This window comes from Elaeis guineensis, chromosome 12 (assembly GCF_000442705.2).
Source record: "Elaeis guineensis isolate ETL-2024a chromosome 12, EG11, whole genome shotgun sequence".
NCBI lineage: Eukaryota > Viridiplantae > Streptophyta > Magnoliopsida > Arecales > Arecaceae > Elaeis > Elaeis guineensis.
This window is the reverse complement of record NC_026004.2, coordinates 12476224-12548312: the sequence shown is the minus strand read 5'-3', so window position 1 is coordinate 12548312 and position 72089 is coordinate 12476224. Positions and strand designations below refer to the sequence as shown.

Sequence of the window (72089 nt, the reverse complement as noted above, 5' to 3'; positions counted from 1 at the left end):
TTAACTTTAATTTAAATTAAAAATTATCATTCAAATTACTATCCTCATTAAAAAATTTAATAAATCAGAAAAAATCAAAAAAAATAATTAAATAAATTATGAAAAAAATTTAAAAAAATTAAAAAAAAGAAAAAAAAAGAAAATACCGAAGGGAATGGCATTTTCTCCTTTCCCCCCTTCTTCTCTCCTTCTCCCTCTTCTCCCTTCTCCCTTCTCTCTCTTCTCCCTTCTCCGGCGTCTCTCCGGCGGCACGACGGTGAGCTGCCTCCTCTCTCTCCCTCTTCCTCTCTCTCCCTCTTTTTCGTTGGCCACCGACGTCAGAAGGTCGGTAAAAAAATATAAAGAATAATTTTGAATTTTAAAAAAAAATTAATTTTAAATGAAATAAAAAAAATCATTTCAACTTACTTTTCTCATTTAAAATTAAAATTTTTAAAAAAATATCAAAAAAAATAAATTTAAAAAATAAAAATTACTAGAAAGAAAGCCAAGGGGTCGACTCACAGAGTGTGGCAGCCAAAAATTTTGCGAGCTGTTAAGCCCTTTTAGCCATGAGTCGATTCATGGGTCGACTCAAAAATATAAACCTATTTTTCTTACAAAATACACTTCCAAAAATGTTGAAATTGCCTCCAATAGATTACACATCTTTTGTTCTTACTCTTGAGACTTCCGAATCAGATCTGATAAAATTACGATTTTATCTCTGAAATACAATAAATCTTTTTTCAAGCCAAAATCATTAGTAATCCCCTCAAATACTTTGTGACCATCAAAATCAATTCAAAGAGTAACATTCGATATATTATTATTTACGTTATAATTTTTATAGTCCTTTCAGCATAACTTTTTCTCTCCTAATATTCTGAGACACGTTCGAGTATGTGTATCCATATGCACAAATCATAATATCCGATCATTTAAAATTAAATAATATAAAATAAAATTAATATTTAATATTATTAAATAGAATAAAAATATCAAACGTATAAAAAAATAGTATAATAAAAATATAAAAAATACTAAATACAAATATAACAAAGACTAAGTCCCACAAGGACGTCGCGGTGCCCGTGGTCGCTTGGACCTTCTCAGGAAGGTCCTCACCGGCTGCTCCTACTGTGATGGCTCCTCCCCTATATCAGTGGAAGAGATCTGTTGATCATACTGCTCAGGAATAACTGATGCTCTCAGATCATCTACGGACTGAGAGACCCGTTCAACTCTCTTATCTGGATACACGGATAGACCTGAAAAGAAAGTATCATACTCATGTGGCCAACTGGTACCTGGTGATGTCATCTGGGGGATGTAGGAAGAAGAAGGCGCTGCCATCTGTGGATCAAAAGGCGGTGGCATCTGTGCAGCATCGAATGATGACATCTGCGGAATATGCGGTGATGGCATATGTGAAACATATGGTGACGACGTATAACTCATATCTGACGCTGGAGCTGCTCCATACCAAGACGTACAGGTATGTGGATCAACACCAATCGCCACCAATGTTCCAAAACTTGTTCTCTCTATCTCCCGCAGTATCCGAATCTGCTCGTCCTCATCAGTCATAGATAAAGCACGACGAGCGTCCAACACGAGATCCGACATAGAATCAGTCTATAAAATAAAAATAAAACAGTCAGTATAAAACAGTCAGTATAGTGTAAAATATAAAATAAAAATATAACATAAATAACATAAAGTAATTTTCATAATTTTACCAAAAGACGCACAGTAGAACTCTCGTCCTCGTATCCAGAAACTGCATATTGAGACTGTCCAATGACTCACACCGTAATGTTAAAAAATCAAGCCATGTAGTCATCAGTATATGAACGGTCTCTCAAAATAAGATCACCATGAACAATGTGATCTCAACGTACATTCCAAATATCGATGTACTGTGCATGTCTGATACGTCAGTCAATACGAGCTCTCCCTCATCGATCAATACGATGAAGTCCCTGGCTGGTATCAAACTGCTCTGGGATGCCCTGAGTCTGACCAAATTGCCGCAGGACACGATCGAAAAGATGCCACTCTACCACATCAAAATAAATAAGTGACACCCTAGCAGTCCATATGTCATGTCCAACTGTACACATCTGCGGCAGTATAGCCAATATCCCATCTGTATATGGCTCCCACAAAAATTGATATAGTTAAAATAAAAAAAATTAGTAAGCTAAAATTTTAATAGATTATGAATACTGTAAAATGATATTTGTAAAAAATTTAAAATTTACCCGTCTAGATGTATCAACTAATGTATCCAACTGGCACGTATAAATCCGTGCCACTTTCGTCGATACGTGATGAATGTTGAATGCAACGTTCCATCTGTTTCACAATGTATTAATATTAAATAAATTTAAAATAATAAATTTGAAATAAAAAATAATATTTCAATACCTGTATCCCAATGGTCCGTTTAGTCTGAATGGAACATCAGGATCCTGCTGCTCTGATGGCATCTCGAGCAACTATCGTCGTAATGGACTGATAGTCGACATACGCTCCCATACTCAAATCTGTAAATTTTAAAAATTAAATAAATGATATATCCAATGTAAAATATAATTAAATATTAAAAATAAAAATTTTTAATTCACATACCTGTAATAATACAAGATAATCACTAATCTCACTCTGATCAGTATAAGAACCCCGACACATAGCTCTGTATAGGCAAGCTAGTACTGCACTGCCCCAACTGAGTCGACGAGTGAAGTCTAAATCCTCTAATAATGGCAAAAACATTAACTTTATCTTATTCGATGAAGTATCGGGTAACAGGACACCACCTAACAACTGCAGCACCTGACCCCTAACATACTGCTGCACCATCTCCTCTGGTGCATCATCCGCAATATGAAAATATCGATAACGATCATCCAAACACTCAATCCTGAGTCGTGAATGATCGAAAAAATATGCGTCAGGCTCAAACCCTAACAATCGCAAGCACAAAGCCTGCCACTCCGAAATGGTAAGCGTGGGATCAACTCTGGTAACTGGATCTCCATCAACTGGTAGTCCAGTAAGGATGCTGACATCCTGTAAAGTGATGGTCGCCTCACCAAATGGAAGATGAAATGTGTGTGTCTCTGGACGCCATCTCTCAAGCAAAGCAGTAATAAGACCAACGTCCATCTGTATACGATCAATCCGATATACTCCATAAAATCTCAGATATCGTAAATAATCTAACACTCTATGTGGGATATCTTCTGTCCTTCAAAAATCAGCATCGGATCGTCGTAGACGAAGGTGTCTGAGCTCTTGTAATAAAATATAATAATTAGATAACGTACATAATTTTTAAAATAAAAATTTAAATAGTAAATAAGATTGTAATGCTTACGCCGCCATCTAAAATAGTCTGTGATCGATGGTGCTCCTGCAATGTAAGAATATTGCTGTCTCGAGGATCGAGATACCGCAGATCGTAAGCCATAATACGCTGTCTCAAGCAATATTATCACAGATGTATTAAAAAATAAGATAATATATTTAATTTTTTTTTTAAACATAATATTGTCACACAATACAACTTAAACATAAAATTCAGTTCATCTCAAGATATTAAACACGTAAATTTAAATACAATCTCACAGAAATTCATAAAACAATGACAAAAATAAATCTTCGAAGCCTTTAATTTCTTTCACTGCTTGAAGTTGAAGTATGTTGAAGTATCCTAGGACAGTGACGGCGGTCATGACCCTGTTCCCTACAAATGCCACAGTGGTTCTTACTTCTTATTTGCCTATCATCCATCTCATTTCGTAGTCTTGTTGACTTTGATCTACCGGTCCCAACACTATCGGCCCCAACACTATCGGTTTGTATCATAGGAGTTACAAAAGGTAAGGAAGGCCCAACATTATTATCCGCTTGAGTTAAAAGCTGACTATGGTATCCAAAGCTTGGTACATCTTCCTTTTCAATATATAATTTTAAAAATCGATATTCTGAATATTTCAAAGAAAAAGTCAGAATTTTTTCGACATCTTCATCGTCATCAATTGGAACCAAAATATATTTACTCTGCATTAACTGTCCCGATAGATTAGGAGATCTCCATTTCAATTTTATTTCATATTTTTCTTTGTCTACAGGAATACTGCTATATAAATGATCCAATAATTCTTGACGTAATAATGATGAAGATACTCTAATCATCCGATTTGCAGGGTGACTGTATTGCATACCAGTTTTATCATTTTGTATCATGCCATCATAATACAATAGTACACGAACTCGAGTACTGGCCATTTTCTCAGAGTAAGCTCTATACTAAAAATTAAAGTATTATCCATATATTATCTTTTTATTCATTTGTGTCAACCTATTTTTTTAATTTTATTAGCTCTCGACTGTTTTTGATAACTTTTATTTTTGAAAACACATTAAAGATAGTCTTTAAAATCATTATTTTCTTATTTGTAACACACCTCTTCGACATTGGCGATCGTTGTGAAGTGAAAAAAGTTCAGGTGAAGAACTATAACTTAACATGTTGCTAGTATTTTTTATTCTTTGAGTTTTACAGATCATTAAGCGTTGCTACAATATTTTTAGATGATTGTTGAAGAGATGAATATATTGACAACAGTTTTTCTAAGATATGATAACCAGAAGATTAAGCTTGCTGTAATGAATAAAAGGATAAAGGAGTAAGTATGATAAAATTTTTTTTATCTAATATTTATTTCTAAATGATGTGTAAGATCTACTTTCGATATAATTTGAAATATAAAATCAAAAAGACTTTCAAAGTGTAAGTGATCGAAAAATTATGAAGGTGAAAATAAGAACTATATATGCTCTATACTAAAAATTAAAGTATTATCCGTATATTATCTTTTTATTCATTTGTGCCAATTTATTTTTTTATTTTTATTACCTCTCGACTATTTTTGATAACTTTTATTTTTGAAAACACACTAAAGATAGTCTTTAAAATCATTATTTTCTTATTTGTGACACACCTCTTTGACGTTGGCGATCGTTGTGAAGTGAAAAGAGTTCAGGTGAAAAACTATAACTTGACATGTTGCTAGTATTTTTTTTTTCTTTGAGTTTTACAGATCATCAAGTGTTGTTACAATATTTTTAGATGATTGTTGAAGAGATAAATATATTGACAACAGTTTTTCTAAGATATGATAACCAGAAGATTAAGCTTGCTGTAATGAATAAAAGGATAAAAGAGTAAGTATGATAAATTTTTTTTCATCTAATATTTATTTCTAAATGATGTGTAAGATCTACTTTCAATATAATTTGAAATATAAAATCAAAAAGACTTTCAAAGTGTAAGTGATCGAAAAATCATGAAGGTGAAAATAAGAACTATTTAAGCTCTATAGTAAAAATTAAAGTATTATCCGTATATTATCTTTTTATTCATTTATGCCAACCTATTTTTTTATTTTTATTAGCTTTCGACTATTTTTGATAACTTTTATTTTTGAAAACACATTAAAGATAGTATTTAAAATCATTATTTTCTTATTTGTGACACACCTCTTTGACGTTGGCGATCGTTGTGAAGTGAAAAGAGTTCAGGTGAAGAACTATAACTTGACATATTGCTAGTATTTTTTTTCTTTGAGTTTTACAAATTATCAAGCATTGCTACAATATTTTTAGATGATTGTTGAAGAGATGAATATATATTGACAACAGTTTTTCTAAGATATGATAACCAGAAGATTAAGCTTGCTGTAATGAATAAAAGGATAAAGGAGTAAGTATGATAGAATTTTTTTCATCTAATATTTATTTCTAAATGATGTGTAAGATCTACTTTTGATATAATTTGAAATATAAAATCAAAAAGACTTTCAAAGTGTAAGTGATCGAAAAATCATGAAGGTGAAAATAAGAACTATTTAAGCTCTACACTAAAAATTAAAGTATTATCCGTATATTATCTTTTTATTCATTTGTACCAACCTATTTTTTTATTTTTATTAGTTCTCGACTATTTTTGATAATTTTTGTTTTTGAAAACACATTAAAGATAGTCTTTAAAATCATTATTTTCTTATTTGTGACACATCTCTTTGACGTTGGCGATCGTTGTGAAGTGAAAAGAGTTCAGGTGAAGAACTATAACTTGACATGTTGCTAGTATTTTTTTTTCTTTGAGTTTTACAGATCATCAAACGTTGCTACAATATTTTTAGATGATTGTTGAAGAGATGAATATATTGACAACAGTTTTTCTAAGATATGATAACCAGAAGATTAAGCTTGTTGTAATGAATAAAAGGATAAAGGAGTAAGTATGATAAAATTTTTTTCATCTAATATTTATTTCTAAATGATGTGTAAGATCTACTTTCGATATAATTTGAAATATAAAATCAAAAAGACTTTCAAAGTGTAAGAGATCGAAAAATCATGAAGGTGAAAATAAGAACTATTTAAGCTCTATACTAAAAATTAAAGTATTATCCGTATATTATCTTTTTATTCATTTGTGCCAACCTATTTTTTTATTTTTATTAGCTCTCGACTATTTTTGATAACTTTTCTTTTCGAAAACACATTAAAGATAGTCTTTCAAATCATTATTTTCTTATTTGTGACACACCTCTTTGACGTTGGCGATCGTTGTGAAGTGAAAAGAGTTCAGATGAAGAACTATAACTTGACATGTTGCTAGCATTTTTTTTTCTTTGAGTTTTACAGATCATCAAGCGTTGCTACAATATTTTTAGATGATTGTTGAAAAGATGAATATATTGACAACAGTTTTTCTAAGATATGATAACCAAAAGATTAAGCTTGCTGTAATGAATAAAAGGATAAAGGAGTAAGTATGATAAAAATTTTTTCATCTAATATTTATTTTTAAATGATGTGTAAGATCTACTTTCGATATAATTTGAAATATAAAATCAAAAAGACTTTCAAAGTGTAAGTGATCGAAAAATCATGAAGGTGAAAATAAAAACTATTTAAGCTCTATACTAAAAATTAAAATATTATCCGTATATTATCTTTTTATTCATTTATGCCAACCTATTTTTTTATTTTTATTAGCTCTCGACTGTTTTTGATAACTTTTGTTTTTGAAAACACATTAAAGATAGTCTTTAAAATCATTATTTTCTTATTTGTCACACACCTCTTTGACGTTGGCGATCGTTGTGAAGTAAAAAGAGTTCAGGTGAAGAACTATAACTTGACATGTTGCTAGTATTTTTTTTTTCTTTGAGTTTTACAGATCATGAAGCATTGCTACAATATTTTTAGATAATTGTTGAAGAGATTAATATATTGACAACAGTTTTTCTAAGATATGATAATCAGAAGATTAAGGTTGCTGTAATGTATAAAAGGATAAAGGAGCAAGTATGATAAAATTTTTTTCATCTAATATTTATTTCTAAATGATGTGTAAGATCTACTTTCAATATAATTTGAAATATAAAATCAAAAAGACTTTCAAAGTGTAAGTGATCGAAAAATCATTAAGGTGAAAATAAAAACTATTTAAGCTCTATACTAAAAATTAAAGTATTATCCGTATATTATCTTTTTATTCATTTATGCCAAACTATTTTTTTATTTTTATTAGCCCTCGACTGTATTTGATAACTTTTGTTTTTGAAAACCCATTAAAGATAGTCTTTAAAATCATTATTTTCTTATTTGTGACACACCTTTTTGACGTTGGCGATCGTTATGAAGTGAAAAGAGTTCAGGTGAAGAACTATAACTTGACATGTTGCTAGTATTTTTTTTTCTTTGAGTTTTACAGATCATCAAGTGTTGCTACAATATTTTTAGATGATTGTTGAAGAGATTAATATATTGACAACATTTTTTCTAAGATACGATAACAAGAAGATTAAGCTTGCTGTAATGAATAAAAGGATAAAGGAGTAAGTATGATAAATTTTTTTTCATCTAATATTTATTTATAAATGATGTGTAAGATCTACTTTCGATATAATTTGAAATATAAAATCAAAAAGACTTTCAAAGTGTAAGTGATCGAAAAATCATGAAGGTGAAAATAAGAACTATTTAAGCTCTATATTAAAAATTAAAGTATTATCTATATATTATCTTTTTATTCATTTGTGTCAATCTATTTTTTTATTTTTATTAGCTCTCAACTATTTTTGATAACTTTTATTTTTAAAAATATATTAAAGATAGTCTTTAAAATCATTATTTTATTAATTATGACACACCTCATTGATGATGGCGATCGTTGTGAAGTAAAAAGAGTTCAGGTGAAGAACTATAATTTGACATGTTGCTAGTATTTTTTTTTTTGAGTTTTACAGATTATCAAGTGTTGCTATAATATTTTTAGATGATTGTTGAAGAGATGAATATATTGACAATAGTTTTTCTAAGATATTATAACCAGAAGATTAAGCTTGCTGTAATGAATAAAAGTATAAAGGAGTAAGAATGATAAATTTTTTTTCATCTAATATTTATTTCTAAATGATGTGTAAGATCTACTTTCGATATAATTTGAAATATAAAATCAAAAAGACTTTCAAAGTGCAAGTGATCGAAAAATCATGAAGGTGAAAATAAGAACTATTTAAGCTCTATACTAAAAATTAAAGTATTATCCGTATATTATCTTTTTATTCATTTATGCCAATCTATTTTGTTTATTTTTATTAGCTCTCGACTATTTTTGATAACTTTTATTTTTTAAAACATATTAAAGATAGTCTTTAAAATTATTATTTTCTTATTTGTGACATACCTCTTTGACGTTGGCGATCGTTGTGAAGTGAAAAGAGTTCAGGTGAAGAACTATAACTTGACATGTTGCTTGTATTTTTTTTTTTTGAGTTTTACGGATCATCAAGCATTGCTACAATATTTTTAGATGATTGTTGAAGAGATTAATATATTGACAACAATTTTTCTAAGATATGATAACCAAAAGATTAAGCTTGCTGTAATGAATAAAAGGATAAAAGAGTAAGAATGATAAATTTTTTTTTATCTAATATTTATTTCTAAATGATGTGTAAGATCTACTTTCGATATAATTTAAAATATAAAATCAAAAAAACTTTCAAAGTGTAAGTGATCGAAAAATCATGAAGGTGAAAAATAGAACTATTTAAGCTCTATACTAAAAATTAAAGTATTATCCGTATATTATCTTTTTATTAATTTGTGCCAATCTATTTTTTTATTTTTATTAGCTCTCGACTATTTTTGATAACTTTTGTTTTTGAAAACACATTAAAGATAGTCTTTAAAATCATTATTTTCTTATTTGTGACACACCTCTTTGACGTTGGCGATCGTTATTAAGTGAAAAGAGTTCAGGTGAAGATCTATAACTTGACATGTTGCTAGTATTTTTTTTTTTTTGAATTTTACAGATCATCAAGCGTTGCTATAATATTTTTAGATGATTGTTGAAGAGATGAATATATTGACAACAGTTTTTCTAGGATATGATAACCAAAAGATTAAGCTTCCTGTAATGAATAAAAGGATAAAAAAGTAAGTATCATAAAATTTTTTTTATCTAATATTTATTTCTAAATGATGTGTAAGGTCTACTTTCGATATAATTTGAAATATAAAATCAAAAAGACTTTCAAAGTGTAAGTGATCGAAAAATCAGAAAGGTGAAAATAAGAACTATTTAAGCTCTATACTAAAAATTAAAGTATTATCTGTATATTATCTTTTTATTCATTTGTGCCAACCTTTTTTTTTATTTTTATTAGCTCTCGATTGTTTTTGATAATTTTTATTTTAAAAAATACATTAAAGATAGTCTTTAAAATCATTATTTTTTTATTTGTGACACACCTCTTTGACGTTGGCGATCGTTGTGAAGTGAAAAGAGTTCAGGTGAAGAACTATAACTTGATATGTTGCTAGTATTTTTTTTTCTTTGAGTTTTACAGATCATCAAGCGTTGCTACAATATTTTTAGATTATTGTTGAGGAGATTAATATATTGACAACAGTATTTCTAAGATATGATAACCAGAAGATTAAGCTTGCTGTAATGAATAAAAGGATAAAGGAGTAAGTATGATAATTTTTTTTTTATCTAATATTTATTTTTAAATGATGTGTAAGATCTACTTTCGATATAATTTGAAATATAAAATCAAAAAGACTTTCAAAGTGTAAGTGATCGAAAAATCATGAAGGTGAAAATAAAAACTATTTAAGCTCTATACTAAAAATTAAAGTATTATCCGTATATTATCTTTTTATTCATTTATGCCAACTTATTTTTTTATTTTTATTAGCTCTCGACTGTTTTTGATAACTTTTATTTTTGAAAACACATTAAAGATAGTCTTTAAAATCATTATTTTCTTATTTGTGACACATCTCTTTGACGTTGGCGATCGTTGTGAAGTGAAAAGAGTTCAGGTGAAGAACTATAACTTGACATATTGCTAGTATTTTTTTTTCTTTGAGTTTTACAGATCATGAAGCGTTGCTACAATATTTTTAGATGATTGTTGAAGAGATGAATATATTGACAACAGTTTTTCTAGGATATGATAATCAGAAGATTAAGCTTGCTGTAATGAATAAAAGGATAAAGGAGTAAGTATTATAAAATTTTTTTCATCTAATATTTATTTCTAAATGATATGTAAGATCTACTTTCGATATAATTTGAAATATAAAATCAAAAAGACTTTAAAAGTGTAAGTGATCGAAAAATCATGAAGATGAAAATAAGAACTATTTAAGCTCTATACTAAAAATTAAAGTATTATCCGTATATTATCTTTTTATTCATTTGTGTCAACCTATTTTTTTATTTTTATTAGCTCTCGACTGTTTTTGATAACTTTTGTTTTTGAAAATATATTAAAGATAGTCTTTAAAATTATTGTTTTCTTATTTGTGATACACCTCTTTGACGTTGGCGAACGTTGTGAAGTGAAAAAAGTTCAGATTAAGAACTATAACTTGACATGTTGCTAGTATTTTTTTTTCTTTGAGTTTTACAGATCATTAAGCGTTGCTACAATATTTTTAGATAATTGTTGAAGAGATGAATATATTGACAACAGTTTTTCTAAGATATGATAACCAGAAGATTAAGCTTGCTGTAATGAATAAAAGGATAAAGGAGTAAGTATTATAAAATTTTTTTCATCTAATATTTATTTTTAAATGATGTGTAAGATCTACTTTCGATATAATTTAAAATATAAAATCAAAAAGACTTTCAAAGTGTAAGTGATCGAAAAATCATGAAGGTGAAAATAAGAACTATTTAAGCTCTATACTAAAAATTAAAGTATTATCCATATATTATCTTTTTATTCATTTGGGCCAATCTATTTTTTTATTTTTATTAGCTCTCGACTGTTTTTGATAACTTTTGTTTTTGAAAACACATTAAAGATAGTCTTTAAAACCATTATTTTCTTATTTGTGACACACCTCTTTGACGTTGGCGATCGTTGTGAAGTAAAAAGAGTTCAGGTGAAGAACTATAACTTGACATGTTGCTAGTATTTTTTTTTTTTGAGTTTTACAGATTATCAAGCGTTGCTATAATATTTTTAGATGATTGTTGAAGAGATGAATATATTGACAACAGTTTTTCTAAGATATGATAACCAGAAGATTAAGCTTGCTGTAATGAATAAAAGGATAAAGGAGTGAGTATGATAAATTTTTTTTCATCTAATATTTATTTCTAAATGATGTGTAAGATCTACTTTCGATGTAATTTGAAATATAAAATCAAAAAGACTTTCAAAGTGTAAGTGATCGAAAAATCATGAAGGTGAAAATAAGAACTATTTAAGCTCTATACAAAAAATTAAAGTATTATCCGTATATTATCTTTTTATTAATTTATGTCAACCTATTTTTTTATTTTTATTAGCTTTCGACTGTTTTTGATAACTTTTATTTTTGAAAACACATTAAAGATAATTTTTAAAATCATTATTTTTTTATTTGTGACACACCTCTTTGACGTTGGCGATCGTTGTGAAGTGAAAAGAGTTCAGGTGAAGAACTATAACTTGACATGTTGCTAGTATTTTTTTTTCTTTGAGTTTTACAGATAATCAAGCATTGCTACAATATTTTTAGATTATTATTGAAGAGATTAATATATTGACAACAGTATTTCTAAGATATGATAACCAGAAGATTAAGCTTGCTGTAACGAATAAAAGGATAAAGAAGTAAGTATGATAATTTTTTTTTATCTAATATTTATTTCTAAATGATGTGTAAGATCTATTTTCGATATAATTTGAAATATAAAATCAAAAAGATTTTCAAAGTGTAAGTGATCAAAAAATCATGAAGGTGAAAATAAGAACTATTTAAGCTCTATACTAAAAATTAAAGTATTATCCGTATATTATCTTTTTATTCATTCGTGCCAACCTATTTTTTTATTTTTATTAGCTCTCGACTGTTTTTGATAACTTTTATTTTTGAAAACACATTAAAGATAGTCTTTAAAATCATTATTTTCTTATTTGTGACACACCTCTTTGACGTTGGCGATCGTTGTGAAGTGAAAAGAGTTTAGGTGAAGAACTATAACTTGACATGTTGCTAGTATTTTTTTTTCTTTGAGTTTTTCAGATCATCAAGCGTTGCTACAATATTTTTAGATGATTGTTGAAGAGATTAATATATTGACAACAGTTTTTCTAAGATATGATAATCAGAAGATTAAGCTTGCTGTAATGAATAAAAGGATAAAGGAGTAAGTATGATAAATTTTTTTTTATCTAATATTTATTTCTAAATGATGTGTAAGATCTACTTTCGATATAATTTGAAATATAAAATCAAAAAGACTTTCAAAATGTAAGTGATCGAAAAATCATTAAGGTGAACATAAGAACTATTTAAGCTCTATACTAAAAATTAAAGTATTATCTATATATTATCTTTTTATTCATTTGTGCTAACCTATTTTTTTATTTTTATTAGCTCTCGACTGTTTTTGATAACTTTTGTTTTTGAAAACACATTAAAGATAGTCTTTAAAATCATTATTTTCTTATTTGTGACACACCTCTTTGACGTTGGCGATCGTTGTGAAGTGAAAAGAGTTCAGGTGAAGAACTATAACTTGACATGTTGCTAGTATTTTTTTTCTTTGAGTTTTACAGATTATCAAGCATTGCTATAATATTTTTAGATGATTGTTGAAGAGATGAATATATTGATAATAGTTTTTCTAAGATATGATAACCAGAAGATTAAGCTTGCTGTAATGAATAAAAAGATAAAGGAGTGAGTATGATAATTTTTTTTTCAACTAATATTTATTTTTAAATGATGTGTAAGATCTACTTTCGATATAATTTGAAATATAAAATCAAAAAGACTTTCAAAGTGTAAGTGATCGAAAAATCATTAAGGTGAAAATAAGAACTATTTAAGCTCTATACTAAAAATTAAAATATTATCCGTATATTATCTTTTTATTCATTTATACCAACCTATTTTTTTATTTTTATTAGCTCTTGACTGTTTTTTATAACTTTTATTTTTGAAAACACATTAAAGATAGTCTTTAAAATCATTATTTTCTTATTTGTGACACACCTCTTTGACGTTGGCGATAGTTGTGAAGTGAAAGGAGTTTAGGTGAAGAACTATAACTTGACATGTTGCTAGTATTTTTTTTTCTTTGAGTTTTACAGATTATCAAGCATTGCTACAATATTTTTAGATGATTGTTGAAGAGATGAATATATTGATAACAGTTTTTCTAAGATATGATAACCAGAAGATTAAGCTTGCCGTAATGAATAAAAGGATAAAGGAGTAAGTATGATAATTTTTTTTTTATCTAATATTTATTTCTAAATGATGTGTAAGATCTACTTTCGATATAATTTGAAATATAAAATCAAAAAGACTTTCAAAGTGTAAGTGATCGAAAAATTATGAAGGTGAAAATAAGAACTATTTAAGCTCTATACTAAAAATTAAAGTATTATCCGTATATTATCTTTTTATTCATTTGTACCAATCTATTTTTTTATTTTTATTGGCTCTCGACTGTTTTTGATAACTTTTATTTTTGAAAACACATTAAAGATAGTCTTTAAAATCATTATTTTCTTATTTGTGACACACCTCTTTGAAGTTGGCGATCGTTGTGAAGTGAAAAGAGTTCAGGTGAAGAACTATAATTTGACATATTGCTAGTATTTTTTTTTCTTTGAGTTTTACAGATCATCAAGCGTTGCTACAATATTTTTAGATGATTGTTGAAGAGATGAATATATTGACAACAGTTTTTCTAAGATATGATAATCAAAAGATTAAGCTTGCTGTAATGAATAAAAGGATAAAGGAGTAAGTATGATAAATTTTTTTTTATTTAATATTTATTTCTAAATAATGTGTAAGATCTACTTTCGATATAATTTGAAATATAAAATCAAAAAGACTTTCAAAGTGTAAGTGATCGAAAAATCATGAAGGTGAAAATAAGAACTATTTAAGCTCTATACTAAAAATTAAAGTATTATCCGTATATTATCTTTTTATTCATTTATACCAACCTATTTTTTTATTTTTATTAGCTCTCGACTATTTTTGATAACTTTTATTTTTAAAAATACATTAAAGATAGTCTTTAAAATTATTATTTTCTTATTTGTGACACACCTCTTTGACGTTGGCGATCGTTGTGAAGTGAAAAGAGTTCAGATGAAGAACTATAACTTGATATATTGCTAGTATTTTTTTTTTCTGAGTTTTACAGATCATCAAGTGTTGCTATAATATTTTTAGATGATTGTTGAAGAGATGAATATATTGACAACAGTTTTTCTAAGATATGATAACCAGAAGATTAAGCTTGCTGTAATGAATAAAAGGATAAAGAAGTAAGTATGATAAACTTTTTTTTATCTAATATTTATTTCTAAATGATGTGTAAGATCTACTTTCGATATAATTTGAAATATAAAATCAAAAAATCTTTCAAAGTGTAAGTGATCGAAAAATCATGAAGGTGAAAATAAGAACTATTTAAGCTCTATACTAAAAATTAAAGTATTATCCGTATATTATCTTTTTATTCATTTGTGCCAACCTATTTTTTTATTTTTATTAGCTCTCGACTGTTTTTGATAATTTTTATTTTTAAAAATACATTAAAGATAGTCTTTAAAATCATTATTTTCTTATTTGTGACACACCTCTTTGACGTTGGCGATTGTTGTGAAGTAAAAAGAGTTCAGGTGAAGAACTATAACTTGACATGTTGCTAGTATTTTTTTTTCTTTGAGTTTTACAGATCATCAAGCGTTGCTACAATATTTTTAGATGATTGTTGAAGAGATGAATATATTGACAACAGTTTTTTTAAGATATGATAATCAGAAGATTAAGCTTGCTGTAATGAATAAAAGGATAAAGGAGTAAGTATGATAAAATTTTTTTCATCTAATATTTATTTCTAAATGATGTGTAAGATCTACTTTCGATATAATTTGAAATATAAAATCAAAAAGACTTTCAAAGTGTAAGTGATCGAAAAATCATAAAGATGAAAATAAGAACTATTTAAGCTCTATACTAAAAATTAAAGTATTATCCGTATATTATCTTTTTATTCATTTGTGCCAACCTATTTTTTTATTTTTATTAGCTCTCGACTGTTTTTGATAACTTTTGTTTTTAAAAATACATTAAAGATAGTCTTTAAAATCATTATTTTCTTATTTGTGACACACCTCTTTTACGTTGGCGATCGTTGTGAAGTGAAAAGAGTTCAGGTGAAGAACTATAACTTGACATGTTGCTAGTATTTTTTTTTTTGAGTTTTACAGATTATCAAGCGTTGCTACAATATTTTTAGATGATTGTTGAAGAGATGAATATATTGACAACAGTTTTTCTAAGATATGATAATCAGAAGATTAAGCTTGCTGTAATGAATAAAAGGATAAAGGAGTAAGTATGATAAAATTTTTTTCATCTAATATTTATTTCTAAATGATGTGTAAGATCTACTTTCGATATAATTTGAAATATAAAATCAAAAAGACTTTCAAAGTGTAAGTGATCGAAAAATCATAAAGATGAAAATAAGAACTATTTAAGCTCTATACTAAAAATTAAAGTATTATCCGTATATTATCTTTTTATTCATTTGTGCCAACCTATTTTTTTATTTTTATTAGCTCTCGACTGTTTTTGATAACTTTTGTTTTTAAAAATACATTAAAGATAGTCTTTAAAATCATTATTTTCTTATTTGTGACACACCTCTTTTACGTTGGCGATCGTTGTGAAGTGAAAAGAGTTCAGGTGAAGAACTATAACTTGACATGTTGCTAGTATTTTTTTTTTTGAGTTTTACAGATTATCAAGCGTTGCTACAATATTTTTAGATGATTGTTGAAGAGATGAATATATTGACAACAGTTTTTCTAAGATATGATAATCAGAAGATTAAGCTTGCTGTAATGAATAAAAGGATAAAGGAGTAAGTATGATAAATTTTTTTTCATCTAATATTTATTTCTAAATGATGTGTAAGATCTACTTTTAATATAATTTGAAATATAAAATCAAAAAGACTTTCAAAGTGTAAGTGATCGAAAAATCATGAAGGTGAAAATAAGAACTATTTAAGCTCTATATTAAAAATTAAAGTATTATCCATATATTATCTTTTTATTCATTTATGCCAACCTATTTTTTTATTTTTATTAGCTCTCGACTGTTTTTGATAACTTTTATTTTTGAAAACACATTAAAGATAGTCTTTAAAATTATTATTTTCTTATTTGTGACACATCTCTTTGACGTTGGCGATCGTTGTGAAGTGAAAAGAGTTCAGGTGAAGAACTATAACTTGACATATTGCTAGTATTTTTTTTTTCTTTGAGTTTTACAGATCATCAAGCGTTGCTATAATATTTTTAGATGATTGTTGAAGGGATGAATATATTGACAACAGTTTTTCTAAGATATGATAATCAGAAGATTAAGCTTGCTGTAATGAATAAAAGGATAAAGGAGTCAGTATGATAAAATTTTTTTCATCTAATATTTATTTCTAAATGATGTGTAAGATCTACTTTCGATATAATTTGAAATATAAAATCAAAAAGACTTTCAAAGTGTAAGTGATCGAAAAATCATGAAGGTGAAAATAAGAACTATTTAAGCTCTATACTAAAAATTAAAGTATTATCCGTATATTATCTTTTTATTCATTTGTGCCAACCTATTCTTTTATTTTTATTAGCTCTCGACTATTTTTGATAATTTTTATTTTTAAAAATACATTAAAGATAGTCTTTAAAATCATTATTTTCTTATTTGTGACACACCTCTTTGACGTTGGCGATCGTTGTGAAGTGAAAAGAGTTCAGGTGAAGAACTATAACTTGACATATTGCTAGTATTTTTTTTTTTTTGAGTTTTACATATCATCAAGCATTGCTACAATATTTTTAGATGATTGTTGAAGAGATGAATATATTGACAACAGTTTTTCTAAGATATGATAACCAGAATATTAAGCTTGCTGTAATGAATAAAAGGATAAAGGAGTAAGTATGATAAAATTTTTTTTATCTAATATTTATTTCTAAATGATGTGTAAGATCTACTTTCGATATAATTTGAAATATAAAATCAAAAAGACTTTCAAAGTGTAAGTGATCGAAAAATCATGAAAGTGAAAATAAGAACTGTTTAAGCTCTATACTAAAAATTAAAGTATTATCCATGTATTATCTTTTTATTCATTTGTGCCAACCTATTTTTTTATTTTTATTAGCTCTCGACTGTTTTTGATAACTTTTATTTTTGAAAACACATTAAAGATAGTCTTTAAAATCATTATTTTCTTATTTGTGACACACCTCTTTGACGTTGGCGATCGTTGTGAAGTGAAAAGAGTTCAGGTGAAGAACTATAATTTGACATATTGTTAGTATTTTTTTTCTTTAAGTTTTACAGATCATCAAGCGTTGCTACAATATTTTTAGATGATTGTTGAAGAGATGAATATATTGACAACAGTTTTACTAAGATATGATAACCAGAAGATTAAGCTTGCTGTAATGAATAAAAGGATAAAGGAGTAAGTATGATAATTTTTTTTTTATCTAATATTTATTTCTAAATGATGTGTAAGATCTACTTTCGATATAATTTGAAATATAAAATCAAAAAGACTTTCAAAGTGTAAGTGATCGAAAAATCATGAAGGTGAAAATAAGAACTATTTAAGCTCTATACTAAAAATTAAAATATTATCCGTATATTATCTTTTTATTCATTTATGCCAACCTATTTTTTTATTTTTATTAGCTCTCGACTGTTTTTGATAACTTTTGTTTTTGAAAACACATTAAAGATAGTCTTTAAAATCATTATTTTCTTATTTGTGACACACCTCTTTGACGTTGGCGATCGTTGTGAAGTGAAAAGAGTTCAGGTGAAGAACTATAATTTGACATATTGCTAGTATTTTTTTTTCTTTGAGTTTTACAGATCATCAAGCGTTGCTACAATATTTTTAGATGATTGTTGAAGAGATGAATATATTAACAACAGTTTTTCTAAGATATGATAACCAGAAGATTAAGCGGCTGTAATGAATAAAAGGATAAAGGAGTAAGTATGAGAAAATAAGCCACTATAAAGAATATATTGATTTGACTACTTTCCTTCTCTACTTTCCCTCCCTTGGTCAGTCTCCAAGCATTAATTTGGTATTCCTTTGTTCACTCTTCCTACATCCCTGTATCTTGAATTGTTTCCTGTTGCCTTGATCTATCACACTCGCTGAATTCTCTCTCTGCTGTGACTATTTCAGGTTTATTGAGCGAAAGAAGGACCACTGGTATCCTAATCCTACAGTCATGCTCAAAGATATACATGACATAAACAGGTTGAAGGTGTCAATCTGGTTGCGGCACAGAATGAATTATCAAGAAATGGGAGTGCGATGGAAGAAGAGAGAGCTCGTGTTCCAGGAGATGATTAGACTACTAAGGTAACTTTGGTTGCTGGATTTATTCCATCTTATTCTCCCAAACACACTATAAAATGCACATGGGGCTCGTGGGTTTAAGAATTCTGATTAAAGGTGCATTTAATGCACCTTTTTTCTTCCCATCTGATTTAAGCTATTTTATGTTTCACCGTAGAATAGATTATTCTACGAAAGTTGATGAAAAAAAATTTCATCTTATTCCGTTTAGGGAATAACACCATCTTATTTCTGTGGGCCCTGCAGATTTTCAATCAAATAAAAAAGTGGAATAAGGATGGAGAATAGATACTCTGGAGAATTGATATTTTTATTTGATATCAAAATGATTATCAAACACTATCCAAAGAACTTGAGATTGAGTACCAAATGTTGCCATTCGATGTGAATGTGCATTGCATGCCTGCTGTGTCCTCGATGCGGTTACCATCTACTTGGACAACATGCAGATAATTCTATTAATGCAGTCATCAGTTCGAGGTACGATGTGACCAACGATAAATTAAGGAAAGATTATATGAACCTATATAATGAGGGAGCCTTTTTTTTTTTTTTTTTTTTTTTGCTTTCCATGGAAGAGATTTTGTCCATTCAAATCTCTCCTTTTCGTGGTTATGTGTTGCTTTTGGCGTACATAGTACAATTTTCTTGATCGACTTAAATACACATCCATGCAGAGCTTGCTCTTCTAATTGAAATGGTAATTGTTATTTCTCACCTTGTTATTTCTATAATTTTCTTTTATCACTTATGATACTGAAGTTTGAACCGACCTCTGAAAGATGATCAATATAATGGAGTCCAGACTCTGGCGGACATGATAGTCTGGTTTCCATCCAATCTGCACCTAGAGATGCTGTAAGGACCAAATAAATCCAAAGAACCATTAACTTAATGTAATGTATCAACCTCGAAGAATACAATCTATGAAGTGGAAAGCTTACACAATGGGTCTGCAATTACTTTGCATGAACCCAACCCGGTTCATTTAGCAAATTATTGGATATATATCCGAATATAATCATCGATTCACAAGAAAACCAGATCTAATCTAGGTCATTTTTGCCTCCTCTCGCCTAGTTGATTGATCCTAAACAGAATTAAAAAATCTCCAGTAATTACTAGCAAGATGAAATTATGTTAACACGTCCACTCCAACTTGCTGTGAGGGAGTTATAAACCAGCGGTCCAAGAGCTAGACACCTTCCCTAACGTCCAACCATCCAACTTGCATCCACTCAAGATAAGAGACGTGCTTCCTATTCCTTCCTTCCTTCCAGTTTGGTCAAGGAACAGATAGTAGGCTCTGGTTTGAGAACTTTTTACGCTGTTCTTCCTTACACTCGCTGAAGACTGAAGGGAGACAGAGTGAGGAATAGAGATGGGGAGTGTGAAGGTATACGGACCTCCGATGTCGACCGCGGTGTCGAGAGTTCTGGCCTGCCTGCTGGAAAAGGAAGTTGAGTTCCAGCTCCTCCCCATTAACTTGTCCAAAGGCCAGCACAAGTCCCCTGACTTCCTCAAACTCCAGGTCTCTCTCTCCCCTCCACTCCCCTACGTCTTCATCTCTTGTTAGCAATTAAGACCTAATTTGTTTATCTCCTCTCTCTCTCTCTCCCCACAACAGCCCTTTGGCCAAGTCCCTGCTTTCCAGGATGATTCCACCACTCTCTTCGGTCCGTACATAATCTCCCTCTCATAATAACACGACATACATCTCGGGAATTTTGAAGGAAATGTGCACTTAATTAGCAAGTTCTTAATTTTTCTTGAGAACGTTGTTCCTTTTAATTTTGCTAGATCATTGTTTTGGTCAAAAAAATTACTCGATCCATATGCCTCTGTCCTCATGAATACTTGCAGCTATATTTTTAATGCACATTGACCTGTGTTATGGATATACCCATTATCAATGTGTGCGCATCGGCTAAGATAAATGTGTGAGTTTATCTGATTGCAGGAAAATAATGGCACAACAAAACGGACTATTTTTTTAAAAAAGCAATAAATATAAGCCATTTTTATAACTTTGAAAAATCAAGTGATTTCTTTCTATAATTCTTCTCAAGAGATTTAACACAATCAGCATTATAACTGCCATTATAACGATTTTGGAGACCTGATATATCATTTAGATGTGCAAACAAGTGACTTAGAGATAATATCTGTGGTTTTACACTATCCGTATAATGAAAGAAAGAACTATTAGGTAATAAAATGTATATTTCAATTATAAAATACATTATTTTCCAAAAAAATATAAATACATTATTTTCTAACAGTTTCTTATTTGGTAAACAGTGTTGTGAAACCAACGATACCGTTATTTTTCCACTGTTTTTCTGTTAGTTTCTGTTATAATGGTCGATAAACTCATTGTTGAGTTAAAAGAACAGATAATGACTGATATAATTTATAATAAAAAATGATGCTGATCAAATAATTTCCAAACACATTATTTCGGAAGGAGGATGTTTTAGTTGATAGCATACTTTGCAGAGTCAAGGGCCATTTGCCGTTATATCTGTGACAAGTTCCCTGCCCAAGGCAACAAGTCCTTGATGGGAAGTGGCCAAGTGGGGCGGGCCTTGGTGGACCAATGGGTGGAGGCAGAAGCCCAGAGCTTCAATCCCCCCAGCTCTGCTCTGATCTTCCAGCTGGTCTTTGCACCTAGCATGAGACTGAAGACAGATCCAGCAGCCATCAGGGAGAGTGAGGCAAAGCTTAAGAAGGTGCTTGATGTCTACGATCGCCGGCTTGGAGAGTGCCGGTTCTTGGCTGGGGATGAATTCTCCCTGGCTGATCTTTCTCACCTCCCCAATGCCCACTACCTTGTGACTGCCACTGATAGAGGCCACATCTTAACTTCCAGGAAGAATGTGGGAAGGTGGTGGGAAGAGATTTCAACCAGGCCTTCTTGGAAGAAAGTTGCTGAGATGCGAAAAGCTCCACTGGCTTGAGTGGTTCTTCTGCTAGTATTTTAGCTCAAGTTTGTTAGAGAACTTGTGTTTGTTGTCAAGGAGAATGATTAAATTGTCCTCTGCTGCTACCGTTGATTATTGAGTTAGATGTAGATTTGTTTGGAGTTTCAGATATTTACTCAGGTGTTGGAGAATTCTAGGGTTGAAGTTTTCAAGTTGTTTCCTTGGTTACACTTGATGTTTATGGTTTCTTCTCTCTTTTTGATCCGCAAGCTTGGAGAATGATTGGGAGGTTAATGAATGTGAAAAAGGCTTCCTGTTACTCTGCTGCTTTGGCAAATTCACCAAGGGCTATAATCATAGTGATTCTTCTATTCAACTATTTCAATTATTTCCGAACACCTCGTATCATTTCCAAGGCATACCATTGTTTGATTTTCTATTGGCAATTTCTCACCTAATGTCTTGTCTTTCAAAGATACAAGTGTGTCTTTTGTTTCGTTATTGGGCCACAAATTAACCTATCTAGATCAACGAGCTCAATTCAACTAGTTGTTACAAATGTGTATGGATAGGACCAAGTTTAATTACAATCAATTAAAAGAACAAACAGCATATTATTGAATTATGTATGCTTATTTTTTTTTATCTCTTCATGAGGCTTATCTATTAGTTTGAAATCGTATTTGATGTCTTTTCATACTTTAGAAGCTGTAGCTAGGACTCTATAAATAATTTATTTCCTTCATAAGCAAGATCCCATCCCTCATTCGGAATTCATATACACACTTCTAAAACTACCCAATTAGCTATATGGATTTCCCCAACTTAAGTTCATAGATATATCATTTTATGATTTTGCCAGTCCAGCTTTGTGTTACCATGCTGCTTCTAAAGGGCTAACTTGGACTTTTATGGATGTTTCTAATCCTATGTGAAGTTACAATAAGATCTCCAATTATCCAGCAGAAATAATTTATCACTGGCTGGAAAAGTCTGCATTCATCCAGGATTTACTGAAAGATCCACAAACTAGCAATAATTCACAACCTGTGCCATTACAAAATTTTTTCCTTTTGACTAGCCCTTGGCTGATTGAACCAAATAACTTTACCAACTACTATTTGAAGTAAAGAAACTGCAAATTTCAACCGGCATTGTCAAACCAACTAATAATTGTGTTTTATTATGCGGAGGACTTCATAATTCCAAAAAAAAAAAAAAGGATTGATTTAATAAATGAGCTGGGATGAGTTAACAAACGATATAAAAGTTTTTTTTTTTCCTCTTTCCGTTCTCCCTTCTCTGGTAACACAAAAGGAAGAACCGATAAATTACAAGATTTAAATACTTGGAGTGTACAGTGCAAGACTCAAATTGGAACCTTTGCTCAAGGAGAAGATTCTGATCACAGATGGAGCGTCACCCAGTTCACAATACATCCAATAACCTTACAAATACAATATTTGGAAGGACAATCCTATTGAAACTGCGAAACTTGATGAGTCTTCTAATAGGGGTCTAAACTATTTGTTTGGATTTCCTGATATCCACTCTAGTGTGTTCTCGTTTAACCTCTTCTTTTTCCCCATTCATCCATCTGAATCAATACTAGAGAGAGCAAGGTATTGCCTTATCATTAGTTAGGGTGTAAACAACAATACCTGGAATTTCCAGCCAGCATCTTACTCTTGAAGTTGCGCGCGAGATTAGGCCCATCAGTACAATTATGTCTTTATTTCTCTTCCTGCACAAATTCACATGCATAACTTCCTTTATTTGTAGCCATATGGGCAGAGTCTTCTTTCTTTATTTGTTTGTACGTGGATGCAATCAGCCCCATGCCCCATTGAGATCCGAATAACTAATGCTTTGCTGAAGACAAAGTTTCCCCGCTCAATTTCATGCAGATTTTTTTTTTAAAGAATTTTTTGTATTTTTTTTTAAAGCATTTCTTGTTGGGAAAAGAATTTATTATGAGTTGTACTAAGAGTCCGTTGAAGAAGTTGCCTAGGCAAAGAAAATTATATATAAACTCTTTGATTTTTCTTTTTCTTAGATAGATGTTGTTCCCTCTGGCCACGATGCTTTAGCTTGCTGCAAGCAACCATAAGACTTTTGCTTTTTCTGCATCCTCTCTTTTTTCCTTTAATCTTTATGCTGTCCATCAAACATCATAATTTTGAAGCCCTTGCCATGATGTACGGTTATAGTTTTTGTGAATGCAAGCAAGAGTTTGCTATCATGAAGTGTTGAATGCTAGAGGATGCCCATTCAGCCACACAAAATTTCTTTCGTTACGTCTAATGGCAGGAGTCACAGAATTCATGCAACTCGTGGTGATTACAGATGTGAAATGAGCTGCCACGTTAGTATCATGCGCCCAAGAAATATTTTATGCGATTGACCAGCGCATCATAGCTTTTCTAAGTTCTAATTGAACCAACATTCTTTGTTGATGAACCCAAACCATTAAAAGTCCAGTCCAAAGTTTGGCTAGAATTTTCATGATTGAAATAATTACTGTTATAATGGGTATTATTATTGGTCATTATAATGAAGAATAACAAATAATAGCAATAAAATAGAAACATCATATTCATCATATAGCTGCTAACAGAATAACTATTTTTTTTTAAATTGAAAATTAAATAAAACAACAATTTACAGTCATTATAACATGTAATGGAGCAAGTCAGAACTGTTACAACTGTCATTGTAGCATCACAATGGCCCTTATGAAACCACGCTACACTGATGTCTATAACATAAACCGATCCAATCTAACCTAATATCATGCATACTGCAATGCTTCAAGTCCTCTTTCACCGTACTCTTTCTTATTTCTTCTTGAACTTGATTTTCCTTTTAAAATAGGTGATACATTTGTCTACACCCAAAAAACCTAGGTCTTGAAGTTGGTGGGGCTATAGCCTTTAAAAAATGCCTCCAATCTGCGTTATAGTGTTACACCAGAACCATTTAACTTTACAAACTCAGCTAATCCACTAATTCAAGGTTTTTCTGAAAATCTAACAGTTTAAGCTAAACAACATACACTGAAACCAAAGTCTATAAGATGCACAAAAAGCCTCCAAGCTACCTCTCTTTTTCCTTTTCCTTTTTCTTTTTCCTTTCTCTTTTTCCTTTTTTTTATTCTTCCTTCGTTTCTTAATCCTACCCTTTCTTACTCTGCCCTAGCATCTTCTTTGCTTGCTGCATGAAGTTTCTAATGCCAAGACCATGTACATAAGGCCCAGAGAGATACAGTAAGAGGTGCTCCATTGTGACAACATAGCCATGGCACCGTCGCCAATAGTGGAGGTATATTGTTGGAAGCCCATGTTGCCAGGCGTGTCGAGGGTGCTTGCATGTCTCCATGAGAAGGACGTCGAGTTTGAGCTCCATGAGATGTACGAGGGCCCAAGAATGCCCCTCGACTTCCTCAAGCTCCAGGTAGCTCATCTCCACCTTAGAGTTTGGAATTGGGTCTCCAGTCCAGCGAGAACTTTCTTAAGTACCTCACACCTTGTTGAGCCATTGGTTCCAGTGATCACATAAACTAGATGGCTCCAATTTGTAATGTTTGCAACTTCTCTCTGTAATGTCTTTTTCTTTATGAGCAGGCCCCAAACCAAGTCCTCATCCGTGGGTTCGAAAATGGAAGCCCGTTTCTTTCCGGTAATGCATTCTAATTTTGATCTAAATGAGTTTCTTTTTCATTTCATTCATCAGGATGTCAAAGTCCAAACCATAACCATCTCTGGTCCTGCCAAGTCTCTGATGAGCCTCTAACCAAATCCTTCATGCCTCATTTTTTTGTCATCCAGCAAGAAAAAAGGAAGCCACTTGAAGTTCACCAGATCAATCTTAAAATCAAGTAGTTAGAGAGTAATAATCTGTTAAATAACAAGCCTACATTTAGAAACCAAACAGAAACCATCCTGTCCCAAGGGGCAGATCTCTGGTGATCGAGATTAAGAACTTCTAGCAGGCAAAAGTACTAAAAGTGATAACATGAGGTTTACTGTTTCTCAGAATCCAGAGCAATATGCCGCTATATTACAGAGAAGTATGCAGACCGTGGGAACAGATACCTGCTGGGAAGAGATATCCTAGAAAGGGCTTCCATTGAACAATGGCTGAAGTCAGAGGAGCAGAGCTTTGACCCTCCGAGCTGGGAACTGGTCTTCCACCTGGCCTTTGCCCCTCTCATAGGCCTCATTGAAGAAGACACAGCTCTTATCGCCCAGAATGAGCAGAAGCTGGCAAGGGTCCTGGATGTTTACGAACAAAGACTAAGCGAGAGCATGTTCCTAGCAGGTAATGAATTTACTCTAGCAGATCTCTCACATCTCCCCAACTCCTACTACCTTGCAGACTCCGAACAATGGCGCTACCTCTTTGACGCAAGGAAGAATGTTAGAAGATGGTGGGAAAATATCTCAACACGGCCTTCATGGACGAATGTGGTAGAATTACTGAATGAGGTTAATGTGCAGCATAAACAAGCTGATACTGAAGATGTTGCTAAATCACAAGAGCCCTCCATTCGTTTGCTGTTTTCTAAATCTCATGCAACACCATCTCTCAAAGAAAGCCATGTTATCCAGACTCCCACAACAGCTACTGTTCAAGCTGTTCCTCAACCAGAAGTTAGTCCCGAAAGAGCTCCAGCCAAACCTCCTGCTCCTCAGCCAGCCACTACACCACAGGCTTCTCGATCCACTGTCCCAGCCACTCCAGAAGCAGTCCCTCCTCAAACTACCACACCAGAAGTTCCACCTTCTCAGCCAACTTCACCAACAGTTCCTCCTGCATCAGAAACTGAACCAGCTCCAGATGCTCAGACAACCACCCAGCCAGGTCCTGCTTCCTCTCCTGAATCAAGACCTCAACAAGCTCCTCCCACTAAGCCGACCCCTGAACCTGAGTCCGCTGTTCAGCCCACCATAAGACCAGCCACTGCTATCAAGCCTGAAAAACAATCAGCTCCACCAGCCTCAACAGGCCAGCCAAGCCTTCAACCAACCAACCATTTCACCAAGCCTACCACAACCCTTCCAAGTAAGTTAACCCATGAACTAGAAAATGCTGAAATGTCTTCCTTACAAGGAATTAATCAGTCTACTCAATCTTCTCCACCAGCTGAATCAACAATTGAAGCTGCACAGACTGCTACTCAACCTTCTCCACATCCTCAATCTGCTACAGCTGAATTAACATCACAACAAGCTCCTCCCACTCCGTCAACCCCAGAACTTAAGTCAACCGTTCAGCCTACCACAAAGCCAATCTCCGTTATTGAGCCCGAAAAACAACCAGCTCCACCAGCCTCAACCGACCAACCAAGCCTTCAACCAGCCAACCTTTCTACCAAGCCAACCACACCCCCTCCAAGTAAGTCAACCCGTGAATTGGAAAATGCTGAAACATCTCCTTACAAGCAATTAATCAGTCTACTCAATCTTATCCACCAGCTAAGTCGGCATCTGAAGCTGAACAGACCATTACTCAACCAGCTCCTCCACGCCCTCAGTCTGCTCCAGCTAAGTCAAGATTTCAACAAGCTCCTCCCACTCAGTCAACCCTTGAAGTTGAGTCCACTGTTCCACCTACCACAGGACCAGCCTTTGTTACCGAGCCGGAAAAACAACTAGCTCCACCAGCCTCAACTGACCAGCCAAGCATTCAACCAGCCAACCATTCCACTGAGCCTAGCACAGTACCTCCAAGTAAGTCAACCTGTGATCTAGACAACTATGAAATATCTTCTTTACAAGTAATTAATCTGTCTGCTCAATCTTTTTTGCCAGCTAAATCAGCACCCGAAGCTGCAACTACTCAACCTGCTCCACGCCCTCAATCTGCTACAGCAGAATTAAGATCTCAAGAAGCTCCTCCCACTAAGTCAACTGTTCAGCCTACCACAAAACCAACCTCCGTTACTGAACCCGAAAAACAACCAGCTCCACCAGCCTCAACCGACCAACCAAGCCTTCAACCAGCCAACCTTTCCACCAAGCCTACGACTCCCCCTCCAAGTAAGTCAACCTGTGAATTGGAAAATGCTGAATTACCTTCCTTACAAGCAATTAATTAGTCTACTCAATCTTCTCCACCAGCTAAGTCCGCATCTGAAGCTGCACAGACTATTACTCAACCAGCTCCTCCACGCCCTCAGCCTGCTCCAGCTGAATCAAGATCTCAACAAGCTCCTCCCATTCAGTCAACCCCTGAAGTTGAGTCCATTATTCCGCCTACCACAGGACCAACTTCTGTTACCGAGCCGGAAAAACAACCAACTCCACCAGCCTCAACTGACCAGCCAAGCATTCAACCAGTCAACCATTCCACCGAGCCTAGCACAATACCTCCAAGTAAGTCAACCCATGATCTAGATAATGATGAAATATCTTCTTTACAAACAATTAATCAGTCCGCTCAATCTTCTCCACCAATTAAATCAGCATCAGAAGCTGCAAAGACTGCTACTCCACGCCCTCAATCTGCTACAGATGAATCAAGATCTCAACAAGCTCCTCCCACTCAGTCAACCCTTGAACCTAAGTCAACTATGCAGCTTACCACAAAACCAACCTCCGTTACTGAGCCCGAAAAACAACCAACATCAACCGACCAACCAAGCCTTCAACCAGCCAACCTTTCGACCAAGCCTACCACACCCACTCCAAGTAAGTTAACCCGTGAACTGGAAAATGCTGAAATATCTTCCTTACAAGCAATTAATTAATCTACTCAATCTTCTCCACCAGCTAAATCGACATCTGAAGCTGCACAGACTACTACTCAACTTCCTCCACGCTCTCAGTCTGCTCCAGCTGAATCAAGATCTCAACAAGCTCCTCCCACTCAGTCAACCCCTGAAGCTGAGTCCACTATTCCGCCAGCCACAGGACCAGGCTCTGTTACCAAGCCGGAAAAACAACTAGCTCCACCAGCCTTAACAGAATGGCCAAGCGTTCAATCAGCCAACCATTCCACCAAGCCTAGCACAATATCTCCAAGTAAGTCAACCTGTGATGTAGACAATGACTGCATATATTCTTTACAAGCAATTAATTGATCTGCTCAATCTTCTTTGCTAGCTAAAACAGTACCTGAAGCAGCACAGACTACTACTCAACCTGCTACCAGTGATCAATTGTCAGTTCAACCAGTTCAGACTACATCAAAGACTCCTACCATTGAGTCTACCCCTATATCATCTTCTACTTCACAGTTGACCGCACAACCAGCTGCCACTTTTCATGCTGCCACTCAACCAGATCAGACAGCACCTGATGTGAAGTTTACTCAACCAGCCTCTGCTCCTCAACCTACCTTGAGTACACCCCCTACTGCTGAGACCACCACTCCACCAGCTACCAACATAAGCCCTCAACAAGATCCCAAAACCCAGCCAATGCCTCAGCCTGATATGCATGCTGAGTCAGCCACATCAACAACATCAAACCCACAACCAAGTCAAAATACCCAGCAAAGCTCTGAAACAGATGTGAATGCCTCATCAAAAGCTAAACAAGAATCTGCTGGCAACCAGCCTACACCTCAACAAGCCACTCCTAGTAGCCAGACACTGGCCAATACTGCTGAGACCATCACTCCAGTAGCCAATACTAGGAAGTCTGGTCCTCAACCAGAGAGTACTACTACCGACCTAAGTTCTGAAAGAGATTCCAACAGCCAGCCACAGGCTCAGCAAGGCCTGAATGCTCAATCAACAACACCTACTACATCAAATCCACAACCAGGTTCAGATACCCTGCAAGATTCTCAAACAGATTCAGATGTTCCATATAAAAGTAAAGAAGATTTTGTTGGGAACGAGTCTACAACTCAACAAGCTACTCCAAATACTCAGCCCAACTTCCAAACAGAAACAGGTACTCAGTTAACATCTCAACCAAAAGAAAGTGCTCCGTCAGCTGTTCAACAAAGCTCCAATGCTCAGCAAAACCCTCAGACAGCTGCTCCTAATGACCAGTCAAAACCACAACAAAGTCCAATTACTGAGCCTAACCATCAACCAGATTCTGATGCTACATCAACTGCTGAACCAGCTGCTGGATGGTCTACCTCTCAGTCACCAACTGCTACTGGGCTGACCCCTCAAACCGGTCCTACCGGTGAGCAAACCAATAAAAAAGATTCTTCCAATCCTACAAACTAACCAGCCCCTGCAGCCTGCTATCTAGCAAACCACATAGAATTGCGCCCTCACATTAATCAAAAACTCAACTTCCATCACTTTGTCTCTATCAGGTCCTTCTTCTTCCACTCCTGGATCATCTGCGACCCAATTTCAGTGGCTCAAATAATCAGATCATTGTGAGTTATATGCAGAACCTCTGGTCTTCTATTTTCTGTTACCATGGTGTTTGCTTTCAGAACATCTACATATTGGTTTGTTCAGTGGAATGTTATGATGTATATTTTAAGTTTGCTGTTTGGAAGCAAGTCTCTGTTTAAATAAGCAATGTATGCCAAGAGTTCACTTTCACTCTGTGGATAGCTAAATTGGGAGTGTAATATTAGTCACTATACCATTCATGTTTAAGAAACTGTGGTGAAAGTGAATCTATGGTGTTGAGAAATATTTATTTTGCTGATTCTTTTTTATGTATGAAGGATGGTTAATGGAAAACCTTTATGAATAATGGGAGAACCCTTTGTCCCTCTTCTTCCAGATAATATTCTAGATGATAATGCAACATAGATACATCCATAATTATGGTACTGTGTTTATCAATTCATAAAAAAAAAACAAAATTGATTAAAAAAAAATCAAATTCAGAGTATTTTATCTCTGATAAGATCTTGGCTACTTATAAAATACTTCATCAATGGATCATGTTGATCCCACAAACTGAATACTAGTATTAACAACAGTTTCATATTGTTCATGAAGGGAAATATTTTGAATAGGTCCTTATAGAATTTGTAATCCTTTCACTTAATATGCCATCAAATTTGTGAAGAACACATTAGGTATGACCCAGTCCTGCACCTATATGAAGCAGAATTCTTCTATGTGTTCCACAGAAATTACTAAAATTGTCAATTTGCCAATAATCAAATTTGTTAAATAGTTTATAAAAGAAAAGGGAATATGGGAGAAGACTGTTTTTCAATGTCAGGCTAGATATAGTGACTGTTTAGTTGATGCTAGAACGATATAACTCTACAACATACATTGACTCTTCTATGGTGAGAAAGTGATAAATCTAAAATGAGATATATTGCACTGGCTATTTTCATGGGTGCAGGTCATAGAAAAACTTGATAAAGAGAAGGAAGAGGAGCTGATGACTTCAACAAGTCTGTTTATGTTTCAAATGATTTGACTTGACGTCATAACTGAAAGGAAATATTTGGTTTTAGCTGATATCATAGGCTCCAAATCAGGCAAAGCAACCTATTCATGACCATCATACGAGTTCCACTCAGAAAACTTGCTAGCTAGATCTATTTGCATGGTGTCATTTTATAATGAACAAGAGAACATTCTATTTTGATGGCTGCAGGTAATAGGAAAACTTGAAAAAGAAGAAGAAGAGGAGCTGCACACTTTGACAACTCTATTTTATGTTTTCAGAGATTTGGCTCAATGTTATAACTGACAGGAAATATTTGGTTTTAGCTGATGTTGTAGGCTGCAAATCAGGCTATGCAACCTACTCATGACCATCACATGAGTTCCATGGAGAAAACCTGCTAGCTAGATTACTCATGCAGTGCTATTTTATGATACAGAAGAGCATATGAAGACAAACCTAGCATGCGTTAGAGCAAGAGAAGAAGAAAACAAACAGGTCCATGGAAGCAGTAAAATGATCTCTAACATGCTACTGTGATTATTAATCATCCATATATGGCATCATTTCAGAGAGAAATGGTCTGAAATGAAAGATTAAGAATCAGAATAATCAATTACCATAGCTTACAAGCAAATCAAGGATTTATAGGATAAGATAATGCACCTATGACCCACAGCAGCATAAGCTGTCAAATGGATTGAGTTAGATAGTTCATTACTGGCATAGCCAGTCCCGCACTGCCTTTCCCCGTGCAACAAATCTACCAGCATTCTTCCTATCTATCCTCATCGAGCTATTCAACTGAAACATCATCTCTGAAACCAGCATTTTCACCGGAGATTCCCCAATTTTATCACTATGCTTGCCCGATCCACAAACAACTGAGATTTCCAGGGGCACAGCTTCATCCACCCTGAACCTTATTCTCAATTCCTCCACCCACTGCAATAAGATCACAAACGCTGAAGCCACATGAAACCCATGCAAGTCCAACTTCCCTTCATCAGGAGACCACTCCAAAATGTCAACCAAAACTGATGAACCCACCAGCTCCCTTACCAGCAATGCTTCATCTAGCGACAGAGAATCCTCCTCCACCTTCTTGACCAAAGCCGCAATTGAAAGAGGAATATGTTTAACATCCTGTACCATTGAAATAATTGTTGGGCATGAATTCAACACAACATTAAACGTCCGAACTGAGAAACCAATACCCAATTTCTTCATCTTCCTAATCCAAGAAACCATTTTGGCGAGCTCCCCATGATCACCATAGCAAGAAAGAACAACATTGGTGCAAACCGTGTCGATGGCCAACCCGGCATCCTCCATTATCCCAAGAACCCTGCTCATCTCTGCGAAAGACCCCGACTTCCCGTAGCTTTGCATGACCAGCCTGAACTCAAAAGGGGAAGGCCTGAATCCCAAAAAAGCCATCTCCTTTAGCTTCTCCTCGGCATCAACCGGCAATCCCATCAAGCAGAGGGCTTTAATCATCGATTCATAGGGCTTCCTCACAGAGCACGGGATTTCATGCAAACGAGAGTAGAAATCGAGAGCGAAGTCCTTCAATCCGCGCTCGGAGAAGGCCTCGATGAGGTCGCAGTAGAAGAGGGAGATCTCTAGATCGGAATTAAGCCTGGAGACCGATTCGGAGATTAGGCTTTCCGCCTCGGTGGCGCGGCCCTGGTTCACAAGCACGGCGGCCATGGCTGCAGCGAGCTTGGGGTTCCATTTGAACCAATTAGCTTCGCTGACCCTTCTATAAATCTACACAAAAATGAAAGGTTTCTTCAATTTCGAAAATATCTTGTAACAGTGGATAATCTAAGGGAGAACGAAACGGGGAATTACGGGAAGGGCGAAGCGGGAGGAGAGGGAGAGGAGGTGCGAGAGGGTGTGGAGGGCGGCGGACTTGGAGGAGGCGGCGACGAACTTCCGGACGAGGCGGTCGGCGGCGGAAGGGTCGGCGGCGGTGTCGAGGGATGAGAGCAGGCGGTGGATGTGCTTGCCGCCGCCGGCTGTACGGCTGCTGTGGCTGTTGCGGAGGGCGCAGCGAGGGCCAGTAGCGGCCGGCAGGGAGAGCAAGAAGTTAGCTATCATCCCGCAGTTTTCTGGAGCAACAGATTTTGTTACCCTTTTTCAATTAGTCCAGCAGATAGGGTTGGAACCGGCCTTGGGATTAGCCAACTTCGATCAGGCTTCGGATTTGGTCCAAAGAGTTTAGATCAGATTTGAATCTGAATATAAAATTTATTTATCTTTTGTGTGTATATGTGTACGCAGATGTGTGTCTATATATATATATATATATATATATATATATATATATATATATATATATATATATATATGTATGTATGTATGTATGTAGACATATATCTGTGTATAAATATACATACATACATACATACATACATACATACATATATATATATATATATATATATATATATATATGTGCGCGCGCGCGCGCGTAAATATACATATATACATAGATACATACATACATATATATGTGTGCATGTATTTATGTCTACGTATGTGTGTGCATTATGGTATTTTTTATGTGTTAATTTGGAAGCATATTAAACTATTGATTTACCAACATCCAATAAATACCTTGTTTGTGCAAATTTTAAATGATAAATGCATTGTCACACTTCATAAGGAATCTAGATCATATCAGAAATCTTTAAATATCCGTGCAAAATCTATCAAAAATATCATGCTTCATCGGCAGCAACTGATGGTATGAAAGAGATGTTGACGAGAGAAGGGAGGGTGATCTTAGCCGAAACAAAAATTATATAGGGCGGACACTAGAGAAATAAATTATAAGGTGGATTTCATAGTTTGCTATATTTTTTTTTAACATCAATTTTAAAAAATAAATATAAAAGTCAAAAATTTTTCTACTAATGGAGTCATCTATCCCATGATTTAAAAAAAAATATAGCATTCTCTCTTCCTCATTTTTAATACATACTTTTTATCTGTACATAATATATGGCTATATGATACATACTAAATAAATTAATTATAATGCAAGTCAATGCACATATTCAAATAAATCGATATATAGTTTGCAGAATATAAATTAATTCATCAAGACACAATATATGATCAGATAATATACACTTAGCAAATCAAATATCCAACAACTTAATATATATCTCCAAGCAAATTAATATTATATTTACTAGTACACATTACATGGTCTGGTATTACACACTCATTAATTTTCTGATATATACTGTAAGCTTTTTTGATACACATATGGTAGTGATCTAATATATATTTTAAATAAAAATATATTCTAAAAATAATGTGTATTGAATATCAAAAAAGCTTGTAGCATATATCAAAAAATTGATGAGTGTGTATTACCATATCATGTAGCATGCACCGATGAACATAATATTTTAAAAATTATATATCAATTTATTTAGAGGTGTGTATTGGGTTGGTAGATGACTAATTTATTAAATATATTGACCGTATACTATATATTGATGAACTTCATATTCTGAAAATGATGTATCAATTTACTTAGAGATATATATTGAATTATTGCTGGATATATATCAAATAAGTTTGCAGTATATATCAGAAAGTCAATGAATGTGTATCACCATACTATATAGTATGAACCGAGGAATATAATATTTAAAAAATTATATATCAATTTACTTGAAAGTGTGTATCGGATTGTTAGATGACTAATTTATTAAGTATATATTATTTAGCCACAAACTGTGATGAGCTTTATATTCTAAAAAATATGTATAGATTTATCTAAAGGTATGTATTAACTTGCTTGATGATTAATTTGTTTGATGTATATTGCTTGGCTATGTAGTATGCATCGATAAAAAAAAAATTATAAAAATGACGACGAAAGATAATACCATATTTTTTTATTTTTAATTATGAGATTAATGACTCTATTAGTAGTAGTTGTCTTTGATTATTAGGTTTCTGCTTTAAGATTAATATTAAGAGAAATATAGCAAATGATAAAACCTGCCACATAATTTTTTTTAGTGCCCACCCCACATGGTTTTTGTTCATCTTAGCCCAGTAATGGGTAGGGAAGAAGGGAGTAAATTCTTTGTCGATAAGGAATTGCCATCCAAAAGAAAAGGATAAGTAGCACTTACTACAAGCATTGTTGGGAACTTGAGAGAGGTTATGTATGGAGGAGAGGGCGATGTCGAGCAACGAGCCAACGGGGGTGCCTGGCAGCATCAAAAAAGGGGGCTCATAGGGGAGGTGAATAGGATGAAGGGGAAAGGTGGAGAACAATGATGTACAGGTGGCCAGATAATGGAGGTAGGCAATGGTGCTCTTCCCAAATTTGCCGATGAGTTCAAAGATATCCCATGGCAGGAGCTTGGTCTCTGAAGGCATCCTCAAGCTTGCGAGCTAATTTTCTACTCTCCTTCTATTATTAGTACTTTAGGGTTTGTGACGCTTAGGTTTGGATCGTATCCTTCATGTGAAAGAATGATCGGTTATTTTTCATGATGTCAATCATTGGATCATAATTTGTATAGCTTTTAAATTCCTCAAACTATTGGTATAGATCACGAAGCAAATATCATGCTTTGAAGTCATGCAAAATACAATCCGACGGTTCATACTATGAAAGAAGATCAATCATTCTTTCACATAAAAGATACAATATGTACCTTAGATACTAGTGTTTGGATTCGTTAAAGATTATTTATTTATTTATTTATTTTGGATAGGGGTTTTGTTTGGAGGGGGGGTATAAAAAATGAGCATGAATGATGTGCAATTGGTACTACAAAATATGGTATAATTTTAGATCATCGTTATAAAAGGATGAATAGCTATCAAACAACACATGCAGTATATATGGCATGGCCGTGTTTGTGCACCCATTATTTGATGACCATTGGTTTTTTTTATAGCCATCATCTACAGCTATACTGCAAACTATAGTGTGCACGGCACGGCATGGCATAGGATCCATGCTCATGAAAGGAGGAGTGTAATTGTGCAACGTGTGGTGGAGAGAGAAGTTGTAGTAGAATTCCTACATGTGTCTCATTACGGAGGGAGGAGCAGCGGTCCTTGGGACAAGAAGTAATACTGTGGAACGCGGTTCTGTTACAAAGATGTCCTTAGCTTATATGGCATGAGAAAATTGGACTCATGCACGTGGCTTTATGATGCAGAATAGTTGTGAGGAGAAATTGTTGGTTAGGACAAGCTTACCACGTATACCTTGCACTACCCAATAACAAATCAATATATAATAAAAAGGTACACAGTTATCTATTTTTGTTTAAAGATTTTAAATGAAAAAAATTATTTTTACTATTTTGAATGGGAAAAGGTTTATTTTTTTGATTGTATATTGGTTTGTTATTAGGTGGTAGCTTGTTCTAATCAATAATTTCTTCAGTTGTGAGGGCTATGATACAAGCCAACATCTTGTTTTGCTTGGGAGTGGTGCACGGATCTCGTGGGCGCCCGCTGAGGTGGATGCAGTGTAGTGCGAAGGCGACCTTCCATTAATGCATGGTAAGCGAGACTGGACTATTGTTGTCCGAACACATGCATCGTGCTGGTTTTAATTACATTGGATATCTCGATGGAAGATCAGTATGAATTGAGGTTTCAGTTTTTATGTTGGCCAAGACAAAAAGGTTGAAGAAGCTTGAAAAACAGGAAATAGTGTTTGGAGATCATGATCCAAATATAGGAATTGTACAGAGAGTTTATCATCACAAGCTGCTCATCCCAATGGAGATAGCTATGGATTTTTTTTTGGTAAAAATAGATGACAAGGTTGCTCAAGCCTCTCAAGTTGCATGTTTTGAAGAATCAAGCCTAAGTGGGGTGTTGGAAATTACACTTGATTCATACATGCATTAGTTTTATTTATATCATCAATCCTATGTACATATATAGCATGGTAAAAAGGTCAACTAATCTAAGATCATTAAAAGTGTCGAAGGTTCATGAATATGCTTCTTAGAGTTTCTACCTCATGCCTCTTAGAATCTATATGTTATTTGGATGCAACTATTCATGAGATATGTCATTTGGATTTAGTGATGCTTTCATGCAAGGGATACATGAAGGGTTACTATATATGTATCAATATAGGATCCTATGAAAGGTTATTTTGCAAAGGAACAAGTAGTAAAAGGATGAAAAATATTACTGACTATTCATTATTATCCTCTTCTACTCTTTCTCTTTATTTAATTGAAGTGATTATGATTCGATCAGCTACCTTCAACAGGGTAGCATTAGAGCTAACTTCATAGAATGTTTATTCCACTTCAATTTATTAATGTACTTTAGAAATGCTCTATACTTAAGATGCTTTTAGAATATGGAAACTAGCTTAACATATATATGCAAGCTTTGTGCCTGCATGAGAGAGAGAGAGAGAGAGAGAGCTCTACTCACACTAGAGTCATCCACGTGTGATATATATATATATATATACATATATGCAAAGTAGAATATAACATGCAAGGTGGGTAGAAGTAGATTCATAAGGCAATATAAGATTCTCATAAAGTTGTATGGATGAAGGATTTTGGAAGATTCTATCTCAAAACAAGGGAAAAAAATAGAAAAAAGAGTTGGTGTTGTAATATGGGCAACTTGGTGGTTGGAATGGTAAGAACATACATATCATTTTCTTTTAATTAAATAGGAATATGTGCTTCTGCCTTCTAGCTTTTGAGGTTGAGATCGTGAAGCTAACTTGATAACCTTTCACATTACATATTAGTAGATTAAGAAAGAACTTTTCTTTGATACTTTTATATCCTCCAAAGAATTTAGTTGTCATCTTTCTTTGAGCTTTTAGTCTATTGCATTAAGAGATTTCCTTTGATTACAATCATGAATAGCTTATTCTTCGATAGCTTGAGTTTTTAGTATTTATATTTTTATAATATTTTTATATGTGTATATGTTTTATATGTCTGTCTGTATTAAATTGATAATCGATTAGATAACCCTCAATGATCTCATTGCAAGCTCTTTCTCTTTTTAAAAGATACAAATAGTAGTAATAGAACACAGTGTCGTCCCTCACCATTTTCTTAGATATCAAATCAAGCTATAATATACTTATAATATTTAATATGTAGAATGTATTGGCATATATAAGCCAATTTTTTAAAAAAGAATTTCTAGTAACACAAGCTCAACTACATGAAGCATTGTTGAAATACTATATTTTTACATTTTTATCAGAAAATAACATCATATACTGTTCAATGTAAATGTATGTTGCTGCTCCGGAGTAAAAACCCACAAACTAACACAAGGGCAAGGTGAACACAAATCATTAGAAATCAACTGCCTAAAGCTAACATATATTATAGGATCCACCTAACTTCACCTGTTCAAAATGTGGTGCAAAAATCATATGCATGATCAAATTGTTGGATCATGCATGAACAACCTTCTTCAACTACCAAATGAGGCTTTTTCAAAATGAACACAATTATTTTGCTCAAAAAAATGAGTACAGTTAGTAGCAAACAAAAACAATCAAATTATTAACAAGATTACAGCAAAAGCTGCTTAATATTGGATATAAGATCCAGATAAATAAGGGCAGCACAAACCATATGCATTTTTTGATTGAAAATGGAGGTTAATATAAGATGTTGTTAATGATAAATCAGCATAGTGAATATGTGTCTTTGAATTTAAAATTATTTAACATGGGAAAGGAGGCTTAAACAAATGAATGAAAGTCCATGTCAAATGAATAATAATGGAGAATGCGGTATAAGCAAGTTCCATTTTAATATAAGTATGCTAAGATATAAATTAAATTATGTGATAATTTCAGTTTCAGACATATGCATAAATTTATTAATGAAAATAAGAAAACCAGAAGACCAGCTAATGCATTAAGCAATGGAATAAACAGCACAGCAAAATTATTAACATTTGTAAGGACAAAATAAACACCGAATTGTTGCATCAAATTAAATTATATATGATCCAGAAATTCCCAAATACAGCACAAAACGTTGGTAGAATTCCATCAAATTACTCTTCATCAGTTGTTTCATGTCTTCCAACGTAGTAATGCCATCATAAAATTGATGAGAGAATGGAATTAGAATTTTTTCAAAACATGCAAACATACACGACATCCCAATAGTTGAAATAAATGCATTTTTCTATTTGTAAGGACAAAATAAACACCGAATTGTTGCATCAAATTAAAATATATATGATCCAGAAATTCCCAAATACAGCACAAAACGTTGGTAGAATTCCATCAAATTACTCTTCATCAGTTGTTTCATGTCTTCCAACGTAGTAATGCCATCATAAAATTGATGAGAGAATGGAATTAGAATTTTTTCAAAACATGCAAACATACACGACATCCCAATAGTTGAAATAAATGCATTTTCTACTGGAGTAGAAAAGGAACTGCCGACCTTTCATGAGACTAGATCCACAATGCATTTCCTATATATTTTGTGAGGATATATTTTTGAAAGGTTTCAGTTGACTTCCTCTAAACTCCTACTATTGCAAGGTACATTTGCAACTACTAGAACAAAACTAGAAAATACAAAGCGCTAGATTCTTTCCCTAAATATCCAATTACCACCTCCCTTGTATGTATCAGTAAGTTCACAGTGAAGGTGCCATTGGCAAGAGTGGGGAAATTTTCTAAGCTTTGACATGCTAGGTAGCTGAAATTAGAACATAAGTCTACGCAGCACAAACTGTGAGAATCGAAACCAAATAAAGCATCATTGGATGGTAATTATAGTTGCCTAAAAACAACAATAAAGCAAATATCCAAACATTTAGCAAGTTAGGACAACGACAAAGAATATTGTTAATCTAAGAAGGCCACAAGTTGATGGAAACCAATATAACTTCTTATTTGTTTGAGACTGTCAACTTGAATTCAGGCACATGCCTCAATCATGAGAGGAAAGACATCATCCTGATTATGCCTCATCAAATATCAATGATTAATTCAAATAAAAATGATTGTTGCTGGATGAATCACAAGCTCCATTGACACAGAAATGTATTAAAAATATAATTCCCACTAAAGAAAAAAAAAAAAAAAGAAAAGAAAAAGGGCAACCAACGAACATGGCATAAAACACGTTCATACATTGAAATTAGGAGAATGCAGTTCACAGTGGACCCCAAACGAGATCCTTGAAAGCACGATAAACACATTCACTTGACACAAATATTGCACGATAAACACAGTAACTTGACACAAATATTGCACGATGAACACAGTAACTTGACACAAATATTGAAAAGGATGCAACCTAAACTTCTACTGCATCAAGCATCCCTCTTGGTAAGATTGGGAGAAACCAACCATGGCATCTTTGGCTTATAACTCGGCAACTCAATCTTCCCCACCTCGTTAAAAACAAATATATCTTCAGTATTGTACTCCTCTAAGCTGAACACCTCGATGCAGTCAACCCTGACATATTCCTTGCCTGCTTGCTTGTTGTAACTGTCAGCAAAGTATATACAATTTCCTCTAAACCTAGGAAAATCTTGAGCCGAGATGGAGAAAGAGTGACCGGGTCCCAGGAACACAACCCGATCGCCAATGCTATGAACTTGATCCAGTTGCACATACCCTTGCGCATCATCCAGATCGTTCAGATCGATCTTATGAACATGGAACAACCTCATAATCCTGTCATACGCGTCGGAAAGTTTGTAATCCTCGCTGATCAGCAGGAGCTCCCCGGCCGAACCCACCAAGTACGCCGTGCTGCATCTGGGCATGCTTCTAACTTTTCCCACTGTCACCCTCACAGGCAGGCTCCTGAAGTCGAAGCCAACCAGCCTATCATCGCAGACTAGGACGTAGAACTGCCGCTCCCGAAATGGTAAGAAGTCGTAAAGAAAATATATAGGGTTGCTGGGGATTTCTATCCAGGTCCATGATGCGTCTCCCAGTTGACAGTAGTAGCAATGGTAGGGGCCGTAGGTTTTGATAAAGATGAGCACGACAGCATGCGGATCGAGAGCAGGATCCGAAGATAGTGCAGCCTGGTGGATTATCATGTCCGCGATTTCTTCTTCCTTTATGTTCTTTGTATGGGAACCAGATAACAATGCGAGAAGTTGTGGGACAGGGACATCCAGCGGTACGATATTGAAGAAGCCCGGGATGTTGGCGAGACGAGGGATGGGGATCTCGGCCCCGGTGAAGGGGTTGAGGAGGGAGGGATTAAAACTGTAGTCCACAAGGATTAGCCATCCAAAAGAAGAGCCAAAGCAGATCTTACCGCGAGTCATGTCGGAAACCTCAGGGAGGTCATGGGTGAAGAAGGTGGCGAGGTTGAAGAACCGGCGGCGACCGCCGGCGGCGGAAGGGGGCAGCATCAGGAAAGGGGGCTGAAGGGGGAGATGGTGGGGGTGAGGGGGAAGGTTTGAGAACAAGGTTTTGCAGGTGGCCCGGAAACGGAGGTAGGCGGAGGCGCTCTTCCCGGATCTGCCGATGAGTTCGAGGATCTCCGGCGGGAGCTTGGTCTTTGGGCGCGTCATGAAGCCTTTCGATGAGGATGCGAAGTTCTTTGCCCGTTTTCCTTCCGTGTTAGGGTTCTCGCTGGTGCTTGCGTTCAATGAAAGTGGACGGGGGGGGGGGGGGAGGGGGTTGTGTAAAATAGAGAGAATATAAACGCGCAGCGCGCGGTGGTGAGGAAAAGGGCAGCAGAAGTTTCGATAACGGCTCCTTGCCAGGGGATACGGAGTAATACTACGGACCCAACAATAGTACCAAGAAAATTCTAGTCCATATGGCACGATGGTATTGGTACCATTGGCGACACTGAATCGCCAAGCAACCCACGACAAGTGGCAATGGAACATCGATGTTGGGCCGCAAAGGGAGAAATTCACGCCCAGGTGGACCACCCAAATCCTACCGTCGATAATACGCTACATTAATCCAATTTCACAAATTTCCAATTGGGCATTATCCACTGTGCATATGCTCCGAGATTTGCTCTGATCTCCTTAGGAGATTTGCTTTGACCTACTTGGGCTTGGTCCAGGCAATAGTTTCTCCGTATCTGCGGGTCGTCACAAGTTAGGATAGAGGCATGCACAACATGTGGTAATGGAACATTGATGTTGGGCCGCAAAAAAAGAAATTCTTACGTGGACCACGCCCAAATAGACCACCTAAATCCTACGATGGATAACACGCCACATTAATCTTTGTATTGCACAAATTATTGATTGCACGTTATCCACCGTGCATATGCTCCAAGATTTGCTTTGATCTACCAATGCTTGGTCTAGCCAATAATTTTTCTATATCTGCATGTCGTCACAAGCTAGGATAGAGACCTGTGCATCACACATGAGAGGGAATGTTGACCTGTTGATTAATGGCTTTTTTTATTTTTTTGATTGAAATTAATTTAATCCAAGGCTTTTAAAGTTGGGGCGTCTCGATCGTTAGAAAGACCAAGGTGACCTCATTTATGTTGGTCAAGATAAATGGTTATAGAAAATAAAATATATATAGTGAGATCATGGGGGATTACAACTATAAAGATGAAAAGCTCGATGAAAGTTACAAATAGCTAGGACAAGAAAGATCATCTGAACCATTAAAATGATGCAAATTGCATGAAGCTTGGAGCTCATCTGGAAAAGTAGTGCTCTAGACAGCTTGCAATTCTGTCTTGAAGTCGGAATATGTGAAGTGGGATATGAAGAAAATGAGAGAAAGTGAAAGACAAACAGCAACATAACAGAGGTACTAACCGGATGCATGTTTCTTCTCCATTTATAGTTAAATATAGGATGGCAATATGCAATTGAATTTTATTTAACCATGGTAATTTTAAAGAGATATACATAATTTTTTACTGAAAAAATGATATCATAATAATTTGACCAGTATCCTATAGATACAAGATGTAACAACCTTGATATCCAAAAAGGCTATTTCATTAAAATGTTATTTAGGTTTTTTTAATTTGGTATAAGTATCTAAGAATTATCTAATTTAGATAGTTGATGTAGAACTAAATATACGCTCCTGTGGCTCCTCACACATTTCTTTCATTTAAGACTGATTATCTTTGTCAAGCTCAACATTTAAATCCAATCAAATCAAATTAATTAGATTTGCTTCAATACTGTGCGTAACAATTCAAGATTTCATCCAAAAAAATCAGACATAAGGTATTATTTAAATTTCTTGATCTTATATAAGTATCCAACTCCTAGTACATAACTGGTGTAGGACTAAATACATACCCATATTGTTCTCATAGGCCTCATAAGTTACTACAAATGGTGTTAAAATAGGTTAGACTCATGATATATGTGGATTAAGCGACACTATAGTATGAACCCTTTGAGACTAACCATGGACTGACCTCGATGTTTGTAATTATATTTGATTGGATTTGGACTCTTAACTTCATAAAAAAGTTAAAGCTTAAACGAGAGGGGGGAATATGGAGGACATATGCACGTGTGTTTAGTCCAACGTCGAATATATACTGGATAGATTTTGAGTACTTATATAAAGTCAATAGAAATAATCAAGAATATCATTAGATTTGAGAAAGACACATACCACATATTGTAGATCGAGGTCGAGCACATCTTCTTTACTTTCACTTCGATAGATTTATAATGGGATGATGATTCGAGAATGTGTTGTACAGTGGGTCGAGTGGCTAAAAGGTCTCTGGGATGCTTCAGCTGGGGGAGAGAGATCTCAGCATCAATGATGGGAATTAAGGGAGGTGGTGAAGATGGTCTCAATAAGGATGAGCCAACTACTGGAAGAGACAAAGCAATACTTGCTGCAAGTGATGGTAGAAACTTGATCTTGATGGAGGTGGTGGATTGAGGAGGAAAAGCTGAAAAATTGGTCAAAGATAATGACAAGAAGGGAGACAGCATGAGGAGAGGGGGCTAAGGGAGGAGGTGGTGGGTTTGAGGGGAGAGGACAGAAAGTGAGGAGTCGCTGATAGTACGGAGGTGGAGGTAAGTGGTCGCACTCTTGCTGGACTTCACCATTCTAATGAGGAGCTCCAGTGGGATACTGGCCATCGGAGTATTTATCGATGAGGTTGAGGATTAGCATTCTTGGTGGTCTAAGCAATCGCTGTTGAGTTCCGTAGAGGGGGTTTGGTTTACCACAAAAAAGAAGAAGAAGAAGGAGAAGAACATAACAAGTGGTGGCAAAAAAAGTGGCAGGCCGGCAGTAAGTTTCTAAAATGTGTTATTATTAAAAAAAAATCTAAAATGTGTAATTGTGTGGGGAGCAATTTTTTTGGCCTTCTGGCTATGGGGAATGGTTTTGATTAAGGGTTTGGATTGTACCTTCCATGCAAATGAATGATTGTTCATCTTTCGCCTTATCGACCATTGGATGGCATACTATCCGCTTTGAGAGCTGTGCAGATAGGTGAAAGATATGGATTATATTTTTTTTGGAGTACAATCCAATAATTAACATCACAAAGAATGAACAATCATTATGCCGCACGAAAAACACAACCTGAACCTTTGGGTTGCTCCGGTCAGCACTTACGTTAGTGCAGTGTGACGGGGTGTGGTATTTAAGGTTTGTAAACATTAGCCATCTTGTTCTCAATTTTCCATGCATTAATATTGGTCAAGTTAGAAGGTTAAAAAGGTCCAGATCAACGTAAAAATATTTGGAGATCTTGATCGACTAATTATTAAAGAGTAAAAGTCCAGATTAACTCTTGTTTTAGATATTGATAAGATTATGAGTGGTGGTGATAATGTCGTTATTTGCTTAGGAAAAAAAAAATGAAGGGAAGACACTAGCTAGGTGAGCACCCATTTAAGAAGATAAAAGATATTGGGAAGTGCTGGCTGATATTGTGTCATCAACTTTCATCTAAATTAATATTTGGAAAGGAGCTTTGGATTACATACATCACCCAAGATGACGAGGACTTATTGACAAATGCTCGGTAGGATGCAAATCTTTCCGGGCTCAGATCTTAACCAAGATGAAAATTTTTCTATGCTCCTTATGCTATTAAAAAATTTTCTTTCCACTGTATAAGTAACTTCATATAATTATATTCTCAATTTTGGATGGCAGTTTTTTCCCTTTATCTCCTTTAAGATAAGAAGAGATTGAATGTAATTATTTTAGGTTAGCATTAACCATGGATTTATGAAGGGTGGAGCCCCTAGGCTAAGGTTGCCTACCTGTGTGGCTATGTGAAAGGCTTTAACGCTGTGAGATAAGCAGAGATATTCGTTTAGGCTTCGGATTTTTTCTCATTAATTTAGGGGGGTCGTTGACTTTCAAGTGGGTTCATTTGCCTGATTATCCACTATTGATATATAAAGGAAACTCACTTGTATCGATAACCATGAATAAATAGCCAGAACTATTTATTTCAAAATTCCTAAATTACCTAAAACAAAAATGATGGTTAAAGAAACCAATTAATTTTGTCCTAAAATAAGATTAGAAATCAAATAATTTTCTAGTCACTCTATCAAGGCACGTTTGCTTATGTGATAGATGCCATGGTGGACTGGAACTATAATTCTATATGCAGTCGCTGGAGATCATGTTGGATCTTTGCTTTTCATTGTTATAGGATTTCTAGCAGATATGGACAGGGGAGATGTCACCCACCATCACATAATCTATATCGGTCCTCTTTGGATGCCAGAGAATCTTATATGGCGACAAAATATGCTCTCATATCCATTTTAACCAAAAAAAGCATGGGTTTGGGGAGAAGTTATGCAACGGGGAGGAAATGTTGAACTAAAATGGGGAATTTTGATCCTTACAATTCTGTGCAAGAAAACTTACTTCAAATGGAGCTATAAATCCCGAATTTTCACGGTCGTGAACTCGTGATGGTTCTGATCTCAAGTAACTCCCCTCCACTGTTTCTTTCCTTCTTACTTTAAAACTAGTTGATCCTTATCAAATGAATAATGTAGCTGGCCTTTCAAACAGAGTACCTGGACGCCAAGCTAAATCCATCTCGACCGATGGGACTTCCCTACTTTGTCTTCTTCTTCCTCTTTTTTTTTTTTTTTTGTCTTTTTCTTGTTTTTTTTTTTTTTTTTTTGGTGGAACACTAATTTGCCCTTCTATATGATTATTTTGATGAAAATTATTTTTTGATCCTTTTTAACTTTTATTTGATAGGACAGGTGGATTGAAGAAATGATGGATTAGAGATGAATGATGGATGGAAGAGAGGATGGATGAATCTCTTATTCATCCTTCCATGTATTTGATGAAATATGAAAGGGTGAATGAAAATTCACTCTTTATTTGACATAGAAGGAATTAAAGGAAGGATAAATAATATTTAATGATATTTTTGCTAAACTGCCAATTGATTAAAAAAATTATTATTATTAATTTATAATATATCAATACTAAAGAAGTATAGCAATATATAAACTTATAATCTTAGTAATTTATAATTATATAAAATTTTTATAATATTTAATTTTAATTTAATTTAAATAGTTTATTTATTTATATAACTAGTTAACTAAAAAAATAGTGAATATAAATAAAAAAGAGATAATTCTAATTATTTATTTATAATTAAAAAAATTATATGTTAAAATTAAAATAATTAATAATAAAATTTAATAGTATAGAATAGATAGTAGAAGTAATATATATATATATATATATATATATATATATATATATATATATATATATATATATATATATATATATATATATATATATATAATGATAAAGTAAAGAAGTGTGGGCAAAAGTGAAAAGTGAGAATTTTGTCAAAAAGTTAATGTGGAGTAATTTTATCAATATAGAAACGTATCCCTCATATGCTCTATCTATCATTTTTTGTGTTATTCTGAAGATGGATCCAAGTGGATATACAATTCCTTCTTTTTTATTTATTTTTTAAAAAAATTTAAAATTAAATAATAGATAAAGATCATTCATCTTTTCAATTTTATCTATGCTTTCTCTCATAATCCCAATTAAATATGGGGATAACGATATTAGTTGTAATCTATAATTCTTCGACCTTTAACATGGTAGGGACAGAATTTCGAGCAATGCCTATGGGTAGGGCTATAATGGGCTAGGCCAGTGAGAACGGTGTGAGAGATTTAGTTTGGACCTCTTTTCAGTGCCACAGGCCGAGATGAGACTCAAAACAGAGGCATGAATAATTTGTGGTAAAGAGGGAATGAAAGATCACTACATTTGAATGAAGGAGATGCACTAGCATCAACTCTAATAAGATGAGCAAGATGGAGGGGAAAACTCTGTCCAAACTGATTCCAAGTACTTCATGCCAGTGAAATTTGCCAAATGATCTTCTACGTGGTTGGCCTCATGCAGAAATGGTAATAATTTATGGTCGCTTAAAACTGACGATTTGGTAAAAGTTAAATATCAGCCCATTCTGAGGTCGGCCTGTTCCAAACTTTTAATCTCAGTTGGCGTGGGCCTTGGCCTGACCCAGACAGGATTGCACCAGGCTAAGCCTGATTTGAGGTGTAGGGCTGACCTAGGCCCACCCGGCCCATCAACACGCCGGGCATCGGAAACCTCCGAGCACTGGTGCAAAAATACTCCTCTGTTACGTTGCAGGATAAATGCCATTCAGGTTACTGATAACAAGCTTCAGGGCCGGCCCTGGGGCAGGTCAAACTGGGCGACCGCCCTAGGCCCCAGGCCTAGATCTTGTATTGATGTTCCAATAGGGTGCAAGGATGGCTTTCTACAATATTATAATAAGAAAAATAATTAAATAGGTTAATGATGGGTTTTATATACTGCTTAACGAATATATCTATAGAAAATTATTGCACGTAGATTAATTTTTCAATGATAATTAATATTTAAAGTATGTTAATTTTTAATAGAGAAGGTCTCATTTTTTCATTTAGCCCTAGGTCTAAAAAATGTCAGGACCGGCCCTGACAAGCTTCATGCTCTAGTAGTTTTGAATTTGCTTCTGGTCATGAGATCAAATTTGGAAACTGATCCATGGTTTATATTTATATTTATTTTTATTTGTAACAAACCAAGGAGACTTCTACGTTTACACACACAGTCACCAAAATTTATTCCAAAACGAGGTTCTATTCAGATGAGAATATACAATTCACCAAGTTAGAAAATTTTGTTCCGATCCAAAACAAAGCTCCAAGCCCAACACAGAAGGTGCTGTGCTTTGGTTATGCTTGAGTTATTTGTTGACTGAGGTGCTTGTTGAATCGGAATTCTCGATTGCTAAATGGAAACTCCCTATCACCTATTTGGGCCTTCTTTCTTTGCCAGAATGGGATTGATGTCACTGACTGGAAAAGTTGGCCGGTTGAAGGAGGCCAAATTCTCTCTATGAGAAGAAGGCTTGCACTTGTTGACGTGATTCTTTCTACATCCCTTGTCTATCAATCTTCGGAATCCTTTGTTACTAACAGGATCTTGCGTGGCAGGGAATGTTTATTGCCAGTAAAAAAGAGAGAGAAACCTTTCCTCTGGAAAGTTTGATCTTCTGTTTTGGGTTGTAATTGCCCAGTTAACTGGAAGCAATTATGTTAGATGAAGAAGGAAGTAAAGGTAGATTTGGAGTTCTCGATCCTTGGCATTTAACTGGAACTCTGTATGACAAGTTGGGGTGGCAACTCCTAAATCATCAATAGTTGACTTGGAGCAAAATAATCCTCTTGGCCTTTTCTTTCTTTTTTCTCCAATTTTGAGGTTTTAACGATACAGAGCACCAAAGAATCCTCTTGGCTTATCACAGAAGAAGGAAAAGTTGCCTTGTGCTTTTAAGAGCCTCTGCCATATACAGAAGCATCCTTGAAGGTCTTGGTCTTTTCAGGTATATTGTCTTCCCTTCGCATTAGACAAAATCTCAGTTAAACTTTCGAAGAATAGGTGGCATGTGTGGTTACTTTAGTCATAATCGAGGCTAAAGTGGCTTCCACCATTAATCTATCTCCTTGCTCTCTTCCTAATTAGCTTCAAGAAATTTATCATAGCAAATAGAATTTCTTCATGCATGTATACTTCCAATCTATACAGACATCTGCTGATTATTAACTTCTAACATATAATTCTCTTTCTGTGAAAGAAGCTAACTACGATCAGGAAGAAAAATGAGATGATGACAGGTTGAAGTATTTGTGCCCAAAACCATTGTTAGGAAGCTGCCCTCATGTCTCATTTTTCCACCATGGAAACATATACACCTCTAAATATGCCAGCCAGATCATTTTCACTGATCGGTTGGGAGTCCATTCTGTAGCCATGCTGAATAACCACCTGCAATGTCTGTAATGCCTGTAAAACCCTGAGGGAATGAAAGAATGTATCAGTTTATTTTAGCACAGTCAACACACTTATCACCATAACCAACAATAAATATTTAACTAATAAGGATACTAGCTATACTCAAAAAAACCAATATGCCCATGATAGAAATATATTTCATGTTGAACATCTGTGATCTCATCAATATGTGGTACTGTTAATTGCAAATTGCCTGCTTTTGATTGTGCAAGCAAAGCTTGTCATGGAATTATTACTTACAGCAGAGGAAAGTTCAGCTGCAGCCATGAGTGACCTTCTCCCACTATCGCATCCCTACAGGCAAAGGAAAAGAATTGCCAATAAGAAAAAGCCAGAAATCTAGTAGCATAAGTTGAGGAAAAGGATTAAGCTTAATACATGCAGACTTACAATGATTATCTCATCATCCTCCTCAAAAGCTTGTAACACTTCCTTCAAGAAGTTAGGATTTTTCATCATCCCTGCAGTACCCAAAAATGATGGAAACTAAATGAGAAGCTACTTGCTAAAAGGTGATCCACTTAGAACATACCAGATAACGTGATTATTTCTTAAGAGGCATTGCTACATCCACAGGCTTCCACATGGTAAGCCACTTATTTATATACCATCTTCCGTTGAAGATTTATTTTTTTTAAGGATATTACCTAGCATTACGAATATTACAGTATCCAATAAGTGATCAGCTACATAACATGATCTGAAAACTGTTTAGAATGTTGAACCTGCATAAGAAGCAATGCTATATCCCCAGGCTTCCACATGGTGAACCACTTATTTATACACCCTCCTGCTTGGATCAAGATGCAGAGTAGTGGGCTTCAAAGTTTTTTTTTTTTGGTAACTGGCTTCAAAGTTTATTGCTCACTTGAATATTTGTAAACTAGACTATGTAGCATTGATTTCTTATTTTTGAAAGACTAATAGATAAATAGTTAGAGACTTAATACAGCAGAAATGAAACAACAGCCATAACAACTCTAATCAAGTCCACAAAGGGTAAGATTGTAATGCTCTTTCATTTTTAGTTCTTAAATTGTGTATATTTTCCTCTCCTCAATGTCTTCTATCTACTTTCTTCTATTCCTATCATCATCCCTTTGTGCATGACATAAACTTGAATTCAGATAAACGCAGTGTTCAATGTATGGATATGAACCCCTAACCTAGCTGTAATACTGAATCTGCTCACAACAAATCCTCAAGGATTTTCATTTCTAGACTATCTTCTGTTTTTTGTTAGTGGAGGATTACCCATGATAAGACGCCAACAAAAAATGCCGAGGAACTAATGATGATTAAGCATACTTCGAATTCAGTTTTTAACCTCAAAATGTAAATTTCATATCATTCATGTAAATTCCTCCAAGTCTCCAACAATGAACTTATAATTGTTCGTGTCTTGCCATAAGAACATATTAAGCACTTGTAGCCAAATCATGCCATGCAGAAGAAACGCTTCTTTCTTTCCATCTCTCTTTTTTCAAGGAAAGAACTGGAAAGAAAACTCCACATTGTACTACTTAATAGTCACCCATACATCTTGAAAAATTTGCAATTTTCTGTAGTCTTTACAAATTTCCTGCTGTTTCATGTGTGATTATCCTTATAAAAGAGCAGTTGTTTTCTTTTATTTCTTCTAACTTTTTCACAAAATCTATTTTATATCTGAAGACCATTGTGAAACATCAAAAAAATTCAATCAAAGATGTGAGATTTGTTCTCTAGTATTGGATGCTGATAAGACCTAACAAGAACAGAGCTAAACATGGATATAACCATAATGACACAAGCATCTAAAATATATCTAGAATCAATGGGAAGAATCCATAAAACAAAGTAATGCATAATGGAAGGACTAGATTATTTTTATTGTCAATAAAACAGAATTATGAAGGTGCACCATTAATCAATAAGAAAACAGATTATTCCCACAGGAGAAAACTAAAAGAAAATAGAAATCCTACTCTAATAAACACAAGCAAAGTATATAAAAAACAGCGGTTAACTAGGCAATACCTGACCCAACCTTGAACACGTATGGGATGTTTTTAGCACCCACTGCATGTCCGGCATTGAACTCATCCACCGTCCTACAAAACCATCCCATAAAACATCAGATCCTTCATTTTTTCAAGGGAAAGAGTAGGCATCCACCCATCTCATCCTGTTATTATGATTACAGAAGATTCTTCTCAAAAAAAAAAAAGGAGAAAAGAAAAGAAACATACAGAAAATACTAAATGCACAAATAAAACTATAGATTAAGCTAGCCATTCCTTTAATCATAATTACCTGACGTCCAGATAACGATGACCAGCTTGAAGGAGTTCGTGCGCAACACGAACTGGCACCGATCTTGGCACCACTACTTCTGGACTCCCATTGCTGCTCACCGACCTAGTACAGTAATCATATTTCTCGAGAAAATTAGAATAAAAGAGAAGAAAACGATGACTATTAGAAACGTAATTACAAATAACAACACATTACATTAAACTATAATGGACCCCATACCGCAGGAAGCCCCTCCAACCATTCTCGGTTCTGGAAGGCGCACGTAGGAGTCCAGACTGCTTTGATGCCGAAAGAATGGTCAGTGACAACGAAAGGAATCTGTGAAACAGAGAGTAGATTATAACAAATGCTAACAGAAGAAGAAAGAGAGAGAGAGAGAGAGATGGCGAAGAACAGTTGGTAACCTTTTAGAGGGTCGATGAGATATGAAAACAGGAAGAGAGGAAGGAGAGTAGGAAGCCATTCTATTTCTTTGGTTAAGCTTGAGGGAGTGGAAGGAGAAAAGGGAATGGAAGTAGCTAGACAGAGACTAGGACGATGGGGTTGTGACGCGACCAAGGCAGCTATTGTTCTTTGTTACGTTATGGATGAAGGGGATGAGGCCTGGGCCCTTGGGGCTACGTTGGTGTTAGGAAAGGACAGAGATACGGCTGTTGGCATTACATTGTGAAGTGACGTGTATACCTGTTTGGTGACGGCCAGAGGTCAAGCCGTGAGTAGATGAACTCAGGAGAAGCTATGAATCATACCAGGGGAATGGATTAGGACAGGTCGGGGTAGAGTCTGCTTGCGTGTAGCTGAACTGGGTCAGGCTTATTTGGATAAGCATCTCTTGATGCATGCCGAGCCTTGGTGGCGACAAATGGTTTATTCGTAGTTATCCAAAACTGGATATATATACGTATATATAAACTGAAACAAGATGAAAATCCAAGTCAATGTTTACCTAAAAAATCCAAGTAAATATCTTCCATCCGCCTGTGTTGCACTGATTTCATGTGGCCCAAGCCTGCTTTGACATTTTTCTTTCAAAAAAAAATACTAAATAATAGGGATGACAATAAATTAGATATGGATCAAATCGATTCATATCCATATCCATTCTATAAGTAAAAATTTTATATCTATATCTGTTTTATATTTGTTTTGGATCGGATTGACTCAAATAAAATTACGGATCGAGTATATAAAAAGGATTGATAAGATCAGATAGGATCAAATACATATAAATAATATAAAATTATTATAATTTTAAATGAGAAATATATATTAGGATCATATTGGATCGGATTCGGATCAAGACATATCATTATCTGTATCCGATCGGGATCTGTTTCGGATTTTTTTCTATAATCTATATCCACTCCAAATTTTAATCACATTAGGCCGAATTGGATATCTAACAGGTTGGCTAAAATTACCATCTGTATTAAATAATATAAAAATTTTATATAAAAAATTTATTTTTAATAATAAAAATCTCATAAAATTGTGTTAGATACATCTAGATCTACCTATTTAGTGCTTGTGGTTATATTATCAATTATATGCTGCACCTAAAAAAAAAAAAATAGTTACATTATAATAGATTACCTTTTCTATTTTTCTCGGACTATTTATGGGCATGCAGAAGCAAATGCGCGTACAAATAAGTATGCGAACATCCGCACCTGTGTTGAGCTCGTATGCAGGCCTGGTAGGAGAGCAAGCTAGTTCACGGACGTAGAGCTCTCATGCGGACGCAGGCATATATCAATTATACGCATGAGTGTATATTTATCACCCTACTAACATGAATCTTGTGCGGGCTTGCGCATAAAATTTCTGTGCGGAAGAAAATCCGCATAAAATCGTGCACGCGGACAGCGTGAGCTCGTCATCTATGCGAGTGGTTGGTCCGCCCTCTCCCCACTGCCCGGCGTTCTCCCCCTCCTTCCGCTCTCCTCCGCGTCCCAGTCACTGGTGGTGGACGAAGTCTCCGCCCACACCCCTACCTTATCTCCGAGCTTCACTCCCTCGTCCATCGCTTATCCTCGGTGGAGACGGCGGCCGTACACTACGACTACTTGGATGCGGTTGAAGGGATAGAGTAGGTGGGAATGGGATCAGTTTTCCGGGATGGCGAACATGGAGATGAGAAGGACACTACCAACGCCTCCCGGAAGCTTGATTGAATGTCTGAAAGAAAGAGAGAGAGGATTCTTTCTCTCCCTTTGAGCCCAGGTCAATCCAAAATTTCTATTTTTCCCCTTTTTGCGCATGTTACGGTATTTGATAAGTGCCTCGCCAGCTTCCCCAGGTACCACGTCCAAGCATATTAAAGTTGCACGTCCAAACTCCAAAGGGCACCATAGTTTGAACTCTTGGTTTAGGTACAACCAAAATATTCCATGACAGCCCAAAATTAAGCAAAATAAATAGACTCTCGGGTGTTGCAAGATTATAAAATAATAATAAACTATTACACATAGAAAATAAAATACGAGGCTTTACATGGTTCGATCTTTGATCTATACAAGATAGAAAAAGATTTTATTATATCATAAAGATGAAGTACAAAAAAAAAAATTTCTATCATGTGTGGTGGCTCAAAAAATAAAAAACATGATGGTAATATATAGCCATCAAATTTGAAAAAAAAATTAAGATATTTGAATAGATCAATTAAAGTTCAAAAATGAATTTGGTCCATATTGCAAGGGGTGCGAATGTGCAGGGTTGCTACTGCATACTTACACCCCTACAAGAGGTCAACAATGGGCTTCAAGCTTAGGTTGTCACTACGGACTTTATGAAAAAATCGTTTAGATTGCCTCTTCAACATAACCGAATTAGATGATAAACTAGGTCACACTAAAATTCAAGTCACACTCAACATTAGGTAACACACAAAATTAGTTACTTATCACCGCTACTAAAACATATCACCAATAAGCATTAAAAAAGCCATCAAATAGTTAAGTATGAGAAGAATAGTTGATCAAATTAAGCCACCTATGCTGGGCAAAGTTGCTTTGGAAAACTGTTTATGATCAGTATAATGAGGCATAAATTAAGCTTTGGGAGGTGGAAAGGAGAGTTTGGCCCCACGAATTCAGTCTGGCTATAACTAGATTTCTCATTTTTCTTTGCATGACAGATAATGAGCTCTAATTGCTACATGGAGAGTCAATTTCTTGCTTCTTATTAACAAAAAGTAACATTCTACACTGTGTTGTTCTTCAAAAATCAAATGGGTATTGCAGGAGGCCTCCGTATTGCATGCACCAGGTGCAATTGGACCGCGCAAATCCCACAGTGGATAACACGCCATGTGTTACGCCCCGAACCCAACACCCGGGTCGGATACGTGATGGCCGCACACTCCTTAGAGCAAGCCCTAAAGAATATGCAAGGTCAAAATAAATATTACAACTTTAACATCCATAACAATTAATTTCAAATATAATTCATAAAACCTTGTATAATTATAATTTAAATTTCTTCAATTCTCTGATCAGGTACTATAACACTCTATCTATCCATCTGCTCATCCATAAATCTAAGCCATGGCCAATCATGAACATCCTGTATCTCTGAAAAGAAAAGAAAGATGAAGGGGTGTGAGCTTTACAGCCCAGTAAAAATTTTCATATCACACTGATATAGTAATATAGTCTGAAAGTAAAGAATAGCAATAAAATATAAAATCTCATGTTCAATGTCCAGAATAATGCAAACATTCATAAATTTGCTGTCTTGTCAAAATAGATGCATCATCATATGTTAACAGGTGAAACACTTTTGTTCAACAATTGTTTCATGCCTTATCTTTCATTTCTCTTTTCATAATCACATGATTTTTAACATTTTCTTTCTGGCTCTGGACTATCCAAGTCTATACCTCAGTCATCATCTGGATCGAATCCACTTAAAAAGTCTTTCAAGACTGTCCCAGGATGAGCTCCTGGCCGGCTGTCCCACGTACCAAAGCCCGTGAGAGGCTGTCCCAGGCATAAGCTCCTGGCGGGCTGTCCCAGGCATGAGCTCCTGGCCGGCTGATCCATCTGTAAGCCAATGGGGGCTGTCCCAGGCATAAGCTCCTGGCGGGCTGTCCCAGACATAAGCTCCTGGCCGGCTGTTCCACATGACAAGGCTAGTCCATACCATATATCTCTTTCTTTTCATTTAATCATTATGTATTGATTTCATCAAATCAATTCCGACTTGCATTATGATCAACTCAGATATGTCATATCCATATAATCATGCTATAAATCTCTGATACATATATATTGACATAACATACTCATGCTCAAAATCAAATAACAGTATCTCAGATATAATAAATTCATCGATCTCAAATCCGACAATGCAAAACCAATAATGCAAGACCAACAGTAAAATAGTATATATATAATAGTGATCATGTACAGAGATTCTTACCTTTACCGGTGACTGATCCAAGCACAAAAATCAATGTTCTTCTTTGATTTATGAATTTCTTTAAAAAAATATTTCACTCGATATCATTTGCAGACAATCATCTCTTCATAACCCTGATCAATATAAAAATCATATATATGGAGAAAATTATCGATAATTGATCCTAATAACACAAATCGAGGACCTCTCTTAAGATTAACCAAAATTAGGATTTACCTAAGTATCTGGATCCTCCACTGATCCATAAGACTTCTAGAGAGAAAATCCATGAAGAGAGAGAAAATTCTAGAGAGAGAAAATAGAGAGAGAAAGTGGAGAGAGAAACTTTCATATCCTTTCGATGAGGCACTCATGATCGAGATCATTAGAGGTCCTATCAGGGTGACTCAATATGAATCAAGTGTTACAATTTCGAATAGAATCGGACTGGGATCAGATCTATCGCACGAATTTCGGAGCAATCTCAGATCATCTTATTTTCATCTCAATTTTATCCTAGGGTTCATGATGCAATCAGAGAGAGAGAGTAGAAAGATTCTAGAGAGATAAAATTCGTAAAGAGAGAGAAAAGTCTAGAGAGAGAATCTAGAGAGAGAAAATATAGAGAGAGAAGGTAGAGAGAGGAGAGAGAAAAGAGAGAGAAAGAAGAGAGAAAGGAGAGAGAAGAAAATTCTCTCCTTCTTCTTCTTTTTATTTTATTTTTATTTTTATTCTTTTCTTTTTTTTTTTTTTTTTTCTTTTTCTTTTCTTTTTCTTTTTCCTTTTTCTTTTCTTTTTCTTTTCTTCTTCTTCTTCCTTTCTTCTTTTCTTCCCGCGGCCACCCTTGGCTGAAACAGGGGAAGACCGTGAGGTCCTCCCCCCCCCCCGCTTGGTGGCTCGGGCTCCGGCGGCTTGGCCGGAGATCCGACAATAGGTGGAGGCGGCGGTGGGCAATGGACGGCCGACGGCAAGGTTCGATCGACAAAAATCAAAGAAAGATTCAGAAAACAGGAGATTCTTTCGCTACTGATTTTCGGCAAAGACGGTGGCCGGCGGCGAGGCTTTGGGCCAGGGGAGAAAGGGAAGAGGGAGAGGAAGAAGGGGAGGGGCTTACCTTGCTCCGGCGGTTGAGAAAAAGCTCCGGCGAACCCCTTTTTCCCATCAAGAACCCGCGGATCCTCTTGGAAGAATTCCTCAAATTTCTAAAAAAATCTTTTCAAAATCAATTATAGAGACATAAGGGAGGGAAAGAGGATTTTATAGAGGTGATTTCCTACCCCTAATCGGACTCTATCGATCTGATTTTGCCGGAGACGGGAAGGAAGAAGACTCCGGCTAGGAGTCTTCCTCCTCTGTTTTTTATTTATTATTATTTTTTTTAAAATCTGGGTTGTTACATTCTCCCCTCCTTAAAATAATTTCGTCCTCGAAATTAGATTATGTCGTTTGAGATATCTATTTCAAAGTATACATTCTTCATGTCATTCTCAAGCTTACGATAATATCATATATATTATTTATTTCTCATGATCTTGTTATAACAAAAATTATTTGAAATCTCAAACTCATCCCTTCTTATTGATTTCTCAACTTTTTGAAGAACTGTAATATTTTGGACTTGTATTAATATACTACCATTATTTGTCTAATACATTTCACTCGAAATTCATAATTATCTCAGACTATCCTTGATAGAAAAATAAATAAAGGTCAAACATCGGACACTCTTCACAATCATCGATTTCTTTCTTCACTTGACCTTCTAACAAATTTTATATGTAGACTCTCATCTTAAGAAAAATCTCAATCTTCTATATCAGTTCGAGTAACAATATTAAATTTAAAAAAAAAATATGAGATCTATGTCAGGACATTCTAAATTTGAACTAATATCAGAACTATCAAGCTATTAATAAACTTGAGATATCTAAAATTTCTTGGCATTATCTACAATGAAGCAACCTATTAACAAAAATTATCCGACTATGATCAGATTAAAAATTATTCTTTATTAACAACTAATGTATTCCATAATATCTTCAGAATCAAAGAATTAATATTTCTAATCAATTTAACCCACCATGCTTTTGCTGCGCACTTTGATCTTAATTTATCAATTTATATAATTATATCAAAGATAAAAATATCTTTATATGTTAGATCAATCCAGAATAGATCCAACCTTCAAATTTCAGATAAAACTTAGGGCAAAATTTTAAGTTTCTTCATCTTTACTACCTTTGGGCATAGCATATAAAAATTAAATCTTGATCTACTTCCTATATTTGAAATTATTGTATAAGTTTCATCACTCTTCAAGAATCCAACATATCTAGAATCAATTGGAGTTAACCTTAGATTTACCTTACAATCATTTAGATATATATATATATATATATATATATATATATATTTTTTTTTTTTTAAACCAATCTTTCTTTGTAAAAGAATTAACTCCAACTTGAACAAACTAGAAGAACTCAAGCTAACATCCTTGTAAGTAAAATCAACTTGATTATTTCTTGTAGAGCTCTCTTCATTACAACCCTTAATATTAATTGATAAATCCATAAAAATCTTATCCCTTGTATAAGTCATTCAAAATTTAACACTAGCAAGATATCTTAGTTCAATTTAAAAAAAATTCAAACTTTGACTTGAATAATTAATACACTTTACCATTTTCAACAATCACAAGAAAAAATTAAAAAAAAAATTCTAATCCAAAGATAGTAATACGAATTTATTAAAGGTTTCATCATAATCTGTATATCATACTCTGACAAAATAAATTTTCTTCTTTAATTTAATATCAAAATACTTTTGATCCACTTAGAAAAGTAAGCTTTTGACTTGAAATTCAATGCAACTTGAAAGATCAAAGAATCATATTCAGAATATGATATTTTGAGTAACCAAAGATTTCACCAAAATATGTATCTCATATTCTCATAATAAAATTTAAGTATATTTTTCATCTAAGATTGAGTTTCATATATGACCTTTTATAGGTTCAGTGTTCAAAAATATTTCTCTCTCATATGATGTAATTTCTTCTTAGACCATACCCTAATTAACTTTCTTTTGATAAGTCCAAAATTCATAATGCTCAGTCAATTATCATCAAAATTAGAAAAAATATCATGATCTTCGATCATATAAGTTTTATATTCCAAAATCATCTAGTATACTCAACATAACTTATCAATACCTCCCACTTCATTTCAAGGTCAACTCTTCTTATATTCAGGCCACCCTACTAATTGAAATCCAAGATATAACTCATCAATTCTATTATAGATATCATATGCCACTTATACATAAATTTTATCTTAATATCTATTGATTCAAAATCTAAATATTGAATCTTTTTTTTTTATATCTATCATGTTCCTCACGATCATAACCTAAGTTCAGATATCACTAGAATTACAATTCTGAATAATTATAACCTTAAACTCAAATACCACTTAATTCATATTTTCTAGTGATCATAACCTAAACTCTAATATCATTCTATCATACCTTTAATGATCAAAATCTTAAACTCTGATATTATCAATCATACTCTAGTGATTATAATCCCAAAGTTTTGATATCACTTATATGACAATCCCTAGTGACCTTAGACTTGGGCCCTAGTACTGTTCTATCATATCCTAATCACTTGTATCATTGTCTCCAAATGAACATAACCTAAGCTCTAAGCTCAGATGCCACTCTGTCACATCCTACTGATCTTACATAAAGTTTTAATATCTCTTCATAATCTCTAGTGATCTTAAACCAAAGCTTTGATATTATTCTATCTCATCCTATTCATTTATATCGTAATCTCCAATGATCATAACCTAAGCTCTAATATTATTCCATCATATCCTATTACGTATATCATAATTCCTAATGATCATATCCTAAGCTCTGATATTATTCCATCATATCCTATCACGTATATCATAATCCCTAATGATCATAGCCTAAGCTCTGATACCATTTTGTCACGCCCCGAACCCAACACCCGGGTCGGATACGTGATGGCCGCACACTCCTTAGAGCAAGTCCTAAAGAATATGCAAGGCCAAAATAAATATTACAACTTTAACATCCATAACAATTAATTTCAAATATAATTCATAAAACCTTGCATAATTATAATTTAAATTTCTTCAATTCTCTGATCAGGTACTATAACACTCTATCTATCCATCTGCTCACCCATAAATCTAAGCCATGGCCAATCATGAACATCCTGTATCTCTGAAAAGAAAAGAAAGATGAAGGAGTGTGAGCTTTACAGCCCAGTAAGAATTTCCATATCACACTGATATAGTAATATAGTCTGAAAGTAAAGAATAGCAATAAAATATAAAATCTCATGTTCAATGTCCAGAATAATGCAAACATTCATAAATTTGCTGTCTTGTCAAAATAGATGCATCATCATATGTTAACAGGTGAAACACTTTTGTTCAACAATTGTTTCATGCCTTATCTTTCATTTCTCTTTTCATAATCACATGATTTTTAACATTTTCTTTCTGGCTCTGGACTATCCAAGTTTATACCTCAGTCATCATCCGGATCGAATCCACTTAAAAAGTCTTTCAAGACTGTCCCAGGATGAGCTCCTGGCCGGCTGTCCCACGTACCAAAGCCCGTGAGAGGCTGTCCCAGGCATAAGCTCCTGGCGGGCTGTCCCAGGCATGAGCTCCTGGCCGGCTGATCCACCTGTAAGCCAGTGGGGGCTGTCCCAGGCATAAGCTCCTGGCGGGCTGTCCCAGGCATAAGCTCCTGGCCGGCTGTTCCACATGACAAGGCTAATCCATACCATATATCTCTTTCTTTTCATTTAATCATTATGTATTGATTTCATCAAATCAATTCCGACTTACATTATGATCAACTCAGATATGTCATATCCATATAATCATGCTATAAATCTCTGATACATATATATTGACATAACATACTCATGCTCAAAATCAAATAACAGTATCTCAGATATAATAAATTCATCGATCTCAAATCCGACAATGCAAAACCAATAATGCAAGACCAACAGTAAAATAGCATATATATAATAGTGATCATGTACAGAGATTCTTACCTTTACCGGTGACTGATCCAAGCACAAAAATCAATATTCTTCTTTGATTTATGAATTTCTTTAAAAAAATATTTCACTCGATATCATTTGCAGACAATCATCTCTTCATAACTCTGATCAATATAAAAATCACATATATGGAGAAAATTACCGATAATTGATCCTAATAACACAAATCGAGGACCTCTCTTAAGATTAACCAAAATTAGGATTTACCTAAGTATCTGGATCCTCCACTGATCCATAAGACTTCTAGAGAGAGAAAATTCATGAAGAGAGAGAAAATTCTAGAGAGAGAAAATAAAGAGAGAAAGTGGAGAGAGAAACTTTCGTATCCTTCCGATGAGGCACTCATGATCGAGATCATTAGAGGTCCTATCAGGATGACTCAATATGAATTAAGTGTTACAATTTCGAATAGAATCGGACTGGGATCAGATCTATCGCACGAATTTCGGAGCAATCTCAGATCATCTTATTTTCATCTCAATTTTATCCTAGGGTTCATGATGCAATCAGAGAGAGAGAGAGTAGAAAGATTTTAGAGAGATAAAATCCGTAAAGAGAGAGAAAAGTCTAGAGAGAGAATCTAGAGAGAGAAAATGTAGAGAGAGAAGGTAGAGAGAGGAGAGAGAAAAGAGAGAGAAAGAAGAGAGAAAGGAGAGAGAAGAAAATTCTCTCCTTCTTCTTCTTTTTATTTTATTTATTTTATTTTTATTTTTATTCTTTTCTTTTATTTTTTCTTTTTCCTTTTTCTTTTCTTTTTCTTTTTCCTTTTTCTTTTCTTTTTCTTTTCTTCTTCTTCTTCCTTTCTTCTTTTCTTCCCGCGGCCACCCTTGGCTGAAACAGGGGAAGACCGTGAGGTCCTCCCCCCCCCGCTTGGTGGCTCGGGCTCCGGCGGCTTGGCCGGAGATCCGACAACAGGTGGAGACGGCGGTGGGCAATGGACGGCCGGCGGCAAGGTTCGATCGACAAAAATCAAAGAAAGATTCAGAAAACAGGGGATTCTTTCGCTACTGATTTTCGGCAAAGACGGTGGCCGGCGGTGAGGCTTTGGGCCAGGGGAGAAAGGGAAGAGGGAGAGGAAGAAGGGGAGGGGCTTACCTTGCTCCGGCGGTTGAGAAAAAGCTCCGGCGAACCCCTTTTTCCCATCAAGAACCCGCGGATCCTCTTGGAAGAATCCCTCAAATTTCTAAAAAAATCTTTCCAAAACCAATTGTAGAGACATAAGGGAGGGAAAGAGGATTTTATAGAGGTGATTTCCTACCCCTAATCGGACTCTATCGATCCGATTTTGCCGGAGATGGAAAGGAAGAAGACTCCGGCTAGGAGTCTTCCTCCTCTATTTTTTATTTATTATTATTTTTTTTTTAAAATCTGGGTTGTTACACCATGCCCCTCCGTATTGCAGGAGGGGCTGGGGCTAGCACCATCTCTGCAGCCCAAATATCCCGAGTGCTCAGTAAGTCCACCTTTAACGGACAGAAATAAATATAGTACATTGAAAACACAAGTTTGAGCATCCATGGAAGACAGTCGCGCGCAAGATATGAAAATTTATGTTTCCAAACAAATAAAGTTCAGATCTGCACTGCCAAAAGTCCAGAAATTCTCAATTGTATCTATCATATCTTCCTGCACAACTATTCCAATGTCTCAGCAAACAGAATGGTTCGTACAGAAACTCTCAAGCTCAATAACAGGTATTACGGAGAGGTGAACTTGCTTGTGGTTCCTTGTAATCCCCGTACTATGTGCTTCACAACTTGACAACATGATCACCAGAACTCCATTCATTCAGGTTTATGATCATTATTCACATTGGATGGCCTGGCCACCTTGACTTTCTTGGACTGCTAGCTGCTGGAGCGTCTGCTTCTCCATGTACTCCATTTCCCTCATGTATCGCTCCCTATCTTCATCTCTACGAGCCTGATATACCTGGAGAAAAGGAGCAATAACAGAGAACGCTGAAAACATCTCTAACAGTAAAAATGCTAATTTAAAACATCTACATATTGAAGCTAGTAGCCCATAATAACTTTTTTCAGCAGCATTAATCTAAGTGTCAGTTAACTCGTACAAAAAAAATCTCAATCATCTGTTATCGTAAAAATATTACAGTTACCTTTTTTTCTTCTTCAGTGAGTCTACTCCAGGACTCTCCTATCATTTTACTATATTCTTTTTCCCTCTGAGGATAGAGTGCTTTGAGCTTGGAATGTTGTTCAGCAAAATAGAAATTGTATGCACTCCTGTTTGGCTTCGGGTGTGCAGGGTTAGAACCTCTCCGCTTTCTCTTCTGCCTACGTCTATCTTCGGTCAGTGTAGCATTAGTTGCAGCGGCATTTAGCGAAGACAAAAGAGGTGTGGAGGACGAAGCCTCTCCAGGCTGCTTGACATGATAGAGCACTCCATGCAGTGTCTCAGAGCCAATTTTCACCGTCACTAGATACCCGTACTCGAACTTCCCATGGATTGATCCAGTCACAGGAAAACTACATGATTCTGAGGCGATCAACACTGGAGTAAGTTCTCAATAATTGATCAATAGAATATTTATAGCAGGGTTAGAGATGTCATATATGAAGTAGACAACAAGTACTGAAATTGTAAACTGTACGAAGAGATGCAATCTACTTGAGACACCTGAATTGCCAAATAGTGAAAATGATTTGTGCAAATACGTTAAGCTATTTCTTTTTTCTTTATGAGCGTAGACCTTTTGCGGTATCCAAAAAATACGATAAGATGTTATGCATGCTTGGGCATCATCTATTTTAAGATGGACGGCCGCATACGCTCATACACTTGCATTAGAAAAAATTTAAAATATATATATATAAATCATAAAAATATTTAGATAATTTAGATAGCCGTTCATTTTATGATGGGCGACATTTAATCATGCATAATATTCTATAATATTTTTAAGTATCACAGAGAATTTTATTTTATTTTTTTTTGGTGTTAATGCTTCCGTTGGAGAAGAAGATCACACCCAATATTTTAGACAATGGTCTGAGCTTTTTGAAAATTTTGGGAGTCAGTCTAGCTAGCTTGTTTTGAATGCAATAGAGGTGAAAGCTTGATACGCATATGATGCTGGACGTGCATGTTTGTGTTTTCAGATAAGAAGATGGGGAAAAACAAATACGGACCCGTCCAGCATCGCATACATTATATGTAATAAGTACGTGCCTGCTACCTGGACTCACCTACACTTGCAAATAAAGAGAAACAAGTCAATAGTCTTTTGATCACGAGAGTAAAGATAAAGTAGCATATAAAAGTAGTTCTCAATCCTCAATTGTTTTCTGAAAATCTTAGCTGAATGATCAAATTAATCTCTGTTGGCCAATGTATCGAACTTTTATTCCATGCATTCCCACTACACTTGAAGAGAAACATGCATAAAGTCTTTTAACATAATGCTCATTTGATAAGTTTAGAGAAAATCTAGTTGAATAATCAAATCTGTGTTTAGCTGAGTCGCTGGAGAGGCTTGCGCTCATGGTAAACTAGGGTTTCTTAACGACTCATCAAGACTTGATCACTAAGGAGGGGGAAAAGAAACGTTACCGTGCTTCCCATGCTCAAGGTATCTATTGGTTTTCTTTTTTCCTGATAAAAATGGTGGCTCTGGGATTGTCCCTCCTCCTATCCAAATAGACTCTTCAAAATAATCAGCAACATAGGCAGCCATCTAGTTGGCGGCAATATTCGCATCCCGATAGACATATCTATAGATATACATCCAACAATCAGATAATAACACAGAAATATTTTTCAAAAGGGTTGAGCATGATTATCATGGGTACAACCCTGAATTCATGTCACCACCATGATCGAGTCACCTTCAATGATGAGATGGTTAGCCCCCAAGACTCATCTGGCATGCAAAATTCCAGCCCAAGCAGCATGCAGCTCTGCCTCAGGAGTTGTGGGTGCAAAGAGATGGCTTTCCCCAATAGCAATCAATATAGAGTCGTGACCACGGATCATGTAACTAGCCTCACCTTGTCCATGTCGTACGCTGTTGTCAAAGTTGATTTTCAAAAACCTCGGAGGAGAGGGCTCTCAAGTGATAAACACCCATCGGGTCACTACACATGCAGGGTGGAAATCCCAGATCTCCGAGAGTCTGGAGGTCACATCCATCATCTTAGTAGCCAGAATACGGGCTCTCTCCACAATAATCTTTGCTGAGGTACTCCTAGACTCAAACATTAGGCTGTTCCTGGCAAGCCAAATGTGGTAGGAAATATATGCCGCTCAGGAACCTCTCCCATTAGAATCCGATCCTCCATCACACTAACGTACGTACTCCAAGAATGTCTGAATAGGAGTGGCAGCTTGGACGAATTGCTAGTGCAGCTCGGCTAGAATCCAAACCTGTCTGGCTCTTAGATACAAAATTAAGATATGCTCCACCATCTCATCCTCTAGACCACAGTACGGGCAGATCGACTAGAGATCCATATCTTGATTTTTCAGAATGATCCTTATCGGAAGTTGGCCCCAAGCTACCTTCGATAGAAAGAGGCTCATCTGAGGGTGCACCCCCATCCTCCAAACCCATCCGACGTCCATCTGCTTTGTCGGTCCCCTCCAATACAAGTGATAGAGGTTCGTTGTCATCACTCTCTGAGAGCAAGAACGTCTCCAAACCCTGATATCTAGACTGCTGTGAATCAAAACTGGAATGATAAGGTCCATCACCTCATGATTGATGGAAGTTGACCACCGACTATGAGGAAGGTCATCGTCCCACTAACCATTCAGGAGCCTCACTGATTGACCATCACCACCAAGCTATCGCATCTGGGATATGACCTCCAGAGTGCGCACATAGATCTCCCTCCATAAGGAGGGAAGCACCTCGGCCAGCTCGAATTTTCTTATCCACCATCCACATTCCATATCTTGCCCATATCACCGTACTCCATAAGCTCTATGGGTCTAGGAGAAATCTAACTGCATGTTGGGTAATGACGGCCTCCCTTCTAGTAGATAGAGACTGAACTCCGAGACCTTTGTCCCTCAGTGGCTGACACACCACCTCACATGCAAGCAGATGTATGCCACCCCTGTCTCCAGCCTCGAGCCCCACAAAAAGCTTTGAAAAAGCTGCTCCAATCTCCCCACTAATGTTTTGGGTAGAACAGTATTTAAAAGCATATAAACTGGGACGAAGCTTAGACCAAATCTTACCAAGATGACCCTCCTTATCATAGAAAGGGCACGAGCTTGCCAACCTTCGAGGTGCTCCCGGATCACCGTCTCCACTCCTCTACAATCAGCTCTCCTTAGTTGATAGCGAAAAATTGAAACACTCAAGTACTGCAGTATCCCACTATGCTCTCGGATCCCCATACTCTCGCCGATCCCATGATAAATTCGGGCAGGCATCATAGGGCTGAAGATCACAATGGATTTGGAGAGGTTCACTTTCTGATCAGATACCTTGTAGTATTCCTCCAGGATCCTCCTGAACTCAGTCACATTTCGAGCCATGGCCCGACCTATCGGAATACAATCATTTGCAAAAAGAAGGTGCAAGATTAGCTAGACTCCAGAGATTGGCACATAGGGATCAAGCATCGGCTCTTGGGTCATAGCATATAAAGCTCACGAAAGAACATCAGCACATATAATAAAAAGATATGGAGACAAGGGACAACCTTACTATAGCCCAACCATGGAGTGGAAGAATGTCAATGGGGTCCTGTTAATGACAATAGCAAAGGAGGGGCTCTGGATACACTTCAATATCCAACCAATCCCAAGGGTGGAGCCCAAGAACATGAGGGCTCCCTCCAGAAATCTCCAACTCATCCGGTTGTAGGCCCATTCCATGTCAAGTTTGACCATCATGAGGCTGTGATGAATAGGAGCATGTCAAAGATCATGCATAAATTTTTGGGCAATGAGAACATTATCAGATATACTATGGCCACCAACAAAAGTCCTTTGTTCTGGAGAAATCAGCCACGAAAGATAATGCTTTATCCTGATCACTATCAACTTTACACAAACTTTGCATAAAGCCATATACAGACTAAACGATCTAGAGTGGCCTAGCTCCATAGCATCTTGTCTCTTTGGTATCAAGGTGATGAAGGTCTACTTCCACCTGTTAGACATGCAGTCGATCATAAAGAATTTATGCACAGTCACCACCATGCACCTTCGAGCGAATGATAGGCTAATATCTTCTATAGAAGAGGAGGGGAACGATCAGGGCCTAGGGTTTTATCCTTAGTCATGGACCACATAGTTCTCTGCACCTCCTCCTCTATCACCTCACGAAGGTCTCTATTCTCCTATATAGTAATCAAGGTATCGGATGGAGGAGGAAAGTGGCTCACTCGATTCGCTCCTAACTCCATCGAGTGAGATTGGAAGAACCGCTCCACCTCTTGTCTAATCTCATCCTCGCTTGTCAGCCATGTGCCCTAGTATCCCTGATCATCTAGATCTGATATGTCCTATGCCTTATGATGATGGTAGACTGGTGGAAGAATCTTGTATTCCGATCTCTCTCTTTGATCCACTATCTTTGGGATTTCTACCTTCAAAAAATCTCCTGTTGCCTAAGAAGGGAGTGGTTGGTGGAGAGTAAACACCAGAGGTCTATAAGGCCACAAGATTGTATGAAAGCCCTGAATTCTTTGGAGCACCTCATCCACAAAAGGTCTACCTAGAACTGAGCATGGGTCGGGTTCGATTGGGTTGAGAGAATAATTTCATCCCCTCAAACCCAATCGGATTGAAAAAAGTTCAATCTGTTGTCGACTGTTTATCATGTATAAACTGTTTGAAACCGAAGTGAATGGTTTGTAGTAGATTCAAATGGGTTGTATCGGTTTAGACTTCAATATTGATTCAATATTGATTTTAAGTCCAATATTGATCCACTTAAGCTTATTTATTTTTTTAAATTTAATGCAAAAAAAATTTAAATCTTATAAATTATAAATTTTAGACTTATTTTTGAATCTGTATAAAATAAAATAGAAAAAGAGAAGATTTACTTATCTGAAAGCAACTATATCTAAAAGCTTTCACTTTAGAATTATCTTAAATTGATGTGCTTCCATCAACAATTCAACATTAATATTTTCATAAATCCTATAGGTTTAGGATGATTTTTAGAATGAAGTATTGATGTCTAAATGATATCGTCCTATATGAAAGCGAATTTGTGAAATACTACATCGGTTAGGTTCGATTTTAAACGGATTAAAAGTGTAGGAATCGAATCTGACTATAAATAACTGATTTTTTACAAATCCTAACTCGATTCCACCTGATTTATATCTTTAACCGACTAAAATCGATATTTATTGGGTTGGATTGGGTGGGTTTCTTTGGGTTTCAATTATTTGCTCAGCCCTAGGTCTACCCCCATCTTCTCACGAGGACCAATGATATAATTGAAATCACCAGCAACAATCATTAGAAAGATTCTGATTAATTAGAGTCATCACCTTCTGCCAAAAGAGTCTCCTATCTCTATAGTTAGTACTAGCATAGACTCTGGATAAGAGCCAAATAAATTCATCCATTTCCGTAATGATAATAACAATTTGTTGACTACCCTAGTGGAAGACATCCACCACAGCAATCTCCTTTTCTCATACTACAACGATTGCCCCAAAAGACCCATAGACTCAATAGCATAGAATCCCGACCCAGCCTAAAAGTGATGTTGGATGCGGACAAGACCAGGACCGAAAATTCTAATCTCTATTAACACACACATATTAGGATCGTGATTCTGCATCTATCTTCTATAAGTTGAGTGGAAGGATGGTTTTCTCACATCTCGCACGTTTCAAAAAATAATCTTGATTTTTGTGGTTCAAAGGTCTCTGATGAGCACCAAGTGAACCAATCGAAGTGCCCCCACACGCCATCTTCCCTTTCTGAATTCTCCTTGAAGGTCCCTGGTCCCCCACCTCTTGTAAGGCCGACTTGATCCAGCCTACGGCTTCTTCATGGGCAAGGGCCTCTCCCAATGCCATACTCTTGCTTTCCAAACAACTGCTCCTCCTCGTTGTCGCTAACTCCTCCCGATGCCATATCTGTTCTACAGCACCGGAAAGAATGGTATGAATTAAAAAGTTAAGGTATTGGAACTTATATGATTAAAGTTTCAATTTTAAATCAATTTTTATAAAAAATTGAGTTGACCATTGTTCAATGATATCTATTACCTTTCCTCAAAGTTTTCTAATAATCAAGCTTGAGATTTTTTTTCCTCTAATATTCAAACTCTTCAATGTTTAAATGTTTTTGTAAAATAAAAAATTAAACTCCATGTGCTGGTGATCTAGTTACTCAAGAAACACTATTTTGAAGTTGTTAGATCATTATTTCACATCTTTTGAATGGGTTACGAATGGATGCTATGATTTTAAAGATCCAACAGATGCTATTATTATTGATCAGATGCATCCTATCTATTATATATATTGAGACAATCTCTCACACCATGAGTACTAGTGTCTTATGTTTCCCCTTGGTCCCATCTATTGAGAATGATATATTTGCGTGAGAGGGACAAAGGCCCAGACACTCATAATCATCAAAGAGATTTTTGGAGATTTACTACCAAGAATCAAATTAAGAACGGCTAGTTAATAAGTTGAAGGGTGTTACTACTCAGCCAAGCCCCTATCGTATTTTGTCCTGAATATAGAGAACACACGGCAAAAGACTCTCCTTAGATGTTCCAATAGGAAGGCCCAGGCTTATGAACTGGCCCGAAGGCCCAAAAAGAGGGCACATATGCTAAATCTTGTCATGGGCTATGGAAGGCCCACACAATAGGTAAAGGCCTAATAAAGGCCCCATAGATCATGTATAAAATCCCCAACACCCCCAATTTTTTATGGTATCTGTGTGTGTTTTTCTTCTTTGGTTTTCACTCATTTTAGAGATTCTTGGCATATCTTTTCCGTGACTTTCTGAGAGATAGAAAGAATGTGGGCCTCATATTTGTACCCTTTTATCATCAATGAAGCCGTTTCAGTTGTCTCCACCCGTACGTAGACATATATCATAGACCAAACCAACTAAATCACTCTCCTCTGTATTTCTCTATTTGTTTTGCTAACCATATACCTACATGCTTCTCATAATATCAAAATCCTTTAAAATTATATTGATGCCCAGAGGCTAGATTTGCATATCGGGAGCAATTTGGCTCATATGAATATGTGCACGAGTAGAGAGAATCTCCTTCAGGGACGGCATCTACACCTACACGACCAAGACAAGATCTAGACTTATCATCCATTTCTTATTTATCCGTTAGGATGTAAATTATGTGCACATAAATCGTGTACTTAATCCCTAATTTTATTTATATTATTTAATATTTATTTTCAGCATGGACTTGGGTCGGCAAGAGTACTTATCAATCACCAATATTGCATTCTGTTCTCAATACTGCATCCTTTATGGCGGCTAGGATTGGTGCAATATCTACAGGATAGGTGCCTTTTAGTACCTCCAATTGGATGCTCCTCATCCAAAAAAGTACTTATCAATGGCCTCTCCATTCTCTACTGAATTATTCATCCTTTGTAGTAGTTTGGGATTAGTGAAGTATACAGAAGATAGGTGTCACCCGGATGTTGGGCAAGAATTGCCAAGCCGGGAATGGAATGACATCTAGAAAGCATTTTTTCCATCTAAAAAAAAGGGCCTATGGCTCACATAATCCGCGTGATGCCAACCTCTAAAATGAAGCTAAGACTTGCAGAAGGAACTGAACAATAGAATGTCGTCATTTCCAATATGAACAATAGAATCTCACAGAATCTGCAACTTAGTATTATAACAGAAATAATCAATCCTTATACTTGAATGCAGCGCTATATTGGTTGTTTCGATCATTATAGTCGAATGCAAACCTAGATTGTTTGCTTTAGGACTTACATAAGAGTTGTTATAAAGGCTACTATTAGACACTACGGTAAAAAAAAAAAAAAGAAGCAAAAAAATCAAAAGACCATAACAGAAAACAACAGTATTACTTGAATATTATATCAAGCAACCATTTCATCATTTGCATGAAGATTTGAACTAACAAAACAATAATCATTTTACTCAGTTAAAGTGCAGAAATATATGTTAGATAATGATTGTTATTTTTTCAGCGCATAAACAATAATCATTATGTTTTAAACTAACCGCCGATGGAGTGTTTCTTGAGAACCCATCAGGTCATATTATTATTATTTTTTTTTGATGAAATGGAAGGATATACCATTCTTATTTTATTAATATATTTGGATATTTACAGATGAAGGAATGAAGCTGAGAAAGCTTAGGATCATATCCAAATAGAAGAAGATTAAAAGCCGTTAAAGATTTCCAGAGCAGGTGGTTAAGGGATTACATAATACCATGGTGATAGCTGAGTGAGCTATCGGATTTCCAAATATCAAGATTATAGGTATTTCAGAGACCGAGTTGCAGCAACAGAGTTTCAGATTCCTGTACAGGTTTGCGGATGTCAATATAGAATATATTTTGGTTTCAAAATTTGTTAACAGCCTGATTAGAATTGTAGACTTCAAAATTTTTCTTCTACTCTAGAATTGTGGACTCCTGTTGTCAGTAT

At 35.1% G+C, this 72089-nt stretch overlaps 6 protein-coding genes across 9 annotated transcripts in view; 2 read left to right on the top strand and 4 right to left on the bottom strand.

Annotated features, from left to right (window-relative positions):
* Window positions 1-20224: 20224 nt before the first annotated feature.
* LOC105055154 (glutathione S-transferase F8, chloroplastic) lies at window positions 20225-22164 on the top strand. Its single transcript, XM_010936898.3, has 3 exons — window positions 20225-20543; window positions 20640-20688; window positions 21512-22164. The coding sequence occupies exons 1-3, from the start codon at window positions 20394-20396 to the stop codon at window positions 21970-21972; spliced, it is 660 nt and encodes a 219-aa protein (XP_010935200.1). The 5' UTR covers window positions 20225-20393; the 3' UTR covers window positions 21973-22164.
* Window positions 22165-24540: 2376 nt separating this feature from the next.
* LOC105055155 (pentatricopeptide repeat-containing protein At2g17033) lies at window positions 24541-33409 on the bottom strand. 2 transcript variants are annotated; one of them, XR_003802247.2, is made up of 3 exons: window positions 33129-33409; window positions 31938-33044; window positions 24541-30246 (listed from the first exon to the last, which is right to left on the bottom strand). XR_003802247.2 is itself a non-coding variant. In XM_010936899.2 (2 exons), exons 1-2 carry the CDS (start codon window positions 33375-33377, stop codon window positions 31989-31991), a joined length of 1305 nt encoding a protein of 434 aa, XP_010935201.1. In that variant the 5' UTR covers window positions 33378-33408; the 3' UTR covers window positions 31789-31988. The 2 variants fall into 2 exon arrangements, 1 of the variants encoding a protein (XP_010935201.1); XM_010936899.2 differs by lacking the exon at window positions 24541-30246 and having other exon boundaries at window positions 31789-33044; window positions 33129-33408.
* Window positions 25234-31641, top strand: LOC105055323 (uncharacterized). The gene is made up of 11 exons (XM_029267477.2): window positions 25234-25389; window positions 25560-25614; window positions 25972-27000; window positions 27082-27333; window positions 27414-27668; window positions 27750-27977; window positions 28059-28313; window positions 28404-28628; window positions 28710-28961; window positions 29043-30083; window positions 31553-31641. The coding sequence occupies exons 1-11, from the start codon at window positions 25234-25236 to the stop codon at window positions 31639-31641; spliced, it is 3837 nt and encodes a 1278-aa protein (XP_029123310.2).
* A 7126-nt stretch (window positions 33410-40535) lies between the features above and the next one.
* Window positions 40536-42170, bottom strand: LOC105055324 (F-box protein SKIP23-like). Its single transcript, XM_010937095.2, has one exon. The coding sequence runs from the start codon at window positions 42168-42170 to the stop codon at window positions 40620-40622; it is 1551 nt and encodes a 516-aa protein (XP_010935397.2). The 3' UTR covers window positions 40536-40619.
* A 7151-nt stretch (window positions 42171-49321) lies between these two features.
* On the bottom strand, window positions 49322-52663 carry LOC105055156 (thiosulfate sulfurtransferase 16, chloroplastic). 3 transcript variants are annotated; one of them, XM_073247060.1, is made up of 8 exons: window positions 52531-52663; window positions 52344-52425; window positions 52135-52257; window positions 51937-52041; window positions 51661-51734; window positions 50032-50102; window positions 49882-49935; window positions 49322-49642 (listed from the first exon to the last, which is right to left on the bottom strand). In XM_073247060.1, the coding sequence occupies exons 2-8, from the start codon at window positions 52400-52402 to the stop codon at window positions 49568-49570; spliced, it is 561 nt and encodes a 186-aa protein (XP_073103161.1). In that variant the 5' UTR covers window positions 52403-52425; window positions 52531-52663; the 3' UTR covers window positions 49322-49567. The 3 variants fall into 3 exon arrangements, with proteins under 3 accessions (XP_073103161.1, XP_010935202.1, XP_010935203.1); XM_010936900.4 differs by lacking the exon at window positions 52531-52663 and having other exon boundaries at window positions 52344-52524; XM_010936901.4 differs by lacking the exon at window positions 52531-52663 and having other exon boundaries at window positions 52159-52257; window positions 52344-52524.
* A 10227-nt stretch (window positions 52664-62890) lies between these two features.
* LOC105055158 (high mobility group B protein 9-like) overlaps window positions 62891-72089 on the bottom strand; it is a 10675-nt gene continuing 1476 nt past the window's right edge. The window contains exons 5-6 of the mRNA XM_073246889.1: window positions 63579-63958; window positions 62891-63391 (exon numbers count right to left, since the gene is read on the bottom strand). Of these exons, the coding sequence (XP_073102990.1) occupies window positions 63263-63391; window positions 63579-63958 (509 nt within the window). The 3' untranslated portion in view covers window positions 62891-63262. The remainder of the gene's footprint in view (window positions 63392-63578; window positions 63959-72089) is intronic.

What these genes read in the sequence shown, in the direction of transcription:
- LOC105055154 (XM_010936898.3), top strand. Translation starts at nt 20,394, where the DNA reads ATGGGGAGTGTGAAGGTATACGGACCTCCGATGTCGACCGCGGTGTCG. An exon ending in CTGACTTCCTCAAACTCCAG is followed by an intron (nt 20,544 to 20,639) that starts GTCTCTCTCTCC and finishes TCCCCACAACAG; the next exon opens with CCCTTTGGCCAAGTCCCTGC. An exon ending in TGATTCCACCACTCTCTTCG is followed by an intron (nt 20,689 to 21,511) that starts GTCCGTACATAA and finishes CATACTTTGCAG; the next exon opens with AGTCAAGGGCCATTTGCCGT.
- LOC105055323 (XM_029267477.2), top strand. Translation starts at nt 25,234, where the DNA reads ATGGCACCGTCGCCAATAGTGGAGGTATATTGTTGGAAGCCCATGTTG. An exon ending in GCCTACCACACCCACTCCAA is followed by an intron (nt 28,629 to 28,709) that starts GTAAGTTAACCC and finishes CTTCTCCACCAG; the next exon opens with CTAAATCGACATCTGAAGCT. An exon ending in GCCTAGCACAATATCTCCAA is followed by an intron (nt 28,962 to 29,042) that starts GTAAGTCAACCT and finishes CTTCTTTGCTAG; the next exon opens with CTAAAACAGTACCTGAAGCA.
- LOC105055155 (XM_010936899.2), bottom strand. Translation starts at nt 33,377, where the DNA reads ATGATAGCTAACTTCTTGCTCTCCCTGCCGGCCGCTACTGGCCCTCGC. An exon ending in CCTCCCGCTTCGCCCTTCCC is followed by an intron (nt 33,045 to 33,128) that starts GTAATTCCCCGT and finishes ATTTTTGTGTAG; the next exon opens with ATTTATAGAAGGGTCAGCGA.
- LOC105055324 (XM_010937095.2), bottom strand. Translation starts at nt 42,170, where the DNA reads ATGTTCCATTGCCACTTGTCGTGGGTTGCTTGGCGATTCAGTGTCGCC.
- LOC105055156 (XM_073247060.1), bottom strand. Translation starts at nt 52,402, where the DNA reads ATGGCTTCCTACTCTCCTTCCTCTCTTCCTGTTTTCATATCTCATCGA. An exon ending in CATCGTTATCTGGACGTCAG is followed by an intron (nt 51,735 to 51,936) that starts GTAATTATGATT and finishes ATGGTTTTGTAG; the next exon opens with GACGGTGGATGAGTTCAATG. An exon ending in CAGCTGAACTTTCCTCTGCT is followed by an intron (nt 49,643 to 49,881) that starts GTAAGTAATAAT and finishes TCATTCCCTCAG; the next exon opens with GGTTTTACAGGCATTACAGA.